The following is a 72089-nucleotide window of genomic DNA, read 5'->3' as shown; positions in this document are numbered from 1 at the left end:
TCTGGGCACAAGTGGAAATATGAATCAATTTCTCAAGATACTTACATGTATATCATAAGGAGGGTAGTCTCAGGAAACAAAAAGAGAAGCAATACATTCTTTATGGTTAGCACAGTTGACCTTGAAAACTATTTTAAATCAAGCAGAAAAGGTGAAGACTGCAGTGTAGCATGCTAGTAACATTGACAGAGGAAAATAAAACTGCAATGCTCTGAGAGAAATGTAAGCATTAGTCCACCTTAATTACAATTTACAACATATGTTTATTAGTGTATGGTAATATATGTTCAACATATGTTTCTTAGTTAAATGTATATTTCATGTGTAAAGTGCACTTATGTAATTTTTTTAGCTAATAAACTTTTGCTAATTACCCCCATTTTGTGATACTCTGGAATGCATCCCTATCTATGTCATGAGATATCTGCAGTAAAAATTTTGAAAACACAGAGACCTTATGGAAGTCGTCTACCTTCCCAAGATACCCCTGTATTAAATGTTTATTTTTCTCCAATGTACCAGTTTCTCCATGTTCCATATTTTGTCAGTTAGTAAAAAAGTGTTATCCTTAATATGAGAAATCTTGGGATTTTGTACTGAACAGACAATTCGTGTCCAGGGTTCAGACAGCTTGAGCCAGAATCACTCAGAGAGCCAAGCTGATATCCCAGAATGCAGTGTACGACAGAGCAAGCAGATGTGGGAACTGTGTTTTTCAGTGACAGCTGTTCATCTTTGTGATTTATGCCAAAAGTGTCTGGTTTGTCCCTATATAGAGCTATACTTATCAAACCAGCATTCATCATGCTGAGGTACATCCATCAAAATTACCATATGCCATACTGTCCTGCCCATGTTAGATGAAAAATAAAAATTGTTCTACCTTAAAGGAGGGCAATTTGGACTGTGAGTTTTGTGTGTGAGGATTGACTTGTGTTCAAATCCATGGTTATTTCTCTTTCACAAATGGCCTTTTTGGAAATGAAAAACTTAATCTTGACATGTACAGTCCTTAATCATGGTAAGTATATAATAAACAAAGATTTGTCTATATTTCAGATATGTTCTAAATGAGTCATGTTTTTAAAGTATGGAAGTGTTTTTTGCTGGCTAATTTTATTGAATATAATACAGTTGGGGAAGAAGAAACAATTGCAGTCAGTTGTTTGCAGTTGTGACTCAGGCAGACTATCAAACACATGGGCATCAGTTTACCCCCTCAGGACAGAGAAGAATTCCTCTTTCACAGTGGGCCCTCCTCTCTCTCTCTCTGGGTCCTGGTGAAGTAGTTCGTTACGGCTGAAAAGAAATGTTTTGTGCCTGTCTCAGGTGGCTTGCAGTCCAAATATAGTCCAGAATAAAAGAGAGAATTTGTCATTGCAGCAGCACACAAGAGTGGAGATGGGATTAATTAACACCCCCCACCTCTTCATCCCCCACCCCTCCCCCGGCCCGCACGGCACAAAGTGCAAGTTCAGAATCACTAATAGGGATCGGCTGTTTGGTTGTTTAGCGTTGTCCTCCTTGAAACAGAACACAATGTTTTTGCTGAAGGAAAGTACATTTCAAGTCAAAAATTCACAAATGCATTGCAATAGGTTTGCACAGCAGGAGCTCTTACTCAGAGCGACTCGTGTGCAGTATCTAACCACTTTTACATGTTACCCATTTACACAGCTGGATATGTATTGAGGCGGTACCTTGCTCAAGGGCACAACGGCAGTGGGATACCCAGGAATCCATCTGCCGGAAGCCTTTGGGTTATGATACCGACCCCATACCACTACACCACACCGCTGCCCAGCTGCCACTGAGAGCAAGCGATATACAAATGTTTCAGCCTGCAGTCAATAAACTGTCAGCAGCAGAACACTGCTTTCACTGTTATTGCTAACAATAGTTTTTACAAATGATGGTGATGATCATAGAGTAGGTGGTAATGGTATATGGTAACCATGATACTCCAGGTGTGTTGGTGTCTACTGCAAGTCATATTTAGCAAATAAGATGAATGGTATGATTTTAATAGGTGCTTAGTTTATTGAATGCATCACGTTTAATAGTCAGTTATTTATTGGCCACTGAAGATTTGCATGCATAGGAACTAAATGATTGTATTGTTTTTAATTAGGTAGCCATGTTTTATTTGAATTATTACTCATATTGTACATAAGTGTACTCTAAACCTTATCAAACTAACATGTCTCAATTGAAAATTATAAATTGGTATGTTCCTACCATACTCATGTGTAAGGGATCAATTTCAATAAGCACTGATCCTTATGCTACACACTGTATGTCTGACAAATGTGTTTATTACTTATACCTGACATTTCAGGTTCAAAGGAACATTTATATGTTTTAAAATCTACTTCATCATGAAGGTACCTGTTGAAACAATAAGATTTCCTCTGGGCTCTCAAATTTAGCATGTATGGGATTCTAAAAAGGGCTAGATGCTGGGATAACCAGCAATCAAGGATTAACTTCTGTTTTCGAACTAATTTACTAGTTTAATGAACTTTGATTAATGATAATTTGATTTTAATTTCAGTTGCCTATCAGTTTCAAAAAATAAACATTTGGTCTATTTAATTTAGATTTTGCATATGCCAGAATCATTGCAGATAAAAAAAAAAAACAATGCCAGGTACTTTGCAAATCAAGCCATTGACTGATGTTATGAGATAACATGGGCTACTTCAGACACTGCATGTTGCTGATTTCAAAGTGTGAACACATGCGGCGCTTGCATAGCCTTTCCTTCAGAGGAAACATTTAATTCATTGCAAGAACATTCTCTGCTAGAGGCATAGGAAAAACCCAAAGGGATTACCAAGAAAATAAGGACATTTTTTTCCTTTCTGTCTTGAGGGCTGATTATATTTTGGTTACCAGGTTTCAGCTATTTATCTTAGATTAGAGCGATTTGTTTATTCTCAGGCACTGCGCTCCAAATCCCCCTCAATAACAGGTCAGATTTTTATTTTTTGATTTGTGAATGATAGATGTGCACTGCATGCATACTTGTCAGTCAAATTGCAGAAATCTGACAGTCATTGTTGATTGGGTGTTTCTGTCATGTGCTGATAAATGAATGCTCACTCCAGCTTTGTTATCATTGCAGACACTATTTATGCAGTCGCTGAATTAAAAAGTGCATCAGCGAGGCACTTCTGTGGCCTTTATTTGCTGCTAATATTGTTCATTTTCTCTCCAGAGCCATACGCATGGCAATCCTACAGCAATGTATGACAGACAGGTAATTAATAAATTTATACACACCCATTACAAGTGACACAAACCACTATGGAGTTGTTTAACTGTGTGCGTCAGGACTCAGACGCGGACCACGAGTGCTCCAATTACAGGCGTTTAATAGCAGAATCCTCAAACAAGCAGGCAGTCCAAAAACAGGCAGAGTCAAAATACCAGGTAAGCAGTCCAAGGGCAAAACAGGGATCAAAAACAGAAACAGGCAGGGTCAAACCTTGAAGGCAGGCAGATCAGGCAATCAGGACAGGCAAAAACGGAGTCGAGGAACAGGCGAGGCAAAAACCAGCAAAATCCAAACAGGGTAAACAGGCAGGAAACGAGACAGGCAGAAACACTGAAACGATCTGGCAAACAAAACAGAGACAAGCAGGGTAGATATAGGGCTGGGCTGATTAGGAGATGGGAAGCAGGTGTGCAGGCAGGCGGGTGGAGACAATCAGGTGGGCGGAGACAGGGCGGAGAGCGGGGCAGGGCTAGAACACAAGGAAAACAAAGGCACATGGACAGGGAAAAACAAAAACACAACAGCTAGGGGGCGGGAGCCCTGACAGTGTGGGCCATGTGTGAGGTGTCAGGTTTCATGCATCTTTCTTTGACAGTAGGATATTATTTTCCATGAAAAACTCACAATGCATATTCATAGACTGAAGAGGTATTTATTTTGTCTGTCTGTAAACAAATTAAGTATCGTTTCTCGTGATCAGAATAGCGAGAACTCGGGCTTGAATGTATTGCACCGTGGGTGCGAGTCCCTGGCCGTGAGAGGAAATGGAAGCTGTAGGAAAACAGTAGGAAGGGTGGCGTGCCAGTATTCTACAACCAGGGACCAGAGATTAAGTCTTTCATGTTCAAGCTTCTGAGATATAAACCTCTGCTCTATTTCGATTTAATAAACATACTCTTCCTATAGTGTGTATCCGTATAACACCAAGATTATTTTTTTAACGTCCCTCCACTATTACATGATACAGTGACAAATAATTGGATGTACAGCAGGAAAAAGATGGAACCTGACTGGTTCTCCAAGCTGTTACAATTATTGAGGATCATTTATCCATTTATGTACTCATTCATTCACAGGTGCTGTCCACTAGGGAGCTGTGGAGGGTAGCACTGGTATCTTGTGAGTTTTAGTCAAATTAATTGATTTATTTTCAGCATGTAAACTGCAAACAGCCATGCAGTCTGTATTTCTTGTTGCAGAGTGCATGGAAATTGCAATGGCATTATGTGTAGTTGTTGCACTTGAGACATAAGGGTAAGACATTTTAAAGTGAGAAAAAACTTAAATGAATAATTCTAGCTTTAACACACATCTTGTGTCTCCAAGTTGGCTTGCATCTCTAACTCACTGGCAATATAGGTCATGAACTCTCCGTGTATCACTTTTGGTCATTATAGCTTTTTTCTACCTCCCATGTCCGCCATGTCAATGCACATAGCTACAATATATATATCATATCTGTTTTAATGAAAAGGATGCAGCAGGTTCAAATGTAGCCACTTGAGACTTTTTTTTTTTAACATTTTCGGGGTTTCCAAATGGCTCTCTACAAAATTAAATGCATGCAAAGTGACACTTGGCAACCATGAGCCTATTAAAAAAAACAAAATATGCCTTGGCTATGTACTGTTCAGTTATTTTGGATCAGCTGAATCTGGAGTTGATACAAATGACAAAGACATTTGATAGAGTCTCAGTGTTACACACACCTACTCCCACATAGGGGATAAAAAATTCAATAAGTGGAGCAATGCAAACACATCAGTATACTCACTGAGAAAAGCCTTTGGTGGGATGATTGCAGTAAGACTACTTGTACAGAAGTGGTGTTAGTGATATATTTACTGAGGTTTCAGACAGACTACAGTATTCACATAACAAGAGCTGGGCTGAGAGGATATCTATCACAGCCATGTGTCGCTTAACGTCCAAGATATGTTCTGTGAAATAGGACGTTATGTGACTTGGACGTTGTGTGAACACCGTACTATATACAGTATATGGTATACTATGTACTATGTACTACCATTATACGCCTGGCAGCGCAATCGCTTTATTTCCATGAGACATGAGATACACGTTTTGCGTGTGGGAAGCGTTGTCTTCATTACGTCCGGTTACGTCAGCTATGTCCCGTTCTGCGATCGGGATTTTTAAACTTTATTATGGGACTATGGACTATTATGGGACTATGGACGTATATGCGAATGGACGTTAAGCGGTGCGTGACTGTATAACCAAAAGCAACCTCATTTATCTGAAGTTGAAATGTCTAAATATTAAGTACATTCTATAATCAATGGAAAACATGTAATATCAAGGTAGTAACATACACAATGCAAAACAATCACTTTTCATTTTAGAACAAAGAGCTCTCTGTTTATACCGGCCTCAAACCAGCAGCATACTTTCTGCGGAGTGCTGCATATTTTATATTCTGCCATTGAATGATATATAAGCATGCATACACAGAGCAAATATATGTATTATGTCATCCTTGCGGTATATAGTGTTCATGTTGCTAGACAAATCCCTTGTGGGAACAAGAGTATTTTTAATTTATATTTACAGTTTGAAATTACATCTGTAGAGAGAGCAAAATGTCTCAAGTGAAGATAACATTACATAGCAATATGTATGGCATGCTCCCATCCAAATGTATAGATCTGCAGCAGAAATCAATATAACATTCGTCACATTCTCAACATACTCTGTGTAGGATTATTACAACAGCCATCTCATTGATTTCTTATATGTCCTTTGTTTTGTCTTTGTGGTGTCTTCATATTGAGCCTACCATCTGGTAAGCCCACAATCAGATGATAAAAAATGCAGAGCCACATGATAACACAGAGAGGTCTTGGAATAGGTACTGATTCCCTTTGACATCAACAGAAAGGTTGCTCTGCACTTGTACCTGGTGACATACTGTATAAAAATAAAGGCTGGAATTCTCATTTCCAGGTGTTTTCAAGCATGTGTTTGAGTAAAACTCACACATATAAACAGAGTAAATTGCATAAAAGCACTGGTTTAAACCTTACATTTATTATTTTTCAATGTAAATGCATTCAAATCCGCACTTTGCTGCTACTGAAATGCTTGTGTCCAATCAGTCAGTTAAATACAATGGTACATTACAGCACAAAGTGCACAGTACATAGCTGCAACACACATTGGCCCCAGGAGATAAAACAGGAATACCTCTCACTTTATTAATGTTTGAGCTCGGCACAGAGAAGTTGCTCATCTCAGTGGGAAGGAAGAGTAGGCTTGGACTTGAACAGTGTGTTCTATAAGAATGGCCATCTGTACTGCATACTGATCACTCCTCACAGAGGCACCAAATCTGGCATCAATACCAACACAGGGAGATGGAAAGAACACATCCATCAGAAAGAAGTAATAAACCCACAACAAATCAAAACAACACAAAAAATTGGCAAGGGTTACAGTGTCAGCATTATGACTGTGTTAAGTTGCCTTTTTTGACAGCAACTCACAAAGGTATTTCAGTACAAAATGATGGAAGCCTACAATTGTTTTCACAATTTTCAAACACGGACATTTCCTTTTGTACCGTCTTCAAAGACACATGTTTAAGATCTTCCTGATTAAGTCCTCAGAAGACACATTACTCTTGTTTCTTCTCTTGTTTCAATGGCTGCACCTTGAGGAGGAGGGGATCTTCTATACAAAGTTGTGATAAACCCATGACCTATACAGGACCTCTCTTTGGTATCCGCCAGTGTAACTGGTTTGCTGATTATGAACACAGTTATTATGGGCCAAAATGAGTCATTTTTCACTTCTCCCCATTTCCATGCCAACTGCTTAATTAAAGTGCCAGAAAACTTGCTAATTGCTCATAAGGACTTTTAAGTAAAGCACACAGACGATCGTTTTCAGTTTCAAACACTGTCTAATGTAATTGCAGCAGTGAGTCTAAAAGCTTGATGTTTGAAAGTCTGGTATCTATTAAATACAAAAGTGAAAAAAAAAATCACTGCACAAAAGAAACAAAAAAAGCACGTTCTATGAATACCTCTGACATTCACACAAAACGAATCTGTTTGTATGATTAATGGTGCTATTACAGGGCTCATTATCCTGCATAAAACCAGTCAGATTCGCTGTCTTTCAGTGATGAGAAGGACACTCACATCCTCTCAGGTTCTGGAGCCTGTTGAGATAAAGCAAGATTATTATGTTGGAGAGCCCTTCATTGATCACTTTAAACTTTGCCTCCACAGGCAGGTAAGGGCCAATCAGAACGAAGCCACAGGAACCTGTATTCAATATGACCCGACAAGAGAGAGGCTGCAGCAGTGCTGTACCTACAATTATCAGACTACCCAACTCAGGCTAGAGGCATTACTGCTTCTCATCGCTACCTGGTCAGGAGCCTTATTTGGCAGTGCTCAAGAGTAGAGTACAGCAACAATTTATGTTAGGTATTTGGTATACAGGCATTACACCACGCAAGACACAACAATAATAACTCATAAATAATACAGATATTTAAGTTTAAAACAGACGAAACTAAATACTGATATTATATGTAAAATTAAAATGTAATTAATAAACATTTAGAATAGAATTATGAAAACAAAAAATAGTTTCTCCATCAAGATGACCTAAAATCACTTAGGTGAACCTCCAGACCAGCCCATTGGAAATAATATCACAACTGCAGTCTTGGTACATTTTTATATGAATGTAAAAGCAGATTTCACTGTCTGTGTGAGCAGATTTGTAAGACAAATTTTTCAATTTTAAGCTGATATTCTTAATTTTTGCTCACATTATAAAGGTCAATTACAGCATTTTATCATTAATTACAGGATTTTCAAAATGTTAAGTTAAAAAGTTTAGCATACCAAGGTGATTTTTAATATGTCTTGTCAGTTTTTTTTATGAAACATTTCATTTTACGCCACACATTTTATGACCTTTTAAATGATATATGGAGCATGAAGATACCATGACCCAACCTGAAATTAAAATGAAATAGCTAGACAGCTTGGCAGACAAGCATAACCAGCTGTGAGTGGAGTGGACCAAAACTGTTAGGGAGAGAGGCACAGTTGTAATAACATTTTAATTAGTCTTTCTCAGGCATACAGCCCTGCCTCATGAATGCCTGAAAGAAATATAAATTCTGAATGGAAATGTAGATTTTTATGCCCCTTCCTTCACTGTCAAAATGTTATAGAATGACTCTGCAATAGGGTTAAAAGATATAGAGACAACAGGGTACTTTCACTGGCTTTTCATTAGTTTCTACACATTTACCCATTATGCTGTAGACACATTTCATGGGGGTGAAGAAATGCTCCATTTCTTTTTAATTATAATTTATACTAATCAGTACAGATTCAGTAGTTATCTTGAAAAGCTAACTGGGATAATGCTTTCCCGGGGGTAGAATGACTGTGACAGCTACAATATTGAATAAATGGAATCTCTTCCCATGACAAGAATAGAGTGCCAGAGTCACATTTCAGATTGGAAAGAGCTGAGACAGGCTGAATGGGTTGTCATTCATTAGCAATGTGGATTAACAATATCTGTGAAGGCAAGATCACACAGCAAAGGAAGAGTGTATGTAAGATGGGTTTGCAGAATGCATGCTGACATGTAAATACATGATTTTTTTCAGGTGGTACATGTAAATATTTATCACTGTCAAGGACCTATTAGCTTATTAGCATATGACTTTCGCTACTTTGGTGATATATCAGGAGACAAAATATCAATATTTTGATGAGCTAGACATACTTTTTCAGGCTGTATGTCCATTCTGTAAGTATTTCTTTTCATATGGTTGAATACTCCTTACAGACTCCTAAGTGTTAAAAGTACTTTGGTTACAGTCCAAAAAAAAGAAAGTTGTCCGGATTGTTTACTTGACAAAATAAGATAAGCCTCCCGGTAAGTCTCAGAATTTACATGAGCATTCTAAAACATCAGCGGTCTGCAGGGAGACGCTATTCTATAACTTGCACTTTATTTATTGAGAGTCAAGCAGTGCTTCTCAATGAGTCTCTTAGTCCTGACTCAGAGGTGCAACATCCCTTATCTGTGATGGGGAGTCACACAGTGCTATCTTTAAAAATGTTATTCACATCCTGCCCAGCTACGAGGGTGTTATGTGTGAAATATTGATTCAAACCTTCAACAGCAGACTTTCAAAAAAAGAGGCTTTACCTGGAACTTTTCTCTTTGTTGATGAAAGAAATTAATAGGCCTCAAAAGTTTGAATTTTATGGTCTGTGCGGTCTGAAGTACTATCAAACAGATACTGCAGTTAATCTCACTTTTGTCTGGCGCTGCATCCTGCTGATTGTGGCACAATAGGGCTCAGTAATTAATCATTTAATATAAAGGCCTTTGACTCACATTAATCTTCCTGCAATGGGAAATAAGAACAGTATATATTTTAAAAAATGAGAATGAATTCACTGTCTTGGCAGATGGTGTGTGATATGGAGAACTCTGAATTCCAAAAATCTGGAAATGAGACAGCTTGCCAGGTAGGCCTCAGAGCCATGTGTGTGCCTAAGGTGGTGAGGGTGGCCATATTATGGATGGAAAAGTAAACTGTTTTGTGGCTAAAGACAGATGAAATGGAAGACCAAATGTGATTTCCCCTCCCCTCTGAGCGCACAAGAACACAGACCCTCACACACATTGCAGTTATCAATGTCTGGCAGAAAATTTCAGCTCTTCATCTTCCTGAAACATATCTCCCCAGGCCCTATTACAGGGATCATTCACTTCAGTTCCCATTTTACTTTATCTTCCTGAATCAAAGATACAGTGGCCTTTCTCTTCTCTTACACAAGGGTGATTTCTCTCCCGTTCCCTCATGTGATGCAATGTGATGTTTTGAAATAACATCAAACTGATCGTGAAGACTTCCCACAACGGTGTGTGCTGACATCAAAAGGCTGGTTAAAAGAATATGCAAATGCTTCCCAGTTTTTATGCCATTTATCGAGGAGCTTCAGTCTCTCCTGATGGGAAATGTTTAAATACCAATGAATTATGTTGTGATATGGTAAATCATGATCCTTGATGACCATAAATGTAATAAATCATTTGGTCCACACAAGTGATGCATGAATTTTGAGGTTAAATCGCACTTTAGATACCTTAATATTGAGAGTTATACTGTTAATGTTAAATAGCATACAGGAGTATTATTTCTAAAAGCTGAATGCTGTAACCTTGAGGTTAAATAAGTCTTTGCTATCTGAAAACCCTATTGTAGATCATTTTCACAATAATGCACACAGCACCACTTTAATTGTACATGCAGTGTTCAAGCAGCTCCTGAATAGCAGAGAAAACAGGTTTAAATGTTAACAGTATGAATGACAAGAACACTGTATGTGGTAGGAAATGGGACAACAGATCTAAGTAAACAATCATTCAGGGCTTAGTTGTGTCAGTGTTTTGAGTAGGCTACTTATAGAAAAAAATATTTTAAATGAGGAAAGAGGGAAATATGATTGAATATGATTCTCAAACATGCCTGAGTTTTGAGATGACTATTCAGATGTGCATCTTTGGTGGGATTTTGGGGAATTTATTTAAAGGACTGCTTGCCTACAAGCAATATGTTATGTCTAAGACCTGTCCCTGAACTGCTGAGGAATATATGCTAAAATACTACCTGATCCATTTTTTCTGTTATTGTTTCACATATTTTTCCTGCTGGTGCAGTGTGTGAGAGGTAGCTGGAAGGGGAGCGGCATACTGATCCGCTCCTGAGGTAGGGGTGTATATGGGTTGAAGGCCTGGCACAATGATGTAGGAGAGAGCCAGAGACCACAGTCAATGTTATTCATGCATCTGCAGCAATCAGTCAAAACTACATTCCTTGAAAATAGAAATTTTGCTAGCCTCTGGTCTTGAATTTCCTAGAGCTTTCTTGTGCTTTTCCAGTGACCACTACATATTTGTACTATTGTTCATTCCCTATCCTCTGTCCGGCATGACAAATTGTCACAGCACATAGACTTATCTAGCTCATAGAGTCATATTGATGACTTGTAATTTGATGACAGTGAATTTTACTATGTCTGGTAGGGACTTGTATGCATGTGTGGCAAGATTAAACAAACCTGCACATAATTAGCATAGTAAAGCTTATGAAGCAGCAGCACTGATATATCAATAAGCCTCCTCTTGGTGTAAAATTGCTGCAGTGAACACAGAAAACATCAACAGCATCCTTGCTGTGCACACACCAGACTTTTCTGTGATGAGGCAATTCAGACGGTTTTTTGATGAGAAACTGAATTATTTAACAGGGGAAACAATACCTGAATCCAAAATTTTACATTAACCAATGCTATATCAGTTAGTGTATAATCTGTTGATGTGTTTTTAATTCAATGTTTATCTGGATGACACAATGGTATTTAACCAAACCATGAGCTGAAGTGAATTGTTACATTGATCACAGTAACTCCCATGAAATCACTGTGATTATGTGTGATGTCAACTGCGTGTTCTAAATTCTAAACACTCTTATCAAACTATTCATACTGTAGCTCAGTGTCTTAATAATCGCCATGAAGTTAAAATAGTTACCTGAAGTCCAACCTGTACAGCCTCTGTGAATTTACATTCAGGAAAGGCGCCTGAAACTTCATCCCTGACACATATAGGAAGCTCTTGACTTTAACAAGCGCAGACGAGAATATTCATGAAAAGCTCCTTGGATGGAAGTTTCCTTTTATGCCTGATCTGATTTGCTTCCCTCCGGCTGCTGTGCAGCAAATGTTATCCCAGGCTGACACATCATTTAAGAACCAGTATCAATCAGTACCAACAGATGCACCCAGCAAGATAGGTTTGCTTTAATGGAATTAAATTTCAATTTCCTGGGTAGAGATCATGTTGAAATACAACACAAAGTCTCTAGAATGCTGCGAGAGTCCCATTTCTTGGACCTCCTTTTTCCTATCTCCCCTGACATTGCCTCTGCACCATCACATTAACAGGCCCTGAGATTTGTTGAAATGAATACATGGGCAGATTGGATTTGCTTCCTGCCCTGGTCCTGGATCTGATCAGTGTTGACTTTAATCTGGGGTCAGATGAGGAAACATTGATACTGTAGAAGAGATACAGCCATATCATATAGTGCTCTAAAACAACATAAAAAACCAGTGGCTTGGAGGGTGAAAAGTTCTGCAAGTTGAAGGGGTATTCCTGCCAAAATCTATAATTTGGTGTTGCGTATTAAAATGAAACATTACTTTAATGACTGAGAAGGATGTGTTCAAAGAGCACATCCTAGATCTGAACCCTTTCCCCACTGCTGATAATAAGACGATGACTAAGGGATCTCTAAGCTGTTTCCATAAGTCTGGGAGGAGAAGCAGACAGTCACTGGCAAAAAAAGTTACTTGTCACAATTCCTTTGTTGTGTTCCAATGTACAGATGTGACAGCCGCCCATTTTAAAGGCCTCCTCCATTACATACCTAGGGACTTGTTGGTGAAAGCTTGGGTCTACCACGCTTTTTCTTTTGTTTCCAGATTTTACTTATATGGTCGCACTAAAATTAACGCAAATGAAAATGTTTTGAGTTTTTCACAGCTCCCACAGTAAATCCAAACAAAGGCAGGGTTCAGTTTGTAAGAGAGGGAAATGGATATTTTTCCTGTCACGGTTTGTCATTTTTGGGTTTGTACCTTCTATTAGCATACCTGATGGGGATAAAGCCTTTCCCCACCCCTGCCAATATTTGTGTGACATTCAAATTGGCGAAGCAGAACTGGTAACCCTGCAACAGATGATAGCATCACTCTAAAAAATGAACTCCAGGAGCTAGCAGGCATCCAGCTTCAAATGGCCTAATCATTGAACATGCAATAGTGAAACACACCAGTGCAAACACAATTAATTGAAATAGATTATGCCACTTGAATAGCAGAAGCGAAATTCCAGGTCAGGATTCATAATCTAGTTATGCTGATCAGTTTGCTTTAATGAAAAAACTCATTATTTGTAAGACTATGTTCCACCTCTGTGTTTTACACTCTGTTTATTACAATCATAACCAATACGTCAGGGTTTCACAGACTTCGACCCACAACAACCAGCAGGCGTCCTAGTAACTGCCTTTCGGGTCCTGTTGCCTGCTGCTTCCCAAATCTTCCTCCAGAGGGCCCTTCTTCCTGTCTGTGCCTTGCCTAATTTAGTTAAATGTTTTCAGCTGTGTGTAGTTAGTCTACTCATGTGTTTTGTGTTCAATATAAGCCCTGCCTGTTTCTTTGTTCAATGCTCAGTCTTGAGCTACTCAGCCTTGTGTGCACCAAGTTTGGTTGTTTCTAGCCACAAGTAAAGGTTCTTTGTCTTTTATATCTATTTGTGTTTTGTGTGCTCTCTGCAACTGGATTCCTCCAGCTTCAACCGTTACACAATATGAGAAAAGGCTAGCAAAAATCAAGCACATTTTTAATGTCATATGTTATAGTGATGGGAATAACGGCTCTTTTGAAGGCAGCCGGATCTTATGGCTCCGTTCCTTTCTGAGAGATGTTCAAAAGAATGGCTCATCATTCATTTCTCTTAGGGGGCAGGGGTTACTAGGTTTATCTGCGAAATAATCATATCATATAATATGATAGGGTAAGTATTGCCAGACCTAATCTCATTGTGTATTTGTGCTTTACAACAAAACCACCAAGAAACAGTCAGAAGGCTATCTATCTCTCTCTCTTCTCACAGGGATTGAACCAGTAACCTTTTGGTTATGACTCCTGTTCCTTAACCACTATGCTACACCAAGTGGATTTAGGGCAGGGAGTGAGATTTGGGTGCAGTGATAGAACGGCTCTCAAGTACGACTAGGATCCCTTCCTTCATACCAAAGAGCCGTTCAAAAGACTCGGATTGTCGCGAACATAACATCACTAATATGTAACATTTATTTAAATAGAACATGTAGTGGATAGACAAGAGGTTTTGACATAGTTGTAAGGTTATGGCTGTGTTAGCAATAATTTGTCTTGCACATTTACAGTATAGCTGTTAGCATAACCGTAAGCTGTAAAATCAACATCCTTTGCAATAATAATGACAGCTGTTTTAACACATTCTCTAAATTGTATGAAAATTGTCAGTAGAGAAACCATCACATCATATCCTCGGGTATCAGGCATCAGTCCTTGCATGTCCAGTTAAACCCTCTCTTGTTCATTGGTGTTGATATTGCCTAATGTCTTATTTCCTCAGCCAGAACTCTGGGTTACACTGATGGACACCTTTGTGGTCACTTGGCTGTTTGCTGTTTGCTTCCTGCTTGTATTGAAGCTGTGTGAAAACTTTTGCGTCTTTGCTGGAGACTTCAGTAAGGATTGTGTTTTGTTGACACTAATGCCCTTTGCTTCTATTGTGGCCATGGGCCATTCATAATTAAAAAAGTCCTGATGACTTGGAGCCATAATGCGATTTAATATTCCAGTGAGTCAGAGAAAACAATGGAATTAGGCTTGTGGTTCAGTTATTGTCATGCTCAATATTATATTAAAAATAAAGAGTCTTAAAAGCTGCTTGTCTGAAACGCAGACATGACCACACCTAGGTGGAGCTTATGCCCATATCTTGGGTGAATTCTATAGTTTTGAAAGTCCATTTTTATGCATACCATTATACCATATTCATATCCAGGAAATTCTGTGTAGTTCTCATGTAGTTAGTATATGGTACTATTTAGATTGTATAATGGAAGTAAAATAGGTGTAAATTTGAGAAGTCATAGGTTCATTTACCCTGTGATTCAAGGTGGAAAAACTTTCATAGCATTCTGTCTCAATACCACATGTGTTTACCTCTCTCTGTCTTCCTCAGATCAGGGAGGAAAATAGATAAAATTGCTGCTTTGTATGTTTATTCACACCTGTAGTGATGCATGTGTCTTTATATGGCCATGAAGCAACCCCTCCGCAAGTGAGGAGTGTTTTATGTAACCATTGAGAGTTACACAGAAAACATGAATGCAAGAACCCAGAGCATATCATCATGCCTTGAAATATTTATTGTTCATAGATCAATTCTTTCAACATTATTTTTTCCATATGAACTGTAGCATTTACTTTTCATTATGTTTTTGCCTTTTGTTTATTCACAATCCATGCTTTTTAGACAGTGATATTGAAAGAATATTATTGTCAAATGTAGGCTGCTGGAATGTTTTGCAGCATTAATTCAAGACCTCACAGGATGAAATATGTATTCATATGTATTCATAACTTTGCAAAACAATCTGCAGTTTATGTCTCTGTGCATTTTTTTCTCAGCTGAATTGAATGCATGTTTTGCTTGATCGCTGTGTTCAGTGTTGCTCTGAATAACTATAATTTTAATACACAACATTATAAAATGGATTCTTGGTTTATGGCTTATCACTTAACATGGAAGACAATGGACCTGACCAGCTCAAGGACTTGAAATTGTTAAGCAAGCAAAGCAGGAAACAACTTCAATGTCTACTTTTGTTTGCTTGGAGATTGACTTGTAGTCCTACAAATATTAACTACTTGCTTAAATGTGTGTGTTGTAAGAACAAGTATTTAGTCCTGGAAGGCCTTAGGTAGAGCTTCAGCAGCTAAGCTTTGTCATGATTCTAAAGCAGGATAGCCCTGAGTCAAATTCTACAATGTATCACCAGGAATCTATTCATCTTTCCAACTGATTTCTTCTCCCTTAGTAATTCACCTGCTGAGAGGATGCTCCATACTTAGACATTACCCTTCTAGCAAACACAGTCTGCCGCAGATAGTAAGCAGCAGAGTAACACAAATATTGACTCAGACTTTAAAGTGCTAGTCTACTCTGGCCTCTCTCCAAAATTCAGAGGTTATAAGACATACAACAGACTCTTGTCTCAAAATAACTCTTTCTTACTGATTGGCAAGCTGGAAATGTGGGCCTTACAGATAACTATAATACATTTTGGGGGAGATCTGGCCCAAGAAAGAGATGAAGACCACTTCAGCTGGAGATGTTCTCTCCTTTGTTGAAATATAGCAGATGTGTGAATTACAGCTGTAGCTGACAAACTAGAGCACTGGCCAGGAGACAGGCATACAGCACTACATTGCCTTTCAGAACCTGTGACTAGTTACCCAATTGAAATTGTGTCTTTACTCATGCTGTTAATGGAAGTGAATCAATGTGCCAGAAGATCATCTGCTATGATAACTTGATATATATCAAATACCAGTAATTTTAGATCCCAGACTGCGATGCCCTGTGATAACGCAATGATTAAGTATATAGGGCTTATGAGCATTAGATGATTATCTTCAGAGTCTGATCTTGTGAATGAAGTAATTACTCACAGCAAGAAAGATATGCTTAACTTATCTGAAATGTGGCTCAGACTGGAGCATTACCAAGGCCTTCATCATGGATACTTTAGCAGCAAAAAGTCTTGCTTATTGGGTAGTGGATGTAGTGTTGCTACAATGTTTGAATTTGTTCTTTGTTCAGTATCAAATCCAGGATTTAATTTCTCCACTTAAATGATACATTTTGACTGACAGCAAATCACCTGCCTCCAAACTAGACCCTCAGCTGCTTGTAAATTTTCATCGGACTATAACGAAAACAGTTTTGTCATGTAAAAAGGACGTTACTCACATGTATTATTATTATTATTATTATTATTGTTATAGTACATACAGATAAATACACATGAATCTGAAGACAGAGGCCTTCCACCCAATGTTTTGATTCCTCTAACAAACAATTTAGTGCACAAACATGGATTTGCACAAACAAATATTTTTTCCACATATCAGAACATAGACCTTTTTGTAAATGAATGTGGACTACTTTGACCCTGCACAGATGTCTTATGTAAATTAGCTTCTACAAAATGTAATGGTCATTTCAGATAAGGTTGTGCTGGACATGCTAACAGTACCCACAAAAATGCAGCACTGCAAGCCTTGAGATGGAGGATAGCTTGTGGCTGTAGAAAATTGTGATACAGAGAGCTACCTTTGCTGTCACCTAATTAGTGGACCTGCCTTATTTCAGTAAGTCCTGCTCTTAATGGGGTGGGTCAGTCTGAGGTCACCTTCTTGGCCACCCTTGCTCTCATGTCTTTTGTGTGCTACCACCTTTTTCCCTGCAGGAACAGAACAAGTCTCCTGCTGACATGAAAGATGGAGCCCATAAGATAATTGTGGCCACCAGTGTTCAATGTGACAGCATCCACACCGCTGTCACAAGGACATCCAGAGACAGAATAAGACATGAGTGGGAGTGAGAGATCCTCCCAATGCTAATACACAACAGACTAAGACTGAATAAACCCTGAGGTTATTTTTCTGGATGCTGCGCGTCTCAAATACAAACTTTCTCCTATCGATTTTATAATCTCGAGATGCGCCGGTGCCATTGCAAATAAGGAATATGAAGCATAAGAGTGGTCTTATTATGGTGCAGGGAAACTGCAGTTGTGTTTGCACACAGACATTGAATTAATTATGGAATTACTCACTACTTAATTATGGCACCATCATAACTGAGCACTGAAGAAGTAGCAAATCAATGGAAATGGAAAAAAAATGGAAGTCACATTACAGAATTAGCTTACTGATAACATCTGTACGTGATGTACTCACAACCTGCGTCTCTTGAGAGGAGAGAGGTTCAAATGTGGTCCCCACGCACATGCGATCAGAAATTAAGATGCCTTGTGGTATAAACAGACGCCACTTAATGGCAACTTGAGCCTTCTGAGATTTGAATAGTTACATCAGGCATGTGGTAACTAACATTTTTATCACCAGTCAGAGTCCTGGTGGTGGCAAAGTAATGATCTTGATCTTTACCCTTTTCTGAAATTAGTATTTTGGATAATACTCATCATGAAGTTGATTTAGGATAACTGGCAGGCAAAATGTAAACACTGTGGAATCCCAAAGTGATCTAAATTTGCTCTCAGGTATTACAAACTGGGAGCACATTTGTTTATTCCTCAACATTATTCATGAACTTCATTTGTAATTCAGGTGCAGTAGGCTGGCATCAGCTCTATTTTTGTCCCATCAAGAGAACTGAAGGCCTCATGGTTGTATCCTTTGACTGAGGAATAATCAGATTCTGAATGAACCATTTTCTCATACACAATGAGTGTATATTGCATGGGGTCACTCACAGTTAACCTGAATGTTCATATCCTCTCAAGGAATAAATCAGTGCACATTTGGGGAAGTTGGGAAGGTGAAGAGTTCCATATGAAGAGCTATTGAGGCAAAGAGGCCGCTGAATAAAAAACGTATGTCGAGGCGGAGTTCTTTGTGTGTGCACTGGCTATAACAAATAGATGAGCAAGCTGGCTTTGGGGCAGGAAATCTGCAGGTCAAGAAGAGTGTGCTGCTGCAACTGCAGGCGGACTGAGACGACGGCCACCCGTTTCAAAGGGAGCCAAGAGCCCCCGGGTGGAGGGGTTCTGCTCGGGCTGCACCGGAGGCTCCAGCTGGACCGGCAGCTGAGGGGTGGCTTTTCAAAAGGTGCCAGTAGCTGCAGGCAGCTGGAGGCACATGAAACCTTCCAGGAGCCGGAGTTGGCTGCGAGGCAGCGGGGAAGAGCCGGGATAGAGATATCATCATGAGGGAGGAGCTGCTTATGCATTCACAACAGAAGCAATGAGGGTCATGGTCATGCGTAGCGCTGAGGTGCCCCTTGCTGCTGTGTTTCTACTGTAGGGACCGTTGAGGCTTTCCATATCACAGCTCTCCATCCCCCCTCCAGTGGCATATGTGGCTGTACACCTGTTCATCTTGATTTCGTTGAGTGATGATTCCATCGGCTCTCGACGTCACTGGAGAGCCATATTCATGGCTTCTGTCACACGAAATATCATGTTTGAAAGGACAGAGCAAAAAAAGAGGGGCACAGTCTGCATACTGAACATGAGATCAGAGCCAATGTGAGTTTTAAATGTACAGTACAGTGCTGCTTCATGAAGCTGTTCAGAGTGAAGCAGAGAGGTCTCCGCCAATTGAATGTTTGCAGCTGACATCTCATTGGAAAAATCTGTTTGAAATACCTTCTGATGTTGATGTAAAAAGGCAGAATACTTCAAAAAGAATACAGCACTTTTATATATGTATCCTCTATGATTCTGCTTTTGGTTTTGAATTGATTAAAGACAAGGGGTCGATTTTATATTAACCGTAGTGGATCTTTACTTAAGTACCTTGGATGGCTTGCTTCTTGTTTTAAAACAACAATACAGAAACAGAGAGAAACATGACAATGATTGCTCCCAAGTGCCAGGAATTCACTAATTTTTTCTGTTCTGTGCTTAGACTTAATTTGACTCATTGTGGGCAGTATGTGTTCACTGCTAGCAGGTGTACTGTTTCAAGTAGTTATTGTCATTATAACTCTCACTTACTACACTGTGGAAGGTCTGAAATTTATCTCCTATTAAACAAAATGTTTAATGTTGTCAGAGGTATACATCACATGTACATTACAACAAATATTTTAGTGTTAAATGTTGCATTAACTGTTAATGCTTAATGATCTCTTAGCAAGCAATATGCAGAGGTATCAATTTTTATTGCTCATACCTCAGTGTAAGATGATATATGATATAATGTGTGCATTCTTCAGTCAGCCAAATGGCTCTTTGGAGAAGATTTTCTCCTAACAACTGCGCTTGGTGTTTTGGTCTCTTTTTGTAGGAATTTGAGACCCAGTCCGCTCTGAGATGTAAGTCTGATGTGACAGCTGGCCTTTTAGCACAGGTTTGACCTGTATTTTTATTTTACACAGTAGAAACGGTTCTGAGGGTTCTGCTCAGCTCGATTAGGGAAGCCTTTGAAGACCAGCATTGAGGAGTCGGAGAGTGAAGGAGCCAGCTCTAGCCACTCATTCTTGACATCAAAGTGCGCACACACACACATAACGGAAAGGGTTAAAATGACAGCAGCAGATGAAACCTGCTGGAATAAAACCCCAACGGTGTCAGATTGCTTTTGAAAGGCAAAAAAAAGGAGAAGGAGTGAAAAATCCCTGCGGATCGCCAGTTAAGAGAGGGTTGTTTCTTTTTCGGATGGCTGAGATAGCAAGGAGCATACTGAGGAGGGAGAGCTGCTGCTGCTGTAATATGAGACATGCAGAGAGGGGTCAGGGATCCCATCATTCCTAAACAGGCAAGGAATTCGGGGGTCGCTCGGTCAATGTAATTTTCCTGAACATTTCTGTCATGTTTTGGAGTTCCTTTGGGGTCCTTCCCATTATTTCATCTGGTGTTTGGCCAGGAAAAAAAAGAAGCAGTAGTTGTACCTTTGGATATCGAATACTTGCTTGCTCCCTTTTGATCTTGCTGAGGTTAGGTGTTTCTTCTGCACACTGCATTTGCAGAATCAAGTAATTTCTCTCAAAGCCTTAAGGATGGGGGCTGCATATTCTTCCAGCAATAGAATTTCTCATCTCTGGTATTAGCAATTTTGAAATGTTATCCTGACAACGGAAGATATGTTTTCCAAAAAAACAAACAAACAAACAAAAAAAAAACAACAAAAAAAAAGCAATTTATCAGTGCCCATGAAACGAAAAGACCCTAAAGTTTTGTAGAATCCTTAACTGTTGAGAAGGTGGAACAAAAAGATAATAAGGTGTAGATTAAAAAAGTTCCTAGATAGTGAATTTTATACCAGTAAATGTGCACAACCATGCAGCTCTCAATACACTCATATAAAATCCCTGTACAAATCCCCACCATAATCCTGAGATGGCTGTCACGTTGTCTTGTATAAAGGTCAGCATTAATCTCTCTGCCAGACTGCATATTAAAATGGATCGATAGTGAATGGCGACGCGAAGCTTGTGTCTTTGTGCAAAGAGGTTAGTACAGGCTGTGTGTGATAGAGATTTTAGGGCTGTAATGTTTTCACACCGGTATCCTCCAAGACAATGTGTGCTCCTGAGTTTTTTTTTGGCTTACACTGTGTTCTTGAAACCATGCACCATAGTAGTTATTTTGGGAAGATAGAGTAGAATGTGGTGGATATTGACTCTACTCAAAATGCAATTTTGCAAATACTGCATTCGGTAATTGCTCAGGTGTTACAGTCTGAAGTGTGACAGTGTGGCGAGGTAGTAAAGGAACAGGAACTGTAACCATGGCGGCAGTTTTAATTCCCAGGTGGAACACTGCCGTTGAGCCCTTGAGGCAGGTATTTGGCTGAATTGCATCTGTAAATATTCAGCAGTACCTGTGGGTAACAACGAAATGTAAGCACTGCAAATTGCCCCAGATAAGGGCATCTGACAACCAATGAAACCAATGAGCAACAATGAGTGATGTATCTCAATAAAAAGACAGAGCAGCACATCTTTAATTTTTGACAGCTACGTAAATCTTATGCAGACATGTGCAATGGGGTTCATCCCTAAATAAACAAGCTACAAGAGAGGAGCTGTCATCTGGTGAAGTAACGTCAGCACCCCCCGGCGTGTCATTTTCTTGAGATCTCCTAAGTCTCCTCATTTCACAAAAGGGCAATCAACAGCAGTTCAAACACACATTTAATTTATTACTCACTTGATGTTTTTTTCCCACACTCCAATGAAAATACAGATGCAACTGTGGAACCTGGTAATTTAAATGTTAGAACAACAATGAAGACATCAAAACTATGAAATAACACAAATACAATTAGGCAGTGACCAAAAAGTGTTATAAACAAATCAAAGCTATCTCATTTTAGATTACTCAAAACAGCCAAAAAATTAAATTACATTGTTTTTGGAAAACAATGATACATAGGCATCAACTTCACTTTTTATATTTGACCAAGCAAAAATATTCAAGCCTTTAAACATTAGTCTTTAGATCAAAATGTCTTTGAATGCATGTTTCCCGTTATCTTGATCAGGTGAGTCCAAGTTTTTTTTTTTCTGATACTGTACATACACCTTAACATGCTTTAATGCAATGGTCTATCATTCATGTGCAATGTAAGTCCATTACAATAGAAAAAAATCAGTCAGCATTGCACTTGATCCCTTTTTTCCCTAGTCCTCTTTTACACCCATGATGTTCTCTGGCTGAAGATATGTTTGTTTGTTATGGGCTAGGTGCCTTTTAATTCTTTTTTATTGCCTTGATACATTTGCCAAAGAACATACAAGGCAAAAATCTGTTTCATTTTTTACATATTTCTCACCGATACTGACATAATATTTTAACAATTCAATCAAATCACCAGTTCAGGTCTTCAAATGCCATAGTATCCCATAGGGCCCCGTTTCAAGTGCTATTGATATCTAGAGAAAATAGTTATTACAATGTGCGATGGCAGTTTGTGCTCATTCCTTCTGTATCAGTATGTACAGCAGAATGGTTTGTTAATTATCACATCACATTACAAAAGGCAGTGTAAAAACAGCAGCAGTCTGTAACAGTATGGTACAGGTTTTGGAAATCACTAGGTTATGGTGACTGTAAACAGATTGCATCATGATCTTAGGTGAAATCAAACCAGCAATAATTGACGCGTCATAAACCTGGGCTTGACATTTTTAGTGGCTCGTACAACCCAATTTACAGTAAAGAGGTCAGCTGTTGTCTCATTTATCTGAGCATTCTGTACTGGGGCCTGTAGGAACATGCAGTGGTGTATGATGGTGCACGTATTTGTGCAGTGATGTATTGCAGCCGTTACTGCAAAAACTGCTTTCAGTGGTACTCCTGTGAAATCATTCGCATATTAATGTATTTAACTCTGTGTTCTGTGTTTAGGATGAAAAGGAAAGGCTACAAAGGCAGATATGCCCATGCTGTTGGTGTGCATAGTAGAATTGTAAGGAAACAAGTTAAAAACGTGAATACTGCTATCTCATTTCCTTTACTCCATCATTGTTTATTTCAAAAGGTATGCTATATACCTGATTCATTGTGAACTGGTTTGCTACATAATCTAGTCATTTGTTACAAGACTCTCACTATTCACGTTTCTAAATTTGTCATTGTCTTTTGGTAATAGAAGTCTGAATCCTCCTAAAATGAGCAGCATTGTTTACATTCGCCATGTCCACCACGGCCGACTGTGTTCATCTGTAAAGATTTGTCCCCTGCCACCATTTCTGTGAAAGTTGACAGACAAATTATGGGAATTGAGTGACAGCAAAGCTGTGATACTGTGAAGAGATTAGATTGTGTGGCCTATTCTCATTCCTGGAGATTCAAATGATAGATACCACAGTGGATCTGCAGAGATAAGGTTGTGGCATCTGCCCAGCGTTTCACATCGACAGTCCATAATTTATCACACGGTCAACAGTTATTGCCTGTATCTCATCTGAGAGATTACATGTACATATTCCCTTTATAACATTCTTTGTCACCACACTGACACAACCTCTTTCCTCTTTGAGCTCTCTGTCCTCCCCCTCTGACTTGCTCCATTTCTCACTAACAGTTGTGAATTCACAGGTGATCTCTTTGATATGTGATTATGGAGTGATTGGTGATTGAACAATAGAGATGTTAGAAATTGTGCATTAGAGGTAAAGAGTAACGTTGATAGGAATGATTGCTCTCTGCTGCAAGCAAGTTCCAAGACAGTCTCCCTGTACCACACAACCACAACTGAAAACAGTCTGCATTTGCGCTTGACCATTGCACACTGTATTTGAGATTGGCATTTCATCAATGCTTTTCAAGAAATATAACCTGTATGTTAAGCTCATGCAGGCAATAAATAAATAAATAAATAAAACATTTGAGCATAATACAGCTATATAATAAAATGTAATATGAAACTCCCTGTGTTAACTGCTGCCAGTGAGCTGATAGTTATTTCACTACACTCTTCATGCTCAACAAAGATATCAAATTATAAGATATGACAAATAAGGCATCAAATATATGGTGTTTGAACATCAAGCACAGTAGAGTCAATGATTATTTTCAACCAGGTTCTTGCGAGGACATGGGCCAAAGAGAGAATACGACAGGGTGACAGGAGCAACTTGATGTGAACTTGATAACAGAGGGATTATGTTCTCCAGTATAGCAGGTCGATGAGGAAAAACTTTTTGCTATCTAAAAAGGAACAACTTTGGCACTTTCAAAACATATCTACAATAGCACCGGGTCTTATCATCACAGGATAGGAAACATTTATTTCTGTGTCCAAAGGAGACATCTGTCCGGAGGGGAAAGTTTTTCTTTGTAACAGCTTAACTTTGGAGGCACTGAAATCAATTTGAAATGAAACCTCCGAGCAGTGAATTTATCTCCATCGGTGTGATTCTCTTACGGCAGTATTGAATCATGTCTGTTTTACGGGGCTGTGCTGTTTTTATGGGGCTTTTGGTTCCTGAGTCAGGCTGGGTAGAATGTGGGGGAGAGAGGGCCCCTGGTGTGCAGCTGGACATGGGCAGTACTAATGCGAGGTACGTTTCCAGTGCCGCTCCTGTCAAGGTCTACTGGACATGTCAACAAGATAGCAACACACGGTAGGTAACAGGGCCTGCTGTCTTTGGGAGAAAAAAAAAAAAACTGTCATTCTGAGCGCAACACTGGGGGCTCCCCCCTGCCTGAGTGCTGATTCTAGACAAGCAACCCCCTCCCCTCCCTGTTTCAGCCCCCCCCCCCAACCTGATATCACAGGTCTGACAGGAGGGACTGGGAAGACACCCCTCTCTTCAGGTTCGTGCTTCTGAGGGAGAGAAGGGTTTTCTCCCTTTACAGCAGTGTAAATTTCTGGGGACATCAGTCAAAACATTTCAAAGTAGGCTGTCAGGGTTAGGAAGACTCAGTGTTCTACACAAGTGTCAGAGAAAGTTGTCAGCTGTCATTTACTGGACACAATGACAGGTTCTCTTCCCATTGTACTTTCATATCCATGTTGCTTGGCACAAGAGTCAGCGTTCAAGACAAACTATTTAACGCAAGTGCTGATAAGATTATACATTTCTGATTCCCCCAGAGTAACCATTCAGTAAATACAGAATACCAAAAATTATATATATAGTAGTTGTGCTGTTTGTGCTGTTGGATAATCAACAATGACCCAGTTGTTTAGGACCACAGTAGCATCCACACAGGATGCCATCTACTTCATATTCAGAGGGACTATCTAGAACACTCAGCTCATTTTCTATGTATTTCCACTTGATGTTCTCCTTTTCTTCTGTGTCACACAGTGTTTGTATGTGTGTTTTGCCATGGAAATGGTCACAATACCAATTTCCGAAAGCACCACCAGGCATTTTGTGACATCTTCATTAGATTGTTATTAATGATGAGGTGCATTGGCCAAGGCCCTTGCAGGGAACACAGCTGTGTGGGCTATTTTTAACTGCATTGATAAAACCCATTTAAGCAGAAATGAAGCATCAGTCAGAGCAATATTCGAAAGAAATTCAGTTACTCAAATAAATTTACTGTTTGGGGAGTATATCTTGGGCAGTATGTTTAAAACAAGACCAAGACAAACAACAACTGTTTAGGAACAAGGAGATTTGATTCTGTTGTGGTATTTGAGCAGTTACTGTATATAGCATGTGGCCTGCATGAATCCCTTGTGGGGGGGTCATAGTGCTCTACCTAACTGCTCACTGAAGGAAAAGCAGGCGTATGGCTGTGGAGTTTCAAATGAGGGGCCTTTGTGGTAGTACATAATCAATGCAACTCACAGAGGGCCCGGGCAGCCTGGGAGAGTGAGCCTATTCAAAACCCATGAATCATGTCCTGCCTGGTCAGAGGCTGACTGATGTACTATTGGAGAGTGGAACTGTTAGGACAGAGAAATTCTGATTGTGTAATTCAGAACAACATGATGCAACGCGGTGACATATCAGGATAATAGATTTCCTTCTCCGGGACGAGATTTGTTAACGCATTTCACAGGCACTGACAGGAACAATACATTGTAGATTAGGTGATTCTAAATCATCATTCCTGTTATCTTTTCCTGTCTGAGGAGGAACTGTCGTCCTCATTTTATACGCATCCGTCAAGGGGAGGAAAAAATGTAAAAGCCATTTGTTTCCTGGTCATTGGTATGGTGTTGTTTGGTTAAGACTGGCATGTTTGAATTTAGTGCGGATTTATATAGTGCACTGCATTCAGACATTACACCTCCATGCCATTTTAAAGTGTTGAATGTGTGGAATTACTATGAACGTTCCATTCTGCAGAGTAATTACAGTGAAATAATGAGAAAATGCGTCATATGTAATGAACAGAATGTGTCATCGGATATATCATGCATTATGGCACAATGCAATGTCTCGGCCCAACTTTTTATTACATTCTTTATTGGAACATAATTTCAAAATTATGACTACTCTTCTATGTTTTGCGTAGTTACAATATTTCATGAATACAGAAAAACACATGAAAATTTTATGTGATGAAATATTAAAACCATAATGCTATGGTCGTCTGAGATACACTTTTTTCTATCCCAGCTGAAAGTTTAATAGGTCTGATGTCACTCAGACATGTTTTATTGGGTGATGCGTAAACAGGCTTATTCACCAAGGTTTAATTATTGATGTCCGCCTGTAGATCTGTGTTTCGACTAAGGTTATTATAGGCACGGCGCAAAGTGCCACACTTTACCACAGACCAGAACCATAAAGACGTGAAATAAAAATAAAGAATGGAGGCTGGGGTGGCTGAAAGAATGATGGCGTAGAAAGGGAGAGGGAGAGAGAAAACTGGTGATTCGTTTTGGAACAGGCGTGACTGCAACTAGCAGGCTCTGAGTGTAATGGGTGGCAGACAGAGCCGGGGCTTACGTGGGCAGGCTGAAACGTCTGCAGAGAGGACTCGCAGCGGTGCATTCTTATGTGCACACTCAAGTGTGGCTGCAGCTCTGTGTGCCACACAGATGCACAAGTGTGGTGCACACATGGTGCATGTGCTGCGCATTGCTTCCGTCCAGGCCATCTCTGCATCATCACCTCATTATGCAACCTGAATCATATGTGTGCTGTGGCCCTTATCCATTGCTGGAGTATTTTTATTTGAGATCAAATCATTCATTTTTTCCATACATATGTTTAATGGTTTTATATGACAGCAGCATTCTAAAAAAGCTGGCATAAAATGAAAAGGATGTGCTTTTCCAAAACATCTTAACAAATGGACATATGATCATAACAATAGACTACCATTTAGGGGAAAAACCCACTTAGTGGGTTTTTTTCCCTATAGTATTAAAGTAACTGGGAGAATGTGTTGGTGGAATTTGGTTGCATACAGTATTGGTTTTCTGGCATATGCACTAGTTTGACCTGTGTTCTGTAAGTATGTGTTAATTTGCCTATGCACTGGTTTCACAGACACATGTATTGGATTGCTGGCATATCTGGAACATGTGCTGGTTTTCAGATGAAAGTATAGGTTTGATTTTCATAACAGATAATGAAACTAATGAAGGTAGTAGGGAATTGAGTAGGAATATTTCAGCATAGCATTTTGCTTTTAATACCAGAAATGACTGTTTTGAGGGATTTAAATGTAAACTGTGATGTTGAAATGTCAAGGTTTGTTTTTATATTATGACACTTATTCGTTTATAGTGTCATTATTTGTCATGATGATAATTAGTGCGATTGTTATTAATATAATGAATTGAAATTACTTGGTTTAACCTATACAGTATCAAAAATATATTCGTTTTTGTATAAATCTTAGGTGATACTTGCACACTTTCTGTAAATCTCATATTCAAATAACCTTGAATGCAGTTTATACTTGGTTGAACATTCTGTACCTAAACACAACACCTGATAGAATGTGCTGTCTGAAAATTTGCATCTTAAAATTGAAACACTTTCTTTTAATGCCTCACCCATAAAGCCATTTTGTTTGAAAAAGCTAAAGCTAAAGAATTGTTGGAAATCATTTAAACTTTCCAGTTTTACCCTTTTTCCATATTTAGCTGTTGTGCTCTTTTTCAGGGGCCTTGTTCCTCTACAACATTCAGCCTAATGCATGGCAAGGCTCTTTCCTTTTTGGTTCAGATCAGTGGGGAAGGACTGCAGGGGGCTGAATCAACTGCCTAGCCGATATCCACATTATCATCTTTTTGTTTGAAGCTTTTCAAGACGCAGAACTTCACAGCATGAGAATGTGTGAATAATTGGACAACTGTCAGGTCAATGATACAACACATTTTCTCTCCAAAACAAAGACTTGCAGCCATTTCAAGTCATGTTAACATGTAGGAGTCTCACTCCTTGCAAAAAAGGAATATGATCAGCAAAAGAGCCAGAGCTAAATGACTGTTGCTGACTTTTTCCTGTGACTTTTTTTTTAGCTTGTTCAGGGCCTTTCTGTTTGTGGGCAGTTGCTTATGTAACTCTGAATTCATGCAATAATGCTGCGACAGCTAAGGCACAAGTTTACAGCTGCTTAGAAGAAGGGCTCCTGTAAGCACAAATCTCATAAGACCTCTTAATGATTTCTGCTGCATTTACCCAACTGAATTGCATTATAGATGTAACAGTGGTCAGATGTGCCCTTCATTGCAAAATGATGACACAAAGAGAAGAGGAAGCCATGTTGGCAACATTTAGAGCTAGTATTATGGACCTGTATGTGCAATCAGGTTGCATTTCAAATGCTGAAATATTTTACTCTGTGTAGAAAAGACACATTTTCTGATCTTGACCAGAAGCCAAAGTGAGTGAATTGAGTGAGTTTACCTTGAGGGCAAAATTGTATACAATATTTTATTAATCGATAGCACTGCACTGAGAATGAAAGGAGAGGATTGTACTGTAAACTTTGGAGATTTTGGTGTGTATTGCATTTGAACCAAGAGATCAAAATGTCTCTATATTTGGAGTCCCAGTGATATACAAGATAATCAGATTCATCCACTCTTTCTGGCTGGTAGCCCAGCATTGTGAAAAATAACTGAACAGCAATATTCCTGAAAGAAAAAAAGCTACATTACAAATGACACATTGCAAAACTGTGTCTCCATAGCTTGTGTGTGTGTGTGTGTGTGTGTACATGTGTGTATTCCTGCTGTGGGGGCTGTATGTATAAAATTTGTGGATGTAGAAATACTATAGATGCTATGGATGATGTGGCTACCTCTCAGGACTTTTATCAGGTGTGTTCATTTATCACTCTGCAGGAGCAATTAGTTGCCCATGCGTGACTAATACCACTGCGGCTAGGAGATATTTCAAAAGATGCTGTTGAGGATGTGGCTTACAGATAAAAGCAGCGAGGTAGCTACCAACTGTTTATTTATTGAATAACACATTTCATTTTACTCATTTGTTAAGATAAGAAATATCATTTCATGTACTGCTGCATAACTGGGCAATTGTTGTACTTACAAGAACAAAATGCCAATATATGTAACTAGCTGGCTAGCCTGGCTAATGTAGCTATGGTCAAAGTTTTTAAGATAGAATTATGGCATAGATGATTTTTCAGAGTATATACATATTCTAGACTTGTGTACTTGTTAATATGTTGTAAAAAATTGTATGGAGAGTATGTACTTCATGGCATGTTAGCATGCAGAAGGTTGGTGGGGGATTATGGACACATCCTGAGTGGAAGTTTGAGGTATTTCTGCAGCCTAATGCAATGATCCACAGCTGATTCATTCAAATGCATTCTTCAATTAGTTTGCTAATTTTTTTCTAGTGTTTCTTTATTTAATTTGTTTGGTATAGGTTAAAATCTGAATCAGCATGCTCTGTAATTGACCATGCACTCCATTTACATACATTGCCCTTTTATAAATCCATGATTATACACCCATTAAATGTCAATCACTACTTCTAAACATTCTTGGACCCTCTTTATAGATTACACTAGCTTCAAGTGTGAACTAAGAACAGCTAACTACTTGATAGGAAATGTTAGTTGACAAGGTTTTCTGTCTCAAAAAATATTCTTAGTGTATATATTTTTCTCATGAAAAATTTCCTCATGACCAAAAATCAACTGTTCTTGTAAAAAATAATAAAATAAATAAAATAATGAAAATAAAATAAATAAATAAAAAATATTGAGCCTTTGGGGTAATATTAGGAGTCATGAAGTAAATTGTAAAAAGCTTATAAAATAGAGTTACACTTACAAGCCCAAATTGCAGCTTGTCTGGAATGCATTGCTCACTCACACTTATGTACATATCATTTTTATTCAACAGTGTAATATGTCAAAGGTTTCATCCAGTGCACTCAGATCCCTTGGGCATGCGTAGGAGTGGAAAAATGGAGAAAAGACTTGTGGGGGGTGCTTCATGAGGTTTTACCACTACTCCCACAAGGCTTTATTATTCTGCCTGTGTCAGTCTTTGAAGGCTGTTCAGCATTCTTCATTTTGCATCCATCCACCGTGGTGCAAAAGATAATAAATGCATGCAACATATGGCCTGCTCAGCCAGTCCGAGGGACTCGTTGCAAAAACACGGCATACCATCCATAAGTGTGATGCGGGTAATGATGAACGTGGCCCGAAACAGCGGTAAACAGGAAGAGCTGCTAGAAAGAAGGGGAACAGATGCTGGGGTTACGCGCCTTGATATAAAGAATGATAAATGCAACAGATATAATACCTTTGCAGATGTAACCAGTGAAATGTGTAATGAGGCTAAATTAAACATAGATATTTTTAATGAGCAATTTTCTTGTTGGAAGGCCTGTTCTGGTTGCAGCCGTTTTCAGCTGCTCACCTTTGGAGAGGGAGTGTGGGCACATTCATTCATCACTCCACAGGGGTAATTAGTTGCCAGCGCACGATTAATACGAGCACTGCTGGCAGGTATTTGAAAGGACGCTATTGATAATGTGGCTGCCTCGGTGGACTTCTGTTCAGAATTTATGTTCTGATAAATGGGTTAATAGTCATATAGACTCTGGGGAAACAAAAGTAAACTGATAAAGAAAAAAACCAGAGATAATCTTTCAAGTACATTCTGGCAGCCTTATCCTAAAGTATTAATACAGACATCAACACTGCAGTTTATATGCAGACATTACAATACGAATGTCTCTAATGTTTGTATAAGTAACACGCAAACTGATTCCAGCTCTGGTGCTAAACCTTTCCATGTGCCTATCCTCAGCCTTAGATATTAGAATTAATAAATTTAAAATTAATAAATTAATATTAATTTAATTATTAATAAATTTAAAAAATAATTTACAAGAAAAGGATTTATATTACCCAGCTTGAACTTTGACCTAGACTTAGGCTGAGGTTTGACCCAATACTGAGTGAAGTCTTTTCTGATGAAATCATGTGACAGGGCTTAACATTAAATCATGGTAAAGATTGCATAGAACAGAGAATGATGCTTATCTGAGCGGTGACAACCATGGTCGGAGCAAATGATAATTGTCACATTGTTACCGTCAGTGGTGAGGTGATTAGTGCTTTGTCCGTGTCTGAGCGGAAGGTTGAAGGGATTATTGTAGTTAATGTGATGGTCCCCTGATGATTCATTCAGTGCATTCTTCATTTGCTTTGATGTTAAAAATTTGACATTTAATTTGATGGGTACAGGGTAATATGCATCTGCACGTTGAGTGACTGACTGTGTACTCCATTTACCGACACTGCCCTTTTATATATCCATGATTTTAATGCCATTAAATGTCACTCCCCTGTTCTAGACATTCTTGGATCCCCACAATAGAATACTCTGGCTTCAACTGTGCACTGACAGCAATCAGCCACTTGTGAAGAAGTTTCAAGCTCGACTTTTCAAAGCTAGGGTTGTGGTGCTGTTGAAAGACAGGAATTTGTAGTTGACCCTCTCCAGGATGGCATTTTCTTTTAAACAAAACACCTGGATGAAGATGATCTTTTTGATGATTTCTTTTCCCTTTATGCATTCCTATTTTGGGCTTTCTCGTTTTATATGACATGCTTGTCTCACCCTGGCAACCACTGTACTCATACAGGAGTGCTGGGGCATTGCATATGCAATACTCTGACACACTCACATGCCAATGGCAACTATTTTCACACTATCTTTCCTCACTGACATCTTCCCAGCAACCTACAGGGGCCTATGCAGTCACAGGGTACCTGAGAGCAGCCAGACAAGCAACCCTGTCAGCACCGCTACCCCTATCCCTGGTGAAACAAACCCGGTTTGTTTTGCCAATATCGGCATGGACGTGGCTGGTATCGAACCCGGTCCATTGAGCTCAGCACATGCACCAAGTGAACGCCTTAAGCGCTGAGGTCCCGGCCTGGATCAAGATGATCTCATGCTCCAAAGATAACTCTCTAGTATTTTAGCCTCCTCTAGATGGCACCAAGATATTTGTATAGATATACATTACATAGATATGCAGCAAACCAATACAGGATTTTCATAGGATTTCAGATTTCAGATTTCATAGGATTTCAACCAAAGCAAGTAAAATATTTGTCACACTCCAGATCAGTCTCAAAACATGATTAGAGACTAAGCTGTGGATGATCCCATCGTAGGCCAAAACAAATGGTTGGCAGAAGGGTTGTTGGTTGCCCCAGTGAGTCCCTCCTTAATGTGTCAGTGTAGTGCATCAGCATTCATACCAATCCACTAACTGATGTGAAACTTTCCCCCACTTACTCTGACTCAACAATCAGAAGAGGAGAAGATATGAACAGTTCATAGCAACTGGAAAGAAAGCATTGTATGAAAACTGAGTAAGTTAACTGTGATAATGTCCAGTATTTGTTTTAAAGATACACTATAAACGTATGCACTACACTTTGATTTGTTGAATGATTACCATTACCTACAATGTGTTTTCTGTCTAGTTTGAAAAACATTTCAAAACAGTCTTTGTATGTTCAAGGACCTAAAAACTCCAATGTTTGCTGCTTTTTCTGTTTACAACTGTATGCCAAAGTTTTTAGAACACTGGGAATATCGATTTAAATATTTTGGAAGGAACATTAGCTGTTTGAAGATATGTAGGTTCTATATCTAAGCATCTAAACCACCAAATTAATTTTTTATTTCCGTGTGATGCCACTGCGTGGGTCGCTTAAGATCTTAAAGAAATTATTTACATGATATTTGACAGATTTGTGTTTAAAACAGAAATATTTGATCTCTCCAAATTAGAAGTTGCTCAAGCAAAGTGAAAATTTCTGATGAAATGTTCCCAGTTTATAGTGAAAGTGAGCAAAGGGATTCATAAGCATACACTGTGTTTGGCTTGATTTCATCGGTTTTCATAGGAGGCCATTAGGGCTTCTGCTGCTGCTGTTCCACTTCGTCTGAGCTGTACTTATTTCCCCATCAATCTCTGCCTATTTGCTTCACATTCAGATTCTGTTAAAGGTGTATGATTGCATCTTAATCAAAAAGCTGTCTCCGGGAGCAAGAGTCTGAGTGAACAGATCTGCAAGATTGCCCTTAGCTAGTCTTTGCTCTTTATGGATGGCAAAGCCCGGTCAAAAAATATTAAACAAAAACTGTCATTCAGGGAGTTTGTATTGCTTTATTACAATTCATCAACTTTGACTGAAACATGTGACAATACTGGTCTTTTTTAAAGGGAAAATTTCAGAACAGCATGGATTCTTGTACTCTGGTGCGCTCTCTTAATTAGGTTTGCGGGTGTTGACTGGACCACAGAGAAAAGGAAACTGTGACGCTGAGTGTTGACAAGGCAATGGATCAGTCACAGTTCTCTTCACCTCCTGAATTATTCAGCCTCCGTACACTGCCCAAGTTGACTATATTAGAGAAAACACGTGAGGAGAAACTTTTGCCCTGTAATTATGAGCTTGGCATGGTACCAGCCTCAGCAGCTGTGCAGGCGACCGACCCAGGACTGCGCAGACCCCGGCAGCAGAGTGCCTCCCTCCAGCCGAGACCTGCGTCGCTCCCAGAGTGAGACAAACTATCCCTGTGCCTCAGTGTTCCTTTCAGACTTGCATTCGTTAACATATTAAACAAGAGAGGGACTTCTCTTGCAGATCCAGGAGCATTAGCTCAGTGATACTGAATTGCAACTGCAGATTAGCTGTGTGCACGTGATGCAGGTGTGATGATATGTGCTGTTTTCCAATATGCATTTCATGCAGGGCTTAGAAACCACAAAGCACATTAGAATTTCTAAGAACATCTATCCGAGGTGTATCCGAAGTTTATTGTACATACCCTGAACTCATTTATTGTGCATACCCAAGCTCACAATGTTAACTTGTAAGTCAGTTTGGATAAAAGCGTCTGCCAAATGAATAAATGTAAATGTAAAATGTAAATGTGAGTTTATTTACACTCTCTGCAATTGTGAATTTGCTTTTCTGTATATATGTGCTAAGAATGATGCTAACGTGAGCCACACCCTGCTTACTGAACCTCCTTTGTACACAAAGACTCATCTACTTTTTTGCAGGAGCAAAAAGAGGAGAGCTATAAGCACTTTCTGGTGTCTCCGTCCATGTGTGTTTTTCACAGTGACATTAATGCCACTCTTCATTGGACTCCACTCTGTTGCTCCATAATAGCCTGACCTGATAGAGCCTTTTTGAAGGGGACAAAAGGGATTTGGTGTTTAGTTTTAGACTCTCTTTGGGGTGAGTCTGGAACAGGTAAAACTATAACAAACTGTAATTAGATTTTAATCCGGGGTGCTGTCCAGAGGAGTAGGGCCTCCGTGCTGCTGTGCTCTCCTCACTGGAAGGTTTCTTACCTTACCCCATATCTCTGCGGATTGCAGCCACTGTGGAATATATTTCACAAAGGCCATTGCTAATGGGAGTGTGCAGAGTGTGCCCTCAAAAAAATACATTATTCATTGAATGTCTCCGAGTCTCATTAGCAACCGAACCAGCTGGGTCACATTGAGGAGCTGAACTCTCTCTCTTGTCCTTTCACCTGCTTTCTGCAGAGGTTCCTGGTTGCACTGTGCTATAGCAAATGTAAGTGTCTACCTGATACAGGTACTGCAGAGTCTTGTTCAAGCTGAAATCTCAACATATGTGTTGAGTGGAGCTGTCCTTACAACAGCACAGTGTGGAGGAATTTCATACAAGGAGGGAGAGACCGTACTGCAACGCTTTGCTTTCAGATGGAATACTGGACTACTTTGCCTTAGCGGTGACCTTCCCCCATTCAGGACGTATGCCTAAAAATAGCATAATGTATGCCTAAAAAAGCCTAAAAATAGATGTATGCCTAAAAATAGCATAATGAATCAAATTTTATTTCACACAGCACCCTTGGAACTGTGTGCCTTGCAGAGGGCAACACAGAGAAGTCATTAGAGTGGCGCATTTACAATTGCAATGAAATCACATACTAAGTAACATCACATACTACGTATTGTCAAAAATGGAAAATGGAAACATGGAAACAAATGATATGGTACAGAAATGTCATGTCTTGTTACAAGAGGATGTGAGCTGTGGCAGCTTGTGATCTTGAGACAGATAAATATGAAACCTGAAAAGAAGGTTATCACATGAAAAACAATTTAGAGAAAGCCAATTAACCTGCTAGATCACTGAGCCAAATTTCACGCTTGTTTATCAAACAAAAGCAGGTTCAGATTAAGGGGATCATCTTAAAGGTCAGATATGTGCCTCTGACAGCTAAGTCTCCTGTACTGCATGACAGAATGACAACACTACTCCAGTTTGACTCTAACTGGACCAGTAATATCCAAAAAACTGATTTAAAGTGAAGTTAATGCCAAATGTTAAGTAGGTGTACTGCAATTTAATGGATTATGTGATAGGACTGGAGGTAGTCGTGGTCTTTAACCGTAAGGGTTATTCGGAATAAAAAAGTAAAAATGCATGTGTGATATTTCACATTTTTCTGTGTCCTTGCACTTTAATTTTGTGTGAGCTGTGTATAAACCTTTTCGCCAGTCCCTTGGGTATGCAATAAAAATAATTAAGCAACTTTACTATGTTACCTAATAATAGCTTTACTATCATTACCACATGCAGTGGCTTTTCTATACAACACGCTATTCTGCGCAGCTAGAATCCCTATTCCTTAACTAACAAAAGATGACAATGGGAATGACAGGGGCAGAGTAACCAGCCTTGCCCAAAAGGGGAAAAAAATGTTCCTGTCGAGAAAGTTGACAGGAGTTTCCTGCGTGTGACTCTGCACCCTCAGCAGAAATGGCAGGCCTGAATGCCCCCGCTGCCTCGCCAGTCCCAAACATCAGAGCAGCGCCCCGCGGGGCCTCCTCGCATTCGGCTTTACAGAATTCAGCAGTTTTCATACCGCCTCGCTCCTCAGCAGGTTCGCTCCATGCCTTCTATTTAAATCAAGCCAGAAAAAAAAAAAACCCCATTGGGTTGCCTCCGAGTCCGGCGCTCTATCCGCCGTGCAGAAAGAGCTGAAAACGGTCCCTTGTCTATGGGGGGGATTTGACAGCTTTTGTGGAGGGATGGAGGGAGGGAGGGATGGAAGTTTCTGCCCCCCCTTTTCCATTCCATGGGTATGCACATAGAAGATGACAAGCCGTTTCTCACAGGCATGTAGTTAGGTCAGAGGGGTCTGAGAGGCACATTGCTAATGATTAGCCTGTCTTATTCTGCCCCTAGTGGCGTCATCAGAATGGAGCCGGGAATGGTCCCTACAGGCCTCGATATTCCAAACCACCTCAACTCATAATAATAGGGCAGGCAGGGCAATGAAAGGGCATGACACTCCTGAGAGCCCCTTCAGCTAGGAGAAGGACCACAAGGAGGAGGGATGCGCCATGGGTTATAGTCTGTTTCTCTTGTCATAGTCAGTTTTTTTTATTTTAAATCCTACAATATTTTATGTCATATCAGATATCTCATCTTTGTCAGAGACAAACTAAAAACCTAAAAAGGCTGGATAATCAGTGAATATTTCTATTGCTATCCAGTAGCCTATTCTCAATATCTGAGAACAAATAGAATTCTAGGCTTGGTCATGCCTGGAAGAATTTTGAATATTGTTATTGTTATGGGATCATTATTATTCAACAAATGTTTTCATCCTTGTTATTTTTTTTTTTTTGCCTTTTTAGAATATATTTTTGTTTGCAGTTACAATAATTGATGGAATTTATGCATGTCTGAAATACATTTTTAGCATCCCACACATTTGTATTAGTTTGGTTGGTGTAACTGGTCTTTTGGTCCCTGTTTATATCTCTTGTGTTACGCTGACAACAAGGACTGCAGTGAGGAAGTTGCAGCAGACTGCCCTTCATTACAAATTCTTCTGGCATACAATGGAGGCAGCAGCAAACATGGCTAAACTCACTGACTATTCATTTGTATACAACAGCTAAATCTGGCTTCAGAGTTCAGTACCTCTCTCATCCTTCCCTGATAACACATGTCTCAGCCTGTAACCTGTGACTTTCAGCTGATGCCACCATTTGTTGCATGACAGATCGTGTTACCTGCAATCATTCTAGTGAAAAAGTGAATGTAACAGCCCACCCACAATATGTCTATGTGTGGGGACAGTGTAAAAACAACATGCAAAACAACATGAACATGCATTCTTTAAGTTGATTTTTAATGTTACAGTTATGCACCATCTGTTGCTTTTACATTTTTCATGAGCTAGCAGCTGTTGTTTCCAGGTATTTTTCATTTTGTTTTAAAGTATCACTCTAATTCTTTTTTCGCCACATTTTTATAGAGTGATCAGCAAGATGTAAACTATGAAATAATAGATGCAACCATTTCTCATCTCTGCTGTTCTACTCAGCAATTGGAATTTAGTGGGAGTGCAACAGGTCTGGTGGAAAGCACAGATGTGTAGTCCGTGCTAAGCATCTGATGTCAAAACGTGGCGTGACGCATTTTCATGCGGGTGTGGAGAGTCTGCACGTTGCCCCCTCAGAAAAGCCTGATGATTCGGCAATGAGAGATGACATGATTCACACTGTTTCACACTGGAGAGGAAGCAGCTCATTATCTGCCATCTTTAGCAGCCGCGGGAGCCAACTGGCACTGCCGCCACCTTATGGAAAGGTCTCCATTCTGACAGACTCTCGGCTGACCTCTACTCTGCTAAATTAATCTGGAGGACAATTAGAGGATGCAAGACCTTTAGAGCTGAAAGCCAGGCAGTATTGGACAACAGTACTGGATAAAGCCATTTTTTCTGCAGAATTGAGCTTGTTATCCCTAAAATAAAAAAAAGCCAGCAAGGAGGTATGGTGAAAAAAAAATATACAGCTGCTGACTCAGGAGATCAAAGCATCTTTCTCCTTTTTTCCAAGAAGTGGCAGCCTTTCTTTTTAATCACTGCATTTTTTACTGACTTTCAAGAGCCGTTTCAAAAGCAGCAGAGCTAAGCATAACCATTCTGCTGGTCCGAGCTTTAGCCCCAGGCTCCTTATTGCAGGCATGCTCCCCTACCCTGTCATTCTTCGACACCAATCAGCACCATCTCACCAACCCAGCACCATGACAGCCCACCAGACCTCTCTGTCTCAACTGCCAACAAATATAATGCCTTCAGGCCCTGAGGGAAATAGATCCAAAGTCTTTTCTGTAGAGAAAAATCTCACCCTGTTGTTTTCTGAGAGTTGCTATGTGACCCCCTGCCTTTCCAGCTCCTCATATCTTGAAATGGAAGTGAAATGATAGGATTTGGATGAACAATATTTTTTTTTTTTTTTACTGTTGAGATATTTGGGCATGCTCAATGTGCACCGTGACCATCTGTTGTTTCACTTGCCTGTCTGGCACAGTTTTCTGACACGAGGTTCAATATGTCTCAAATCAGACTGTCTGGATGGGCTATATGTGTGCATGTGCTCTGCCTCCAATCACACTGCATTCCATGGAGACATAATAAAATACCATCCATATGTCGCTTTATTTATGCCTGTATATTTACACTTGAGACACCATCCGTTTTTTTTTCCCTTGTTTCAGTACAAAAAGGCAAAAAAGGCATTATTTTATGAAGAGGACCTCAGTAAGCACAATTCTTAATTAAGAGTATAATAACGACAGCAAAATAATAGGAACAACAAAAAACAATAATCATCATCACCATCAGGATTATTATTAAGATGAGATGTCATTAACTATTTTTGAAACCTACTGTCATTTATACATCCTTGATCACTTCATAGTATTGCTATATATATTATACACACACACATACACAAATAACACACAAATAACATAGCACAGGGATAACACATAAATTAACACAGAAAAGATAGATAATCATAACACTTTCACTCTATAGCCAATGAGGTGGCCAGGGGAGGACATGGCAGCCTCGAGCGGGCTATAAGTAGGGTCTCTCAATCTGATAGAAGACAGTGCAGCGGTGGTCCAGGAGTCTTGTTCTTTATGACCAGTAGATCAGCAGGTGGCGGTGCCATAGAAGCAATCTGAAACTTTGGCAGGTGCTCTACATCAGAGGAGGAGAAGAGAGAAACCATTATTAGGGAGATGTGAATGGATGGAGAGAGGATCAACTGGACAAGCCATACATTAGAGAAGAGTACCCTGTGTGCAATAAGCAAAATCCAGACAAAATAAGGCTATGACAGCATAAATGTAAACATGTGTTTCCCTTAAAGATCTCCTGTAGCACATAAAATGCTGAGATAGAATACAAATACAGTAACTGTAGAGAACTGTAGAGAAAAAGAACTGACATAATACCAGCATGACTGTCTAGCCTCAACGTAAAATAATTTTCATTGAGCATGACATGGAAGTGGCATTTAGTGTATTTATTCCACCTCAGGATTTAAAATCGAATGGGCCATTCCCCTCCATGAATGCTTTGATGTAAATATGAGTATTTGCCATTGTAAGCAAGAACTGCGCAAAGCTTTCATAGATCCATATTTGGCTAAACCGAAGGTTAGCTATTTTCATTACTTGAAACATTGTTTTGCCAGTGAAAGAGCTAGATCTAACAAACAAGTGGGCTTTTCATGTTAACTTTCCAGAGTAGAGTTTAAATGTGGGCCTGCTGCAAGAACTCCTTAAATCTCTTTTTTGTAAACTTTAAATTGTACATGTCCATTCACAGTATAGTTAACTTTATTTACTGAAATAAGTGTCCTGGAAATCTGTCTGCTTTTGCAACAGAGAGTGCACACATTTTATTTTGGACAAACCAAAGATTTTAATGTACTGTTTCCTGCTCTCAAAGGACAGTTGCCAATAACTTTGTAGTAAGTTGTCTGCCTTCTGGCAGCTTACAGACATTATTTGCTTGGCTAGAATTCACAAGCTAGCTAGTTATGAATATCATGAATATTGCCACGACTAGGGGCACTATGCAAATGATGTTTCATAATAAAAGTTGTTAAAATTGGTGTCTCCTCTTACTTTATATAGGTAGCTCAGTAGAGGACGTTAAATTTATCCAGTGACTCTGCTTAATAAAAGTAATAAATAATAGTAATAGTATAGCAAGTAATAAAAGTGATGGGCACTCAACGCACAGGTTATATCAGGTTATATATATAACCTAATATAACCTGTACAAAATTTCCTGAGTATGTTTACAGAGGAATGTAGTAACTTCAATTCGAATGTAGTGTTAAGAACTGTAATGCATTTCTGTGCAACTGAAACAAGGTTTGAATGGGAAAGTGAAAATTCACAATGTACAAATTCAGATTATATAATCTGGGGAAAGCCTCGTTTTCCAGATATACTTTAATGGATCAAAATTATAGCTCTGGCTAAAGAATTACCCTCTGAACCTTTTCATTTGACCTCCTAGCTCTCAGCTTTCTGCTTTCGGCCAGGAATGCCAAGTGGTTCACAAGGCTGTTGTAATTGGGAAGCTCTGACTATTACGGTCTTACATTCGGTTAAGATGGAAAAAGGTGGCCAAGTATTTTAAAGACAGCTCTAAGAGCTCTCCAGATGGTGGATCCCACATGCACATCATTTTCCTGAAGGCAACCCAAAAGTGGCACCTCAGCTATACAATACTTCTATTACCAGATGTTATGGGACATGTTGTGTTGAAACACTGGAATTTAAATCTCCAGATGTGCTGAATGTGCACCACTGAGCTGAATGAAATATTTTTGCTTGAAAGAAATAGCAGGGTCCAGCATATATGCATTTGCTGTATAGCAAGATGTTGGATAACACAACAGAAACATTTTGTACTCTATCATTTACATTAGCAGCTACTGTGATCAAAAGCTGGACATTGTGGATGCAGGGGAAAGAATCCCAGCACTGACAGTATTGAGGGTATGACAATATTTCATTCTTTGAATTAAACCTTGAGGTATCGCTGAAAACATGAGAAAATCGAAATTTATACATAAACATCTGCTGGTGCATAGATTTTCCAACTCATAGTGAAAAGGGATCGCAACCAATGGCTCCATGAATTTGTTTGTGAAGTATTGCCACCATTTTGTCTTTTCTTTAAATATATTATTCTTTAAAATTATACATAACTCTTTACCTTGTTAGTTTTTTATGGAGAAGAAAATCGTCCTAGTTTAACTGTGCAGATCTCATCAATATATGGTTTACTTTCTCACAGCTCCAAGAGGTATATTTAGCACCCATTATCCATGGCAAGCTATGTTCTTCAGAACTGAAAGTTAGGCTTAGTAGAACAAAGAATAGATTCTATTTTAATGTAATTTTTGTCCATTTCTTTTTCAATGTCAATTTTGACACGACTGTATGTTTAATCTTCAACAGATAATTTTCAAACAATGTAATTTTGCATTTATGTGAAACTTCTGGACCCTTTAACTCTTTAAATTTCATACATACTTAACAATAAAATTAAGACATTCTAAGTGGGATGGAGGCATTTTTCAGCTCATTTACAACAATGGATTTTCTTTGCAGTACCATTGAAAAAAATAAAAGAAGAAGTACAGAACAATTGACGCCTTAGTCTTGACAAGTGCACCTCGTGACTTTTGAATGTTCTCCTCAGGTCCCTGTATTAATTTTTTCACCTCTGCTTCAGATGACTGACAAGAGCTGAAGGTAAAGCCAGGTAATCCTCATAGATGGAGTCAGGTGATGACTTTCTCATGAAGGGAGGCTAATGATGCACATTAAGCAGCAACAATTAGTAGAACAATGAACACTGCAGGGAGAGCGCAGGCATTATTATGGACCATGTGTGATGTGCTACACTCTGTTTAAAGAGATGAATATATTTCTCGGGCATAATGACTAACCCACTGGAGCAGGCCCACTGAGAAGGAAAAATGAACCGGAGGACTTGCACGGGTGAGGATGGTCTATATATGTGATGGTGCAGAGCACGTCAGGAGAAGCCTCATTATGGCTCTCTTAATATGGCTTGCGGACATCCAGAAAAAGAACACCCGTGCCCCTGGATCCCCTGCAGTGGCCTGTCCGTGCTCTTCCCCAACATGAATTTCTCTCATGCATTCTTCTCCCCAAAGAGTAGAATGGTTTCATATTTAAAATGCAGGCTTCACACCTTCCTGCACTGACCCCTGCAGACACCTTGTGACACAGCACATCACTCCTCAGTGAAACAGGTTCTGCGTGACCATGGAAACAAGCTTCATTTTCTGCTGTGTTCCAGCACTAGATATGTAGAACATTCAGTATGACTTATCCAGACTACTTGTATCAAATGTCAAGTTAAAAATCAGGTTCATGACGATAATGTGGTGGATTTTAAAGGTTTAGCAATGCAATCAGGACAGGTCAATTAAATTGCCCATTTTCTGGCTGTATTTTAGAACTGCCATAGTCTTTGCTTATTCCCCTCAACACTTCAGTGTGTGTTCCATAAAAATAAAACAATGACAGCCATGTATTACTTTAAAGGGAACAGACTGGCTATGAAATAGGGGAGCTGTGAATCAACTAGAGTGGTGAGTACAATACACAACAACATGATAATGGAATAGGAACCGCCAAAGAGCAGCTATCCTAGCCTGTGTTCTTCCACTCCACAAGGCTTCTGACACATCGGCTTGATGACTTCACTGTATGTGCCAGCCGTCTGAGGTTATATCACAGTAATGACGATAATAACAGCAAGCGCCCCGGTGCAAGATGGTGGCGTAGTGGGTGTTAGCGCAGCTGTTTCACAGCTCCAGGGCCCTTGAGTCTGTCTCTGTTTATAGGGTTTTTCCGGAAGTCTGTCGGGGTCCCCACTAAGTGCTCATAGAGGTTGTTCAGGTCAGGGAGACCGATCTGCCTCGCTGGCTCATGAGGCTGCCCTGTGGTGGCCCCGGTCCACTCGTGGGCGAGGTAGTATTCATGGGCTCTCGACAAATGATAATTGGTAGTTTTGCCTACCGGGGGAAACAACCTCTAACAAGTTCCTGAGTGCCTTAACTTTGCTGTGGCCCCAAGTTCACAAGTGATGCAAAGTTGTCTGACATTTCTCAGATTTTTTTCTTGAATAATTTTTTTTACTGTTGTAGTCACCAACAGTGATTTTACTAGAAACAGAGCAGCAGATTGTACAGGCTGAATAGATGAGACTTCCCTACAGCAAACAGTGACTCATTTAAATCTAAATTAATTTCTGGAATTCAAAATGCAAATACTCTTACCTCTGGCACATTAACAATGAATTCCAAATTAAATGTTTTAATTAGCATTGTTTCCAGCATATGAAAAGTGGAGTGCATAGCACAATTTGCCACTCATAGTGTCTAGAAGTCCATGTTTCATATTTTATTAACATATGTCTATTTTCACTCAACTTAAAATGAGTACAAAGTATGAAAGCGATTATGTTACCCATGTAAGCAGTCACACTTAAAAAACTGGCCATATATCTATGTAATTACCCTGTAGTTACATGTGATGACAAGTGTGTATGTTGACACACTGTAACATGTTATGCTCATGGCTACAAGGTATGGTCATGTTGATTCATTCGGCTATATTAAAAGAGAAAAAAAACACATGCTAATGAGTGTGGCAGAGGCAGCCGTGCACACATTCAAGCAGGAAGGACTGTCAGATTCAGACGCGTTAAATTTGAATAATGATCCTGGGATGACAGCGCTGGTGTGACAGGGCCAGAGGATTTTGGGAAGGGATGATGAAGTGATGCTCTGTCAGTTTATGATGCCTGAGGACACTACTGTCATGACAGAGAAGCAGGAGGCGCCAAGCACCAGGGCCTGTTGTCAGAAAAGAGATCGGACGGACAGCTTTCAACAAATGGTGGCAGAGGTGTCATGGGCGTGTAGCTCCCACATTGCAGGTGCGCTCCAGTGCATTAAGAGTTTCTGCTGTGCTGAGTGAAAGGCTTGCTGTGGCTGCTGTGCATTTTCAAGAACCTCATTATTGAGGTATTTCAGCGCCGAGATGCCAGTCAGGCTCTGCTTTTAAGTTGTAGGCTCTACCAGAAGTTCCACCTGATTCTGGGTGTGTTTCTGTGGATAGGGGAAGCAGTGAGTCTTAGCTCACCTCAACTAAGCTGTGTATTCATGGTTACAGTGCATTTATTTGAATAGCTGATTGAATAACCAGTGAGGTTGTGATACTATGAACAATACTCTGACACACTCAGGAGCACTCCACATGCAGCATAACATAATATGAAAGTCCCCATACATTTTCTTAAAGGAAGGCTAAAAGGAGGGCTAATTTTTGACTTTTATTAGTCCCCATGCACACTTTGTTTATTTAAATTAAATAAGGGCACATCAGAGTACAAACTGAGGACTGTGCTTCCTTCTTTTATGACAAATCCAGCATCAATTAATTCCATACCCCAAATCTACTGATACTTGTATCAGTATTCACTCTGGCCCCTATTAGTGTATGATAGAGTGAGCAATTAGCTAGTCTAACTCTAGATCTGCACATCCCAGTGAACATAAGATTTCATTAATGGCATAACATTTTGTGAGAGACTGATCTCAAGGTCTGTGCTTCATAAAAATGAATTATACATACAGATGAACTTAACCCACTTATTATATTTAAGATAATTTTATTCACTTCGGAAGAATAGACTATTACATTACCTCTCTTATACATGTGACACAGAGTCTGTGAGCAATAAAGTGTGAAACATTTCTATAAAACTTACACAGATTAGTCAGTTTAGTTAATAACCAGATTGGTGAGTTGGGGACACAAAACAAGCTATAATTATGATGCAGCTTATGAAATATCAATTAAGATCATTTCCTGGCAACAAATCATAAGTGAATTCTCATTGACGCTGGATTTAGTTCATAATACAATATCGAGTTTGAGTTTCCTCTCTGCATCATTATTATAAAATGAAGGGCTCTTTATGGAATTTGTGGGCATTCAGCATTTATGAATTCATGTATTTATGTTGTGCTTCCTCTTTGTTCATTATTCATAAGAACACATTTCATGTGTTTTGTTTTTGGTCTTTTTTCATTTAAAAGAGGCCATGACTGTAATTGTCAATATGGAAAATATTAAAACCCAAAAAGATGCCAAAGAAAAAATATATATATATGTATTGTTAAAACTTGGACCAAACTTGGACCATCCTTTAGGAGTCAGTAAAGCTCTACTGCTGGGCTGTACAGCTCACTTTCTCATTTTAAGAAGTGATCTGGTTAAAAAATAAATGGAAAAAAAATACACAACTCAGAGTGTTGGTACTGCTGTATGCTTTTTTTACCATGGCCATTTCAGTCTAGTCACTGCTGTTTGCATGCTGCGCTGCTTCCTGCGTATTTGTGCCACTGCTTCTATTCTTACATTATCTGCGATAAAATGGAGGGATGCCTCCGAGGGAAGGAATCTGAGACAGAACTGTCAGAGCACAAACGCTGCGATGGCACGACAACGATCAGAGATTGCATTAGCGCTGAATTCCATTCAGGCTCCCGGCGGACCCGAAGCTCCTGCGCAAATATGGACAATTTAAAATTCCCTCAGTAGTGAAGCGTCTCCCTTTGAAGCGGCGTTCTCTGCTCACACACCACTTATCACAGAGTCCTCCACCTGATCCTGCTCCCCGCTGCTCCACGCGCTCAGGTGACACGGGGCTCAGACAGCTGACCAGCTCATCAACCATCTGCCCTGACCAGACAGCGCGCTGCCTCATCGGGAGTCAGCAGGAACCTGCACCTCCACTACAGCAGAGGAAAATGGCAGGCGCAGAGCTGTTCACCCTGCCCCACATGCATCCCTCACTCTCCTGTTTTTCAGATGCAATTTCACCCTTACGTTCCCTCACGGGACCGCAGATTTGTTTTCCCCAAATGACATGTCAATGGGACCAGTGCCCTAATTGGACCCAATGTGCGAGAGCAAGCACACAATCTGTTATCTCCACAGTGTGTGTCGCTTCATTCATATATTCCCCTTGTAGTGAATAATGTTGGCAAAAGAATGATTATGAAGTTAGTTCATTTGGGCGTCTTCAACAAATTGGAAAAAATAACATTATTAGTGCTGGTGTTTATCGTATGTTATTGCACTTATGATATGACACAGTATTAATTGTATAATGACAGATTATTTATTTATCAGGGACGTTATCCAGGGTGACTTACAGAGCATTAGAATTATAGTACACAATATATTTCTCTAGGGAGCAACCAAGGTACTGTAAATACAAATTACATAAAGCGTAACCATGAAAAACTGGGAGACAGATGCTCCTCAGGGCTTAGTTTACCCAACAGGTCAGGAGAGATTTGAAGTGGTAGAATCCAGGTGATGTCTGAAGAGCTGAGTCTAAAAATGATGATTGAAGATGCCAAGAGGAGAGAAGGGCATGAGCTGGAATGTAGGCTGTAGAAAATAAGCAAGTGGGGGTGGTGTGGTCAAGTGAGTTGCACAGCGGTATGCATGTGTGGAACGCTTGACCACAAGAGGTCTTCCACTCAAATTTAATGACGTTCATAAGATGATACGATTTTTAAAGGACCTCTAGCCTTGGGACCTCCATTTTTGATTCGCCAGGTATGTATGTCTCTGCCTTCCCTTCTAATATCAGCCTGTCATAACAGGCACACAGCGAGACAAGCTCCTAGGTCCTTGCCTTAGTTCCCCTGATTGATGTGTGATCTCTTTGGTGCTTTTAAACAAGATCAGGTGTGAGAGTTTGGTTCAAGTCACCTGGTGTACAAACAAGTGCCGTTGGTGCATGTGTGATTCCCTGATGCAGATTTGCAAGTTCAACAATCCTGCCCTGGGTATTGGAGGCTGGGATTCAGCTGCCCTTTGTAACAACATTTTGCTGCTTCATAGAATTTGTCATCTGCTGTTTTTTAGCTTTTAAACAAACTTCCTTTTGTGTATAATGCTGCTCCACATGAATCTAGGTCAAGTGCCTGCTCATATTAAGTCTTAACTAACTGGCAAGCTAGCCTTGAGTTTGGCTATATTTTAGCTATACTTTTTTCTACAATCTTGCTGCCATTTATTAAAGAACCTATCCCTGTATTCAGAGTTCCCCTCTTTCTTTAGGCCTAAACTGAGAGGTGACATAGTCAGTGGCTCACTAGGGGGTGCAACAGTCTATTTCAATTGTAGAAGGTGGTTTCATCGGTTTTCAGACATACCAAATATGCTACAGTGATCTGCACGGTCATACATTTGTAAATACCAGTGAATCATGATGTCATATTCACTGAGTGGTGGTTCAAATGAGTCAAGAAATCTCAACACAGTGCTTGTGCGCTACCTCTAACACCAAATCAAATTCTGTAGATGCTGCATTCTCCACATAATCTTAAGTTATTTTGGCACCATCACCATGTTGTTTGGGAAATATACTATAATACCACTATAGCAAATATACTTGGTAAATCACTGTGAATTAACCCACCTTCTATCATGTCTGTTTCATCGATAGTGCTGAGCTTCTAAATGGATTGTTAAAATTCCCATCATATATTTTAATTTCTTTTTTTTTAGCCTAGGGCAGCCTGAGCAGCATCAGCTGTTATGGCATCTGTGCTCCTTATTTAAAATTAAATTGAATTAAGCATAAGACAAAGATCTCAGCAAATTTGTCCATTCTAGTTTCATGTTTCAGCATACATTTCCTGAGACTTGAGACAGAATCATGCATAATAACCTGTGTAATGTCTGTATGGAGCTTTTGTTTTGTAAATTATTAAAATACTTGGTGTACCTGAGCATTTTAGTCAGTTGAAGAAGCATAAACATAGTGGACATTTTTGTCTGTTGCAGTAATCTTGGCATGTGGGTACAGAGGCTTGGCCATGACTGTATTGTGGAATTTTCCACCTCTCCTTGGCTTGCTCCTTCTGAGCCTTGAACATGATTCCCCAGACAGCTGCTCCAGAGGTTGCATTTTTTTCCTCCTTTGCTCCTTTTCATTGATATTCCCCTCCTGACAGTGATAGAAATCCACTCAATCGCTCAACCTTTCTTGACCCTCATCTGTCCCCATCGTCATGTGGCCATCCCCATGCGCTCAGAAACAGGGAGCAAGCTTCATCCGCACAGCATTTTACTACCTTAGCACATAGCCCTGGTTTTCATTATTATGGTTTCTCATGTTATTTATCAATCTCTTTTCATTATTCATGCAAGACCTAAGGTATTATATTTCACACCTTTTCATCATCAACGGTCACATGTAAATCTAGTTCAATAGTTTACCCTGCACTATATTGCAAGGAACTACCTATACTGTGAAAAAAGGTATCCATTGTTTCCTATTAATATTTAACCATTGATTGGTAAATCTTTCAGGGATATTACAATCAGAAAATCTGTGGCATTAAAACATTTGTTAAAAGATATTTAAAGACCAATAGAGTCTTACCAAAAATTTACTGTTTTCATAATATAGACAAGAACAAGATATTTAAAGCCAAGTGGTCACGCAAAGGAATACATTGTTCATGGATGTATCTACATATGAATAACAGGTACTGTGGGGGAACGCTTACCTACATTGTTCCCCTTTGGCAACGTTATGTAAATCAGACACACACAGTACCCGGGGAGTACAACTGCGGGGAGTGGGTGCAATGGCTGATTGAATAAGATAATGGTTACTATGGCATCTCCACTCTCTGGATCTCCCATCTGCATTTTGACACAACAGTACAATAGATACGTCTTTGTATGAGTTTTAACATCCAAATTGCCCCATTTCATTAGACTCCTTCTCACAATGCCAAATTCAAATCACCAAAGAATCACTGGCACCCTTTTCATACGGGTGCACATTAATTGCCATTCTGCCTTTCCCTATGATTACAAATACACATGATTCTCTGTAGCAATATCAATCAGGCTGTCAACATATCAGCAGCAGGTTGTCCATTATGAAAGTGTACTAAAAGCCTGAAAGAATTAATGCAGGATTCTTTCAGGCTTTTATTACACAGATTTAAATTGTGTTTCTATTAGCAAGGTAGCACGCTAATGTGGAATGCTATTCTTTACTCAGACAATGTAATCATTGTTTGTAAGCAGTTTGTTTCAGGTGTAATCGTATTGGTGGCTCATAACTGTCATGATATGGGGCAGACAGCCTGATTTGTATTGATTCTGTTGGGAAAAGATCATTCTTAGGCTGGAGGCAAGGGTCAGAGCTGAATGGCATCAGAGAACTGAAAACAACCAACAACAAAAACAACACACACACGCATGAACACACGCATGCACAGTCATATTAAGGTGTAGCTGAATGTGGGTGAGCGTAAACAACCGATTACAAATGACTCAACATGTGTCTCTTCTCATATTCCTCCATTATGTGTGACTGATACGGCACATGATGGAGAGATCAGAAAGAACCACAGAAATGACTTAATGGACCTGCAGAAAGCAGCACTTTAAATGCCTTGTAGAGTGCAGCCATGATTGCAGTGTCCTCAGCAAATTTTCTGTCACACTGAAGTGGTGAATAATCTATGTAGGGGATATTTAAGGTCATGCGAGGTGGTGAATCAAAGTACAATTTGTGCTATGCAAGAGACAGGTACTGATTGTAGTAGCAATGCAAGTCCCTTACAGACTAGCTGAAAAGGTATATAGATATGCAGTTTGAATAATTCATGGTGCAGCGTCACTCTACAGTATGTGTCTGCCCCATTCAGTTGCTCTGTATGCCTGTAAATGGCCTATCATGGAACAAAAGCATTTTAATGTTTAACAATCATTCAAGAAGTTTTCTTAGGGAATAAATAATATATATAAATTCCATTACATAAGCATTTAGATGGCAAAAGCTTCTTGTATGCTTGTAAACCCAATGACTAATGGAACTGTCATAGAAAAAAATATGGCATATGAAGAATATGGCATTTGGGATAATGTAATCAAAAACAGTCATATTTCTAATCATATTTTTAAAGCGGTGTTATATAATACACTAATGACCTCATCTTTTACTGAAAATAATTTATTCATTATTGAGAATAAAAATGTTGTTTATTTGTTTATTAAGACTGTTTCTCATATCTGAACTCCAAATCTGAATTATCGAACATTGAATGTTCACTGGCACACTTCAAATGGATACCTGTTGGGGTGTGCAGACCCTGCTGCACTCATAGTTGTGTCATATCCATCATTTGTGCCATCATTGTTGGATGTAGTCATAGTTGGATCAGCAAAAACAGAGGGGCACAAAAATGTATTGATTTCTTCCTGTGTCTGGAGGCATGCAGATTCCTCTCTTCAGGTTCAACTTGCTTCTTTACAATACACATCAAGATCACAGGATGACAATTGCCTAACAACATTACACAATAAAAAGCTGCATATTTAGGCTGTTTATCATTTATAAACAAAATTTGCCCCATCAGAGCACAGTCTGACACTCTAAAAATCAGTTAACTCCCTGCAGCCTCCCCTGAGGAGAGAACAAGCTAGCCACACTTGCACAATTCACCCTCAAAGATACCAGAGTAAGTGATACAGTACTCTTCTTTGAATGAAATAGATTCAATGTTGTAAGATATTGAAAAAAAGTAAATAAAATGTACAAAAAAGGATAAGGCAGCTTTTGTTTGCTTGATGAAGATGTCAAGAAAGGCAAGATGATCATCTGAAAGGTGTGTCACTTTCCAGCTATATACAGTATTTCTCCAAAAATAGTTGTATAATAGTGGTAGTGGGAAAACCGTTTAAAGTTTTATTTAGAATTTCCATATTTGTGTTTTCCAACTAGTTGACACACCCCTAGATACTTGGCTTGTAGTAGTACCATGTCTCCACTAACTGGCAAGGTTTTCTGTAGGAAGTTATAGTTGCTGGTCTCGGCCCAATACCACATATATTTACACTGTGCCAACACTATGCTTTGTTAATGGTTTTATTTTATATTGACCTCTCATCAATATTCGTGATCCCTCTGAACCAAGCTGACATTTGAATTACCCCCTATGCCCTCTGTTTTCCTACACCCATTGGAATTGACCCTCTGGCAAGAACGATACTAGCCCCCGTTCCATAGGAAAACCTTTTTTAATGAACATTTAATTTTCTTTCCTCTTTGAGCTGAACTTGGGTGAACTTGGTAGTAGTGCACTGATATTTTCACTGACTACAATTCATGGGTGGGACATTGAGAACCATTTGGATCAAACTGCAACCAAGATACATTATAGTTAACAGCGTGCCATCATTAAGGTAAAGGGTGACATGCAATATAGTTAAATATTTGTTGACTGTACTGTATTTCATACTGTGTTTGATTATTGCATTATCAATATTTCCAGAACCCTTCTCAGTGAATACAGTTATGGTTGTCCGCAAGTATCTATTTCAACATGACTGGTTGGAGATGTGTGGGGTGTGAGTGTGTGTATGCAGTACACACACAGTGTGTCTGCATACTGACAGTATGACAGTGGGTTTGTGATTATGTTTGTCAATGTCTTAATTGTATTTTTTGTGCACAAATCTAAGGTCAAACTAGGTTTACATATGATTTTCAACATACAATAAACATGAAAATGCACTAACAAAAAAGTAAGCATCCATTTGAATGGGGCTTGGATATGTACATATGCATGCATGTGAATGATTATTTGTATGAGAGAATGAGTGTGTGTAGATGTGTGCTCATCAATGTATGCTCGTACATGAGATCAGGTTTATGCATGAAGATTTGAGGATTATAATGTATTAGAGGGTGCTTTATGTGAAAATAAGGTACGTTCAGAAAATACTTTGTTATGTATATGAATGAAATGAAATAAGTATTTAGCAATAGTTACTTACTCATACCATTATAATAGGTAATGTTATTTTCCTGTTTTTGTCAAACAAGAGAACTGTTTTAGGAGAGAGCAGCGACTTTATGCCTTCATGCTGTCTCACACCCTCTGTGGAGTTCATACATCCTGAATTTCTGTTAACCACAACTCATACACCATACTCATGCAGCCCCCCCCCCCCCCCCCCCCGAGTTTCCAGATGACAGAAATGTTGGAGGCATTAGTTACCACAGTGAGAGGGGTATGAAAAATATGACATCTCCCTCACTGTGCTCTGCTGCTGACATTTGCCTGCTACTTGGTTTGAGTAATGCGACCTGAATCCCCAAAATGGTTACCAAAGAGTTAGCATGACTTCAAGGAGCAGGCATAGCTACATTGTCTAGGTCCTGTTCTTCTTGCTACTTGCTCTACTACAGTAATGCGGTACTATCCTTCCCTCAATTGCACAGTATCCTATTTTATTCCTAGGCCTCAGGCAGGGCACACTGCTAAGCTGCTCTCACCCCAGGGTGCATTGTGGGGCCTGGCTGGCTACATTTCTACATTCCTCCTCTGTCCAGGCATTTCTGCCCTGCTGCACCACTGTGGCCAAGAGATTTGAGGCAGGGTTGGGGACTTGGCTGCTGGTCTTTGCTACAAGTGTTCCCCAGTGAAATGCTGCTGTAGCATTTTTGCTGTGTCCCTTATGTAACAACACCTGCATTGAGATAACAGGGCCTCCAAGGCAGCCTGTTAAAACACATAGCTGTTAGCTTCATAAGGGAATGTGTAAGGCTTATTCTGCTTTTTTTAAAATAAGCAATTTTATAAGTACAGGTTAGATCTAAAACAATTTCCATCTTTGCTCTGACAATGTGGCTGGGTTTACAACAGGGCTTTGTGTGAATTTTGAAAAAGTCAGCCTGTGAATGGCATGTAATTAATTGTAAATGAAAAGCTGTCACATTGGAGACATGCTTTAAAACAAAGTTAAATACTGAAATTGAAGGTTAATGACCAGAGTTAAGAATGGCTATGGGCTGCACTGAAGCACAACTAAGCCCTAAACCTGCCTTTATTAATAAATATGAAATAAATCTTCCATTCTCAGCTTCCCTGCCAATGACAGGATATATCATCAGTCTGTAGCTTTCTCATTTCTTCGTGCTTATTTTAAATTAAGTTGGCAGTTGTGTTGCACGGTGCTAGGCAACCCTGAACATGTAGCACCTTCATATAGTTGCTATGCAGGAATGCATACACACAGGCACTCACACATGTACAGACAGACAGACAGACAGACAGACAGACACGCTCGCATCAGGCATAATACAGCTCATTGAGTGAACAAGGACAGGTAACACATCCAAATCAAACTAATTTGCAATGTCTACAATTTCACCATTGACTAATATGAAAATACCATCTAGTCTAAAGGTTCCATTAACAGGTTCCTACATTTGTGGTTTTAAAGGTGGGAGGCTCACAGAAAGGAGAAAAAGCTCTGGGAAATCTGTGTATGAAAAAAGGTTTTGACAGAGTGTTTGCCACAGCAAGCCTAGAGCAAAATGTTGCATATGTCAAACTTGTTAAGCAATAATTGTATTTGTGCATGTAAATTTCTCATTATAATTTAATTAAATAAACAGCACTGCACTCTAAAGTTTTGGTTTCCTGTTGGTACAGATTGCACTCCTCATTTTCATTTGCTCTGGCTGGTATGCTTGCTAAAATCAGTCTCACTATGTGAATATACACATAAGTTTATACAGTGTATATTATAAGTGTTGAATTCAAATAATCTTCCAATTAAATGCATCTTCAAAGAAAATATTGTCCTTGTTTTAATGAAGAAATTGTACATAAATGGAACTGAAACAGAGGAATCTATTTAGATATTGAATGAATGTCATTCCCACATTGAGCCACATTGAGTGTCTTGAGAAAAGCAAATTATCACTCTTAAGGAGGCAATTACACCTTCCTGCTCTGTGCATTCACAGATACAGATACTTATAATGACTAGATTATCAACTCTGCACACATTCCATTGATAGTTCTATCTCTGCCATTATTGAAGCTTGAACTGTTCTGATTTTCTGGCTTATTAATGTAATGTGACATACATATGTGACAGAACATGCATAGCTATCATAGAAACCATACAATACCTCCTAGATGGAGGATGGCAGGAACCCAGGATTTGAATGTCTTGTCATAATAAACACAATACGGTGTGGACATTTGGTACTTAGTATGAACACTCATTGCTTTGAGCTTTTAGGTGCAGCAGTATTTGTAGATAGCTACCATTAGTTCTATGTAGTTACTGATAAAATGATTATTTGTATTGTAATTATTATTTGCATTGCCTCTTTTCCCTGAGAACAGTCAGGCTTTCACCCCTTTCGAAGCACAAGGCAGATTATTATAGACTGACTGTAGCTGCTCTTAAATAATATGATGCAATATAATGCAAAAGTGGATGGCACAGACACGTGTGTAAACTTTTCCGAGCAGAGAGTACATTAATAGTTACCGTTAAAAAGACAATACTACTTGTACTTGAAATCTGTGTTTCAAAAATAGTGGTAAATGATAGAAATGGTTCTCGCTTCACTACTGTTTGCTGACTACCTGATGAAAGTCCACTCAGGTTAACCGGTACTTCAGTATCTGGACGACCAGCTGTGGAGTTTAAACAGCATCCATTGTTTTCATAATCCCCCTGGCTGTCTGACAGATTTAGTATTTCAGCAACATTACCTTTTAAGACTTGAGTGCTTAAAGTGAACTTGCAGATATGTTTAATTCATGTTCTGAATTAATGACTGCGGTCTTTGATCACAATTTCAGAGAGTTAGAGAGTTACATCTTTCTCTAAAAATAGGGTGTTGTATATCAGCTATAAAATAACCATGAAATTACAAGATAATATAATCTTATTTTCAAGACAGAGAGAGAGAAATTATTTGTGGCGGCTGCCAAACATAATGCCACTGGCAACGTTATAGCTAAAATGCTAGCCATCAACAATTTGCATTAATTGATTAGATGAATTAGTTTAACAGTTGAAGCAGCATCTTTATTCTATGAAATCTCTTTGTTCTCCATCTTCACTTATCCCACAGAACTTCAATGTGTGTTTTATAGAATACTACGTTATTTACTGAGGGAGTAGTTTGATTATATTCTAATAAACTGTTATACTCATGACCAAACTATTTAACACCCACCCTGTGTTCTGTCTGAGAAGCAGAGTAAGGAGAGAATGGCCCCTTTAATTCAATCAAGCATAAACAGAGCGGAATGAATTTATGGACAACAGAAAATCAGACAGAAGCCTGAATTTGCAAGACAGGGGAAGATAAGTAATTATTTAAGTGCTTATTTCACAACAAGAAATGTATTAAACAACTGAGGTACAATTTGAGAATCTAAAACACGCTCTATGACAATGATCTGGTATCCACAGTAACATCCTCATGTTCGATGACATATTGTAATGTAAAAACAACGGTGGTGTACCACTATTTCATAGATTACATAATTATGAGAATTATGAAAAAACAAGAAAAAAAAAACACATTGTATGGAAGTAAAGGATCTCATGACAGATTTCCATGTAAAAAAAGGGTTTATGTGGGACATACATTATACATTTGAATCTTTGTTGTGATTTTTTATTCCAATTTCAGGCTTTTATTTGAGTAAAATTATAGGTCAAATTAGGAAAACAAAGCCAATCTGTTTTATGTGCTTTGAATTCAATCCATTCACAAAATTATTACAAATGTTACTGTTGCAGATTGGCATGTGTTATCAGATCATAACAACAGGCGAATGTTTAATGTGACAGTAATACTTTCTAGACATTTCTAGTTTTAATTAACCAACAGTGTCTACAAGATCACTGGATATAGGGACATTACAGTTTGTTGTCGTTAAATTTTGAACTCTTATGTTAATGTTTGGCTATTATTACAGAATAATCTTGGTTTATATGAAGTCTAAATATGGATGATGTATAGTATATGTGTATATAAACCACACAATAAAGGAAAATTTTACATTAAAGTGAATGTAATAAATAAAACAATGACTGTATAATAAAAATGCTTTCTTGTTTGTATGGTGCATATACCAAAACAAAATCTGCTCCATATTGCCTTGTAGTGTCTTTTATGTGCCAGGGGAAGTAGAAACAAAAACAATACTCAATTGAAAGCTATCTCTGCCAATAAAAATTATTTTGAGGGATACACTATATGTGCATATATATATATATATAAGCATAAAAACCATAAAGCCTACAATGATGATACCAGATGATGCCACAAAAATGAAAAATGAAAATGCATAGGTATTTTAGCATTGAATTTAGTAAAACACTTTGGATGGAATACCTACCTGACTTACTAGTAAAACAACACAAAGCAAATATCCCACTTAATTCAATCTTGTACTGCATGTAAATCAAAAACATAAAGATGGGTCTGATGTGTCTGAGCTGCACTTTATGATAATATTATTTCCATCAGTGCCTGAAACAGATTGTGCTGTAAATAAGCACCCCACCATGTGCTCAGTCACACCAAGCTAAAAAAAGGGTCAGTAATAAAACATAAGTCATCCACCTAAATATCACACATCTATAGCTGTGAATGCCAGCAGCTTTCTGACCAGCGCTTTCACAAGGATAAACACCAAATTACTCTCTCAGCCATCGCTTTGAGCATGGGAAGGGTCAAAGATGAATTTCACACCATATTAATCTTCCAGCTCTGTTTTTATGGTTTCATCCAACACATGTACAGAGACAGCCATCAAAAGATGGTTGTGAAAGTGGCTGGAGATGGGATCTTTGTGTGAGACACAACCTTTGTGGTAGAGTGGTGGGTTCAGTGCAGCCTGAGCAGACTCTAAATGAAGTTGACTTGGCTCCCGGATCCACACAGAAATCCATAGAGAAAGTAAATCAAAAAACGATTGCTAAATAAAAAATCCATTAACTCCATGGTTCCTCGTCTGTATTGATCTAAATCAGTATCCATCTCACATGAAGCCTAAACCAGGGCAAAAATGAGACTGAAAAACAACACATTTCTAGTCTCAGCAGTGGTTTTGGGGCCACTTTGTAAGCAACACACAGTTCTGTGTGATCAAAGGTAATAAAGAAACAGCATTACAATAGGCTGTAGATTTAGCATAGTTTTGAATCTAATCAATACATATAAAGCCATAGCTTACTTTTCATTTCATGTGTGAAGTGCAGAAACACATGCACGCACACAAAAACATGCATAAACACATGTAGGTGCACATATTAAATCCAAACATTATGAGGTGAACAGGTGAATGGTTTAGCCATTCAATGCCTAATAGTTAATTCATGTAAGAGGTGAAACTGTTGGGCTGTGATCATATTATAGCAGCATACATCATGTTCAGTTAATTTTAAAAGAGCAGTTACCCTGGTGAGACACTGTTGACTGATGTTGCCTAAATATTAGAGGTAGTGGGATCAATAGGTGCTGCCTGAGAGAGCAAAATTAGAGAGGGAAATGGTGGTTTGAAACGGCAGCTATCATGTATGTTCAGATGATACGATCTGCAATTTTCTCTGAACTTGTTACAAGTCATCAGAAACACAGCTATTTGTCACATAGCCATTTACAAATGTCTGACATTGACAAAAAGAACAGTGTTGCCATCATATCTAGATGACTTAGGCAGCTAACACTTTCAGTAATGTAAACTGTTCTGCATTGCAGTAATGCCAACAAAAAAGACCTGACTTGGGGTGATAGCTTTTGTATTATTATATTGCAAATTATTAATATTAGCTACTAATGTTCAAGGAACAGTACAAATTGCAAAAACCATGAAGAAATTAAGATAAAGAACCAAACTAAAGTTAGCATGTCAGTTTTGCAAGATTAGTGATGTTATACGAGCTACCCAGCTATCACAGAATGGACTATTCATAGTCCATTCATAATCATAAATCATAAGCACGTGACATGCCTTCAAATATATTTGCTAGAAAAAACCTCTGACTACTTGTGTTTGGGTCCTGAGGGTGGTAGAACCAAATGTAGCACAATGCAAACCCACTCTGATAAATGAACTGTTTGCAATATACAACAAAACCACTGCATTAAAATTTATCATAGTATTGCAATATGGTATTAAATGCATCAACACATATGCTACTCCTGATTTATGGTTATTTAGAGGATCTGGAACCCCAGGTACAGTAGGCAATTACCTTGACTGAATAACTAATTGGCCCAGCTGCATGCTCTTTCCCTCAACACCAGAGGAGGATCCAAGTTGCTCCATCATGTCATCAGATAATCACACAATCTGCATTCCAAACATGGATTGTTGTTCTTTTCTGTTGTTATGGAAGCTAACAGCATAGGATTTCATCTGATACCTGAGCCCTTAGCGGCTCTTTAAGTGCTAGCCCAGGGTCATGATAAATATGCATTGAGATGTCTTTCATCTACTACTTACAGAGTCAGCAACGTGGTGGTGTAGTGTTTGGTACATTAGACTCTTCTCCTGAAGAGGGAATAGCTGCCAGACTTAAAGGTTCCAAATGCGACATTACAGCATTAGCTGTGGACAGTAAATATAACTGTGATTCCATTGTTCATCAATAACCAAGTGATGATATTTAAGTTGAATGTTCTTGAGAAAGGAGTTCATGAAATGATACTCACTTTTGTGCTGTTGGTGCACAAGCAGACGTGAGAAAGAAAAACAAACTTGATACCATTTTATTCACTTCTGGTGAGAAATCATAAGATTTGTGCTGTTTACCATATAGACCAGCAAACTATTCTCTCTCTTGTGAGAATTTCATAAATGAAAACATCAGCCATATCACCACTTACAGTACAACTATATCTAAACATAACCATTAGCTAGTTAGATGATGTTATTTTTTATTACACTGCTCTGTTTCTTTATTGTTGCAAATAACTACAAATAAATTCTTCTGAGAAATATGATAAAATAAAGATTAGCTAGCAAACAGGTTATAGCTTAGAACCAAAGAATCACTTGGTACAGCTGCAAGCCTGTTAGCTAGCTGTATTGCTGTTGTGGTGTTTTCACATAGCTTTAGATTCTAGTATCTTCCTGTTACTGCAGAAACCAAAACAAGCAATTCCCACTCTATGGCATTCCAGTTTACAGCAATATGTATCTACAACACTTATAAAAATTTCCCTACTGTTTTACAACACAAAATCCAGACATGTAATGGGAGAGCAAAAGCAGAGTATTATTTTCCATTTTCAGACATCGTGACAGTTATAAAAAGATGAAAAGCTGAAGTAGAAATGATTCCAAGGAAGTAAAAAAAACAAAACTGAACAACAACTTTGAAGCAGGCCTCCAGCACAGGTAGGAAGGGTGCTCCTGCTTAGCTGCTTGCAGTACAGAGGGTTGTGGGGAAATAGAATGCACAGTAGTGGTTCCCCTGTGGAATTGATTGTGTGCTACTTGCTGGGTGCCCCTACCACTGTCTCAAACAGATAAAACTCTGATGCAGGCACCTTGAAGATAGATTAACAAGATCAAATGCAAAACAAATAAACAAGTAAGGAAGAGTCTCCTTCCACCGCAGAGCAGAGAGGTCAGAAATGGCTCTGCCCTCTCTATATTTCTTCAAGCTCACTGCCTCCTCTGCACTAATAGACACCATGAGTAAAACATGACTGTAGCTGCCATGAACATTTTCTCTGTGTATCAACAGACTAATTCATTGAAGAGCGAACAGTGAAGCCTCTCACCCCGTCATAGTCCAGGTCTAAATGTCTGACAAAATATTATAAGAGAGGACTCTATTGTTGTGATCTGAAGCTAAGGATATAGAAATGGAAGGACATGACATCACTTCCAAACGGGTAAGTGTAAATTGGCCTTTTAATTTAAGAGCTCTCTAAATGGTGTCCAGAGAAATTGTCTGAGCGCTCAGCCAATGATTTGATTTGTGTTATTTGTGGGAATCATCTAGGCACTTGCATAATCAACAACTTTATCAGCGCACTGTTTGCCCAGAGCACAATGTTTACCAGTGCTGACATCTGGAAGGAGATGCCGAAATGCTGAACAAGAAATTAGGTTATTCCACAGGAAGAAAGGTGGCTCCTCTGTCAAAAATGAAACAAACCATAAACACAACTTTTCTCTCATCTGGTCATATTGTCAAGATGAATTAGAAAGTCCTGCTGAATATGATTAATGTAATTAAATTTGAGTAACATCTGACTGGAAGCAAAAACAAAAACAACAGCAACACATACAGTCTGAAGAAAGTCTTAAACAGAGGGTTTCAGTGTCTCGGTTAGCCTTTCAAATATCCAGTGTTCATTGTAGGACACTCAAATGTTGGCCAGTATGGGTCTCTTCTTCACCTATTATGGTCTCATCCAAAACTCCTTAAGAAGAGCTTTACCGAGGACAAAATTTCATATGTCATCTCCAGGCATGCTTTGGAAAAACTCCTTTACCCAACTCTCCCTCACATCATGCATTCCTTTAAGCAAACATTGCTACTCAATAAAAACTGGCTTCCACCAGTCTAACATGCAGGTGACTGTGTCAAAAATTAATAAATCAGTTAGTGCAATATAACTTTCTGCGTATTGTTCGTTAGCGTATTTGTGTCCTTTCTCAGCCATATTACCAGCTAGCCAGTAATGTTAGGTGAGTTAGCAGGAAAGTTTATTCATTACTAGTAAGAAAGGTTTTGACAGTGTCTTTTAGAATGTGGCCATATAAAACAATAGTGCATGAACACACAAAAGTGTGCGTTTGAAAAAAATGATGTTTCAAATCATACCTTAGTGCCCTACAGGCTTAAGTCTTAAAGGTGTCTGGAATGAAAAAGTTTTAGACGAGGCCACAATGGACGAATAAAGATGGCATTGATGACAGTGCTTGAGATGATGTGTTTTTTTGCTGAGGTTTCAGCACTGATGCCTGATACTTAAGAATATCCTAAAGTTGGTTCTGTAGGTTCCATTTATGTAGAACGATTCCTGTTGTAAATCGTTTTAAATAACACACTCTTGTGCAGAATGCATCAAATAGCATGTTAGTTGCTTCAGAACCATTATAATTGATAACAGTAAAACTGATTGCGCTACTAACAATAACAAAAATTTTGAAGGCCTGAGTTCTGTTTAAACATTCTGGTCAGGCCCAAAAGATTGTAATACAAAGATTTTTAGACATTAGACATTTTTTGTCTAATATCTAATTCCTAATATTTGGTAAAGTAATCTTTTTTCAGGGAACAACTTTCAGGTACGTTTTTGGTTTTAGTTCATACTTATTTTTTATTTTCATAGAAATATATGTAAAATTAAGAATTGTGTTAGATATTTGATAAACAAAGAGCTGTAGTAGTAAATTTTAACCTTGTTCGCCTTTCACCACCCACCTCCATCTAGAAGTTTGTCTGACTGACAGGGCAATCAGATTCCTTGTGTGAAGTTTCAGCATGGAGTGTGCAAGGCTACTTATTAACAGCATGACCCTTTCCAGGCAAATGTGTGTTAACATGCAATACCTGTGGAACAGGCAATTGTTGCATGACCTCCATGTTTTTAGCTTTTTTTAATTCTGTGGTTCTGTAGAGGCCTATTTGTTCATGTGCAGATGCAACAACTCGGCCTTTGTGGCATTCTTCTGCTTGGTTTAGATGTTTCAGATTTATTACTAACATTACTAAATTAACCAGGCATTAATGCAGGCCCAGTTTTTGTAAAACATTTTGTTGAGAAAGTATTGCTCCATCACACTCTTCTGAAGCTACAAGTCATGAGTTGTAGCTAGCAAGGTCGGTTATTGAGGAAAGATGCTTGACCCTACAAACAGAAATAAAACATTATTGTATACTCTATAGCTCATGACTACAAAGCATAGCTTACTTCGAAACACAGTATTAGCAAGTACTGTATGAACAAATATAGAAATTTCAAATGAAAAATTAGCCAACAAGCAGTAACTTTACCTGGATTTTTTTGAATGGTACAGAGGTAAGACAGGCAGGTAGTGCCCACAAAAGACATTTAAATTTGTAAATTTCCAAAACATAATTGCTTACGAACATGTTTGTTTTGTATGCTCCATGCATAAGATTTTTTTTACAAGTGATACAGACATATATAACATCTTGCAATATGTGAAACCACTGTTCAAAGTGTATGTCAGGAACTGTGGATTGTGGAGTGGGGAACGATTGCAGGTGGGTGAACTCTGGTTACTTATGAGGCAACTTGATGGCAGGACCACGGTGTTAGCAGGGAGGCAGTGTCAGCAACAGCTTCCGGCTTTGGTAGAGGGGGAGAGAGAGAGAGAGAGAGAGAGAGAGAGAGAGAGAGAGAGAGAGAGAGAGAGAGAGAGAGAGAGAGAGAGAGAGAGAGAGAGAGAGAGAGAGAGAGAGAGAGAGAGGGGAGGGGAGAGAGAGGAGCAATGAGACAGCAGTGGACTAACTGTGGGTCACGGTGGCTACCATGGGAAAATATAATTTAATGGTGTCCTCGTCCTGCTCAGTTTCTTCCCAGGACGAGACACCATCTTTCCTTGCCTCTGTGTAATGTCTGTCTTGTGCTGTGATTGTTGGTTTTCTGGATTTGCAGTCAGCAAGTATTGGATATGGGGGGGCCTCTCTAAGGGGGCATACCATGAGGTAACCCAGCCTTATTTGTGTGTGCCTTAAAGTAGTCTGGAATGCTTCAACTGGATATGTGTGTGTTGCTGTGTCAGGAAAATAGCACTAACCTTTATAAAACGTGATATACATGTGGAGTGTGTTATAGCTATGTGTACCTGTAGTGTGTGGGGGTCCCTGGGGGTATATGGATGTGGTGAGATGGGTGTGATGGCTGCAAAGAAAAAAACATGCATTGCCTCTTGACAATCTGTTCATTGTACAGCTTATGAGCTATACTATTATATAGATTATATTATATTTTACTTACCTCTGTGCCTGTGAGCTGGGTGGTACCTCGGTGGACAAGGGCAAGGGTGAGGGACAGGGTGTCCCAAAATACCTAACATACATTTTAGGGATTCTTTTGAGGGGATAAAAAATTGCTGCATTGACTACTGTTGTCTGTGAAGGCTCTCAATGGTATATAAAGTAAAGATCCTACAGCAGCAGCAGCTGATACACAGAACTGAACTGAAACTCACTTCCAGCCAAGTGACTCACACCAACAATTCAATGAAACAATCAATCTTGTGCAGTGTTATTATATCATGGACAAAGCATAATGTAGATGTATCCTGGGTGAAAACAATCATTTTAATATAGTATTTAATTCAAAACCAGAGGACAACCAGAAAAGAGAATGTGAGAGCTAGGGTGATAGGGTGTGAGCAAGGCAGGTGGGGTGGGGAGTCCCATGTTGGAATTTGATTAGATGTTTGGACAACGCATTTCAAACGACACACTGATATTGTGATCCTTCGGCTCACTTTGCCATTCACCATATATATCAAAGAAACAAGAAATTTTTTTTTTATTTTTTAGATTCATTGATCTTACTTGGACTTAGGCTATGATGTTATTTACTAAAGCAAAGAAAGCATAAACCAAACTCCTGCGTCATTTTTCATTCTATCTCATTTAATTTTCCAAACAGCAAGCATGTGCTTGGGTTAAGCACACAATGAGAAAATAAATTGACATAAAGAAAATAAATTTTGAATGTACTGAATTCAGTGGTTCAAGGAGTTGCCACTGATGAATTGAATTGAGGAATGGTTCATTGAGTGATGCATGTGTGCTTTATATGCTGATAAATATGGCTGATTTAAAAATACTTACATTTTTAAAACTGAAGAGATTCTTGGTACTACATGCTTTTATGGATGCCATTCATGCACAAATATGTTGCCAAGGTAACAGAAACATGGGAAATTATTCAACACTTGAAAACCCACAAATTCCACAACTGCTAATCAATAAGACAACACAAAATGATGCAGGCAAAACATAGGAATAAGCAGAATGACTTTTCGCAGTTAAGTAATTTCATTTAATACACATAATTTTATTTATTTATCCACTGCATTCTTGGTAAATGAATTCAATGGTGTAAATAAAATCTGTAAAAGAAACACTACATAAGCATACCCAAAAAAATAAATAAAATATAAAATCAATATCTGGGGTGAATAAGACAGTCCTCCCTGCAATGGGGGTATTACCAGTAAGCCTTGAGTATTTTAGAATGAATAAAACATACATTTATACTTATGAGGCCTATATTTATGAAACCTAATCCATACGATAAGCACCTGGTAGATGTTACAATACCATTGTGTCCCTTGAACGTATGGATTTCTACTTCTGCCATGTCATGGTTATCCCATAGTGTGGCAAGGTGTTACCAGCTGCTTCTGGGAATCAGCATAATCACCATGTCTATGAGCTTTTGACCCTCGGGCTGTCTCAAGGTCTTTCATAAGATACCAGACCTTTTCTGTAGTTATGGATGACACCCAGTTTAGCCTAATTAAAACGAATTGTGCTTTTTATCGCTCTCAAAGGTTAAACCCAGCAAAAACACTCACTTGTCCAACACAATAAAGGCACTCCTCTCAAATGCCTTTTTTACCTCTTGCCACTGGTACTGAATTTCACATCAGGGTGTTGCTATAGTTACTACTTGCCATTTGCCTGTTGTAACTGACATCAAGATACAGGACACATACAATCTCAGAGGCAGTACTGGCCATGCATGCATTTTGCAGTTTCCTGTTGGAGCAACACAATTTGACAACTTCAGGGTCACAGGTATTGGAGAGCCAGGAGGCAATAAAGTCATGTATCAGGGTGCAATGTAACACCATTCAAAGAATATCAGAACCATCAGTTCTACACATCATAAAGAATCACATCAACTGTGGCCATCCATGTGAATTTTCTGCCACTCACATATAAGTACTGGTAAAAATACATATTGAATGAGTGTGTGACTGGTTTTTACCTTTATTTTCACTGACATTATAAAATGGTCTTGACAACCTCCTCTAATTTATGCTAAGCTGGCTACACTCACTGTGCACACAACACTGTGCACATATATAATAAAATTGAGCTATCCAATTGGGTACCCTGTCCTTCAGTTTATTTTCATTTGCATTAATCAGTTTGTTTTTGCTGTGGGGTAGCAGTATTGATATTGATCAATAAACAATTACTGGCCCTGCGGTGCACTCAGATGTGCCAGAGAGAACTTGGGGAGCTGGTGCAAGCACAGAATGAATTACACAGCAAATTAAATGTGCCTGTCTAATGCAACCAATATGTTTACAATAACCTTCCACTTCAAAGTGTAATGTATAAAAGTTTTTTAAACAGATTTATTATTTAGCTACAAGTCATCCCAACAAGCTTCACCACCAACAACATGATGATCTGAAAATTTGGTAAAAAGATTGTATAACCTGCTACTTAGTATAGTATAGTTTAATAGTATAGTATAATAGTATATGCCACATGATGGTTGTGCTAATCAGTGGGCTGCTGACCCTCTCGAATAAAATAAACAAAGTATGTATTAAACTGCTCTTCTACTGTGTATGGCGTAATGCAAGATGCCCATTCAGATCAAGTAACAACACATTTCTCTAGTTCTCTATCTCAAAGTTATAAAATATGAATAGATATGACAAAGGTACATACAATGTAAACACCAACAATTCTTCTTTAAAGTTAGGGTTTAAAGGGTGGGTCAAATATATCAATTCCATGATCTTGTATAGTCCAGCTATAAAGGGCCACTTGAACAGAAGAATCTGTGTTTAATAATATGCACTACCACAAAAAAAAAAAAAAAAAACCATAATGAGCCACTGGATGATGGATTCAACATCCTCACTTGCAGAATGAGTCTAAACACAATCCTACAGATTAAGATTTTTAAAAATATTGTATTGTATTTTAGAGCACAGAGTCATGGAATCCCAACAACAGTCCCTTGGAGTTGAAAAGTAAGACAAATTCACCCATTTTTTGTCACAATACACTACTTTTTCTCCATGGTCTGGTTTGTTCTGCTTTTGTTTTTCTTTTTTTGTTTATTCTGTTTGTTTGAATATTACATATACAGTTTAGTGCAAGAATGTCCATGTTCTACATTGTGTGGTTACATTTAGTTATTGTCTGTTAATTTAACATGTCATCGTTCATGGATTGTACTGTGTGAAAACTTATAGCCCATATGGAGATACACCTTTCAGCTTCAACAGAACTACTGACAACACTCCAATGTTAGTCTGTGACATATTTTTTTCCAGAATTAACCCAAAGATATTCCATTGCATATATATATATATATATATATAGTATATTTTCAGTCTTCAAAACAGGGAATAGAGTCTAATGGCTTAATGGGTCTAATGGTTTCCACATCCAAACTGCAAAGTTGTTAATGCTTTCAGGATATTTACCTTTTAGTAAATTTGTAAGCTGGTTGACTGAAATGCATTTTCTTCAATTTATCAGGGTTGCAATACACCATTATTTTTTTCTGCAACCTCAATATAAGTATGACTCATATCAGCCATAATTAATTCTCTTTAAAAAATAAACAAAATATGCAAACATAATGATCTTTTGCATCTGGTGATTCATCACAAAATGCAGATGTCGCTGTATGTTATGCTGTCACATATTTTTTTGATGTTGATTTCATGCAAGTCAGCAGTCTGCAGCAGATACATCTTGACAAATTGACTGGCTGATAGAATTGCCCCACTGTTAATTACATATATGTTTAGAAATAAATAGAACTTTGCAAATTCACTTTTTCAAAGGGAATATCTTTACTGAAAAATTCATCTGTAAAATCATGCATGGCATCCCTCTTGTCCCTGCATCTTTGACAGAGAATTGTCATTTGCTTGTGTGAGTTTCTGATTTATTTTTATGATTTTAAATTGCATTGTCTATTATCAGGCCTATCTTTAATATATGGTTTAGTGATATATTACAAATTGTGCAAAATAAATTGTATTCATCAGCACAGTATGCACTGCACCTAGTGGATATTCACTCAAAGAACTCACTCAAAGAAATGCTTCCTAACATTGTTCAGGTGTCAACATTTCAGTTCTTCCTCCCTTACCCCTAACTACATCTATTTCTTTCATGATCCCCTAATAGTTACTGTTGTACCATTGGTAACTCCCTACAGAGGATAATAATTAAAGTACAGGTACAAAGCTCTGCAGATCACAAGGTGGCTTGAGGCCGGAGTCGTAACTTGCTGTCACTATAAAACACTGAGCTGTGTTTGCTAAAAATTCTCAAAACAACAATAATTATGCATATATAAGCAATAAACAAGTGCTCTACAAAGATTACAAGAATAAGCAATATGTCTATTATTTAAGAAGGACTTTTGTACACATGCCCTATTGATTTACGATTTTAGTCTGAAAACAGTTTGGTTCTTTGACTTAAGTGGGTGTGGTTTATCCAATCTTGCATCAGTGTTTGCACCTGTTATGCTGCTTTTTCAGTTGGGAGGCTAAAGTATTAATAATTCATTTTTTTACAGTTAGAAAAATGCCATCTGCTGCTTATGTCCGCATAGGTCATATTACTGAAGACTGAAGTCATAAGCAAGGTTAAAAACTCCTGTAAATAAGTAACCCACATTTTGCCCAGAATAAATCTGCTTCTCTTTGAAGTTATGGGCGTGAAAGGAAGGTCACCTTGCAGAATAACAATTTGGCATGCTTCTGGTAATCGTTCAGGATTAACACATTGTTTTCCTGGACTACAGGATAAAGCTCAAATTAATTTATTTATAAGTCTTATAAGTCCTCCTTAGAGAAAAGTGGAGATTTTGGTGAATTCCAGCATGCTCTCTACAGTAAATACAACACTTTATGGGTAATCTCTTTTCTCCAGTTGGAGTACCTTGGGATATCCCCCCGGTGTAAAAACCCCTGTGCTCTGTTTGCCTTTCGTTCCCTTTATAAAGCTTGGCTAAGTTTACTCCCTACGGGCATCAACAACAACAGGGACTATCAAGAGTTGGGGAAGGCAGCAGTATCTGCAGGGAACCAGTTAATGGCCATGCAAATCAGTGCTCACAAACAGAAAATGCCTGGAACCTGAATATTCTCATTTGAAAAGATAGCTTTACGGCTTCTGGTGGAATGGTGAGCAATGAGTCTGAGAGGTGTCACAGAAGGGAACTGTTTATGTCATTTTACCATGACAATATGTTAACAGATCAGGCATGGGGCTATACACATCAAAACAAACCAATGTTTATCAATGTTTTTAGAAAAGTAGTACAATATGGGAAAATGCATAATCAAAATAATAATAAAAAACACACACATTTTTGAGATGACATGTGCATTGTGGCATGGCGTGTTATCCTTTGTGGCTGTGGCATTTAAACAATGCTCAACTGGTATGGGTGCCTAATGTGTGCCAAGAAAATGTTCCCCAGACCATTACACCACCACCTCCAGTCTGTATAGGAGGTGTTTCTGCATAGCACTGTTGTAACGTGTGGTTATTTGGGTTACTGTCGCTTTCCTGTCAGCTTGAACCAATCTGGCCATTCTCCTCTGACCTATGTCATTAACAAGGCGTTTTCGCCCACAGAACCGCCGCTCGCCACATGTTTTTTGTTTTTTGCACCATTTTCTAAACACTCTAGAGACTGTTGTGTGTGAAAATCCCAGGAGATTCTGAGATACTCAAACCACTCCCGTCTGTCACCAACAATCATCTCAAAGTCACTTAAATCATATTTCCAACCCATTCTGATGTTTGGTCTGAACAGCAACTGAACCTCTTTGACTATGTCTTCATGATTTTATGCATTGAGTTGCTGCCAGATGATTGGCTGATTAGGTGTACCTAATATTGTGGTCATCTTTACACCCTACATACCAGCCCAGCCCATTGCACTTGACCTCTTCAGGACACTTGGCTGACTGCCCTCTCGCAATTATACATCCTGGTCACGTCCTTTGTCCATCTTGCCCCCTATGTAGTGGAATGAACTTCCTGTTGCAGTCAGAACAGCTGAATTGGCAGCCACCTTCTGCCACAGACAGAAGAACCACCTTTTCAAACTGTACCTCATTTCCCTTACTCTAGTGTGATCCTCGTTAAGTTTTATTATGTTCCTCTTTAATGTAATTGTTTTGTTTTTGTGTTGACAACACTGTCATGTGTACCCACATGCACTTTTTCTAAAGAAGAGATAATGTATACGCATGTTTTCTTAAGTTTATTTCTTTGAAGGGAGTATTCCCAAAACTAATTTTGAGTTCTAATACTGCTGTTCAAAGTTGTTATACATCTCTCCATCAGAATAAAGTCCAAAACTGTATTTCAGCACTACACTTTTATCCAAGATATAATTTGATTAGAAATTGAAGCAAAACAAATCTCCACCTTTCTGCTATGATTAAAATTCAGCAGTGATGTTGCTAACTTCTGAATTCCATTCACAGGTTGATACATATTCAGCAAATGCTGCATATAATTATACAGAGTCGGTGTCAAGGGGGGGCATTCGCGGGCCATGCCCCCCCAAATGAATTATTGTGCAGGCCAGGCCTTGCAGGCCAGGCCTTTGGCGCCAAACTTTGCATTTTATTAATTAATTTATCTATATCATATTAAAAGTGAAAACCTTTTCACTAAATGAAATGATATAAATACAAAAATAAGAAAAGAAAAAACCACACCCTGTTGGTCACATTTGCATAAGGTCACATTTGGGGACGTAATATGCTCATTGGTCTGGTGCTTTGGTGCTACTGGTTTGATTTGTTTGATTTGTTGTCATTACGTCAAGATAAGTGCGCGCATAACGTACAGTTAGCATTAGCAAGTCAGACGGCGCTTGGCGCTAATATGTTTCAGTGAGAGCAAGCAACTATCAGACTGCACTTCGAACAGAAATGGATATATATAGTCTATTTCAAATGATGTTCTAATGACGCGCACAGTGCAGTGTGTGTGTGAGAGAGAGAGATGGAGAGAGAGAGAGAGAGAGAGAGAGAGAGAGAGAGAGAGAGAGAGAGAGAGAGAGAGAGAGAAAGACGTGGCTTGCACATAGGCTATATTTTGTGCAGTGTGGGTGCACAGTGAAGTGTGTGTGTGTGTGTGTGTGTGTGTGTGTGAAAGAGAGACTTTGCAGCATATTTTGAACTTGGAACTGGGTTGGTGTGTTGGTTATTGATGGCAAACTCATATTATCAAGCATTTGCATCATAGATTGAGTTCTCGAACGGCAGTTTGTGCCCCCCTCCCTGCAGTTACCCTAATGCCCCCTTATTAGATTTGTTCTGGTGCCAACTCTGTAATTATACCGTACGTATCATTGGGTAGAAATGCTTATTTACATTTCTTTGTCATCTAAAGAGGTTTGTGACAAGACTTTCAAAAATTCTAGTGTAACATACTGTATCAAACTGATTTCCTATGTTCCAGTAATGGATTTACAAAATAAAGTGCCCATGTTTGATGTTTCCCTTTCATCAGTGGTAAATGATTTTCTAGACCTAATTAATCAGAGTTGCAGACTGAATAGGCTATGAAATTTTCTTAAAAAGAGATAGCATTAAGCAAATAATGGTTCAGTAAATGTTAGTGGTTAAGGTTAATGATTGGTAATTGAACTCGAGTCTCTTCAACTAGTATATACTCAAAACCAGTGGTGTCTGCTCAGAGGAGGTAAGGGAAGCCAAGCTTCTTCTTAAAATGGATCAAAATGATTGTTTAATATCCCACCTTTTTATTGTTATCTAATAAAAATACATAAATATAAAGCAGCACTGCATGGTATTGACATTGTTGTTTTGGCTTGAAATACTTGGCAAATAGCACTAACTATCAAACATCTTCAAATGTCTTATCCATTTCAAATTGGCCCATAGAAGCCAGGCTTCCTGTTGAAATGTATTAGAAAAATGGACTTAATTTGAAGTCAATGAGATGCTTTGCTTGGCTCTGACTGGATGATAACATGATGAGAATTTAGTCCAGCTTGGACGTCTGGATTCTTGTAAGCAATGAGCTTGTAATATACTGCTTTTAATATACTAATTAGTTGCTTAAGTGATTGTAGACTGAAATAATATCCTCCCCCACAAAAGTCACTAAGACTTAACTATTTTAGAATGATTTGACCACAAATTTTCCTCATCTCCCAACCTCCATGGCCTCCTCCGGTTCATAGCCTGCCAGGTATACCCTCAGAATACCCTCACATCTATTGGCCCCTTACTTGCCCCTTATGTATTTTGTCATACATCAGAAGCTATGTACGCATTAGGGGGAATTTTGGGCCTACTGTACTACAGCCATTTTCTAGAGTACAAAAGTCAAGTCATATAGATCAAGTCATAGATTTATCCACATGTTATTGGTGAAGTTAATTAAAAAACAGATTTATTTTAGATTTTTATGGTATTTATCTTTACAATTTGCTCAATGCACTATCCTGCTGATCTCTTGGTTTGTGGATAAATGAAAGTACCTTCAGTGGAAAGCAGTGGAGCATCAAACTGGTATAGTGGTAAGAAACACAGCACACCAAACAGCCCTGAACTAAAACATATTTTATTAAGAGCTGAGGCAACAGGATAAAATCAGTCACCAGCC

The sequence above is a fragment of the Megalops cyprinoides genome, chromosome 12 (assembly GCF_013368585.1).
Source record: "Megalops cyprinoides isolate fMegCyp1 chromosome 12, fMegCyp1.pri, whole genome shotgun sequence".
NCBI lineage: Eukaryota > Metazoa > Chordata > Actinopteri > Elopiformes > Megalopidae > Megalops > Megalops cyprinoides.
Note: the sequence above shows the minus strand (reverse complement) of the source record.